We start from the raw sequence: 72,089 nt of genomic DNA on the forward strand, positions 1-72,089 counted from the left end.
TATGACGCCCAGGCACGTTTTTTGTACGACGCCCGCTTCTAGGGCCGCCTCCGCTGCAACGGCACCCCGCGAAGCGTTGTAGAACGCCGTCGCATGCGTAGGTAAGGTCACGAAACCTCCTTCGCTCCTGGCGGACATCCCGCCCAAGCGCATCTTGGTCATAAGAATAAAGGGACGTCCTAGGCGGGGTAATCTCGCAACCGTACTTGCAATAGCCTGTCTATTCAAAGCCTCGGAAAGCACGCGATGTGCTAGGACGCGGCCTGCATTCATACACACGATTTCTAAACGGTGGCTAAAGACCGCGACCTCAGCTTGATTAGTATCCCCCAAGCCTAGAAAGACTTCGCTTCGTACCAAAGGCATGGAACCACCAGTGCTTTGCGGAGCCCTATGAAAAGCCTTGACATCATGGTCATTAGGGAGCCAGGAGGTGCAGATGGGGCCCTTAGAGGAGTCATTCAAGAAGGGCACTGTGTATGCTTGGATGCGCTCAATGAAGGCGGCGGCCGGGTTTGGCTCCAGCATGATGCGCGGTCGGGGTCCAGAACGCCGGGGCTCTCACAAGCGGTGGCCCCTTAGCCATCGCTGTTGTGAGAGGCGTCCTTCAATAAGTAGTGGTCGCGACTTCTAACCGCGCCTATTTGACAGTTGCCACGGCACAACCCGCCCGCCGTGAGGCTTAGCTGGCGTTGGCTACGCCACCTGCAGCTGAGGAGCCGTCTCTGAGGCCTTGCAGCAGATCGTCGCAGCTAGTCGAGACCACAGCTTCCTGCCTGTCGGCATAAACCCCTGGAAGCCGAGAAGGATCTCAGACGCCGTAGAAGATAGAGGACAGCGCAGTGTTAAAGGGAAAGAGTAAAGACCCCACGTCCAGAAAAACCGCCGTCATCATTGGCGTCGGTGGCCGTAAGCAACAAATGCACGAAAAATCTACCACAGTAGCAACCGATGGAGCCGCCGCGTTGGCTCAGCGGTTAGGCCACTCGGGTACTAAGCCGGAGAACCCGAATGCGATCCTGACCCCGGCGGCTCCGTTCCGATGGAGGCGAAATGCAATAAGCGCCCGTCTGCTGTGCGTTGTAAGTGAACGTTAAACATTCTCAGGTGGTCGAAATTATTCCGGAGCACTCCACTACGGCACCTTAATGTAACTGGAAGCTTCCACTGACTCTACGGCACCTCTTTATCGTTGTCTTCTTCCAGTCCCACCTTCCTTCATTCCCTTAGGTCGCGGTTCCGGTCTCTACCGTAATGTGTGCAACAATTGACACGCCATTTCCTGTCCTTAAAAACCAATTTTCATTTTTCGAACCGATGAGGCAGGTGGTCTATATCATGCGACCTTTTGACGTCATCATAGCCTGCCCAATAAAATTGTGAGCAAACATTCCTACCACGGCAGGTAGGATTTAAATTAATTGTTAGTCACGGAGACTACAACGAAAAGACATGTAGAATTATGATATTCAGAAACAGAAGAGCGGAGCGTCATGATGAGTTACACGGCAGCGAATCATCGTATGAAGATATCAAAATCGTGGCAAGTCCTACCAACTGGACGCCACATGAATCGCGCTGTGAAGGTGTGAAGGAATGCAGTAAACAAATGAATTAAATCAATGGCAAATACGAGCGCGGTATGCCTTCTAATAGTAATCCGCAGGTCATAAAGTGTTGTCTCAGCTCAGCGAGCCATGGCTTTCTTTCCAATGCCAACACTGTAATGCGCGTCCATCACAAAAAGCCAGTTGGCCAATATGGTGACCGCGGCGGCTGTGTTTTTATGGAGGCAAAACGCTAAGGCGCCCGTGTGCTGTGCGATGTCAGTGCACGTTAAAGATCCCCAGGTGGGCGAAATTATTCCACTACGGCACCTCTTCCTTTTTTCTTTCACTCCCTCCTTTATCCCTTCCCTTACGGCGCGGTTCAGGTGTCCAACGATATATGAGACAGATACTGCGCCATTTGCTTTCCCCCAAAACCAATTATTATTATTATTATTATTATTATTATTATTATTATTATTGTGCGTGCGCTTAGCAATGTGAAGCGTGCCGGCCGGCCACGCGGTGCTGGTGCACGCTCAAATCGGGCCAACATGCACGAATAATAATAATTGGTTTTATTGGGGGGAAAGGAAATGGCGCAGTATCTGTCTCATATATCGTTGGACACCTGAACCGCGCCGTAAGGGAATGGTAAAGGAGGGAGTGAAAAAAGAAAGGAAGAGAGAGGTGCCATAGTGGAGGGCTCCGGAATAATTTCGACCACCTGGGGATCTTTAACGTGCACTGACATCGCACAGCACAAGGGCGCCTTAGCGTTTTTCCTCCATAAAAACGCAGCCGCCGCGGTCGGGTTCGAACCCGGGAACTCCGGATCAGTAGTCGAGCGCCCTAACCACTGAGCCACCGCGGCGGGGCCCAACATGCACGAACCAGAGCATTTTCTGCATGGCACGAGGAGTGGAAGCCTCTAGTCTAGAACGCGATGTTTTGAGGAAAGCAGTGGCTTGGGAGGTGTGGCCATCGAGCGTCGATGCGACAAGGGCCGGGCTACGGGTCCATGTTGCCGTGTAGCTGAGGGGCCTCCTATCTGTTCGCCTGGCTTCATCGTCCCTGAGGCCTGCTGCATGTCGCGGCGTTCTGGTCCCGTGGCCTGAAGAATTTCCTGGCTTTTCTTTTCCAGTGCGGTGCTGCCGCTCTCAGAGCTTTCCTTGGCGTGCTGCCAGGAGTTGCCTTTCGATCTCCCCGTGGGCTGGTGCTCGCAACACCGCCTTGCGCCTCTCCTTTGGTTTCGGCCGAGGTTTAGAGCGGTTCCCGTAGCTGCTGGCCTGTGGAGAGCGCCGAGTGTGCCAAGCCACCGTCGGCCAAGCTGGTTCACCGATCGGCCCAACCAGTCACCATCATTCCAGAGGCTCGTCGCCCAACGCTGCACTCTGTCTTCGTCGCTGTAAAATACGCCTCATCACCGGTGAACCCATTCTCCTGTACTTTGCGCATGTGTGGCTGTTGACGACGTGCTCCTTTGTATCTTGCAAATATCCGTGTAATTAGGCATTTTTGTTCCTTTTGGGAAGCTCCTTTTTACCTGGCTTCTGTCCAGCTTATTTAAATCTGCAAGCGACAGTCATCATTGGCAGTTTTTTGCATCACAAATTGGCGTACGCGGGACAGGATGAAGCCGTGCAATTTTTCCTAAGGAATTCGTGTGAAGGCATGACTGTGCTGTAGGATTTTATTGCACTGGGCGACCACACAGTGCGATAAAAATCAGAAATAATTTGGAGGAGCCTTAGGCTTCGCCTCTAAAAGCGGAACGCGGCAGCGTAATCGGATCCCTGTTGCATCGCCTTCTCATTCGACGTTCTTGCTAAGCCACACAGTGACCCACCTGTTATGACACAACGCACTTTTATACGAAGGCAGCGCGATTTTGTTGTTTGGTTTGGTTTAGTTTATGGGGTTGAATGTCCGAAAGCAGCTCAGCTTATGAGGGACGCTCCATTCTGACCAAACGCCCACAGGTCCGGTCGCCGCTGCCTGGCCGTCTGTAACCCGAAGAGATGGCAAAGCGTTGCACGCTCTCTACCGCCCGCAGGGGAGAAACTTTCGTGTTATCTCCGGGATCCGGGTTCGTACCAGCTGAGTTCTTTAAAGGTTTCGTCAGCCAGTCCTCCAGTACTCCTTTATAGAGAAGAGCGCGATTGTTATGGGTATCGTTTCAAAATTGGCATACTCGTAATTACTCACATATGCATCAGTACTCAACAACAAATTTACGAAGTCGAAACCCACAACGCCTTTACTTGTTCCGCTTTGGTTTCTTCGGAACCAAATAGCATTCGCTGCGTGTTCTGCGCGCGCTCCTCTCGCAATCTGAAAGACAAGTTTTCGGTTCCCCGGATCTCCACACAACTTTTTATTTGTAAATTCTCGTATTGGAAATTGCCTCTGTTATAAGGAAATTGAACTAATGGAAACGCAGGCTGGTCTCGTTTTTCGTGAAGCAAAGCCATCCTAATCTTATTCGTGGCCTGTTCAGCGGAGACACTTAAGGCGGTTTTCTTGTGCGATTACAGGAGTATTACCGTCTCTAGGTGCGTTGACACTCACCTCCAGAGACGCTACTCCCCCACGCGCGCTTGAGGCCACACGGAACGCTGTGCGACGAAACGGTTGCATCATAATTTTGTTTCGACTGTTAGTTTTTGAATATAGAAAATGTCGCAGTGTCTCCCATCTCGGTGGACCTATCTAGCGCACCGAAGGGGAGACGTAAAATGTACAATGGCATGTGCCTATGTCGCTGGTTCGAATTCAAGCTAGCCTTTTACTTGAATGTAGCACGTGAATATAGCACATGTAACCTATATGCAGCGAGAAATATTATGAAACCACCTGGATCGCTCAAAAGGCTTAAGTAACCAGTGCTGACAGACGTAGAAGTCGAAGACATTATGATGAAATGAGGCGAGGTGTAATTCATTCCTACTGTAGGCCTCCCGATTTCGGCCGTGAGCATACTGCTTTATAGTTGCGAGTTGAATCAACGAACAATAAGTGCGCCTGTGTAGTCTCCATTTTACCTTCAGGGTATCAAGTTTTATGTTGGGCAGCGAGCAATGGCACAATTTTTAAGGGGAACATTCCCCGATATGCTCACAACACAAAAATGCCAGGTAGTTGTGGCAGTGGGACAGGTAAGCAACCGCATCCGTGCCGGTCAGAACGCGTAACGCGAGCAGACACCTTACTGATGGCAGTAAATGTCACGAGGTTGAACTTTGACATTGCGCGAAGAGTGGAGGGATGGAATGGTAAGACGAGGTGCGCAGGGAAGACGTTTCTTGGAGGCCTGTCAGTCAAGCTTCGATGCAGCTGCGGTCGGACTGCGGGCTCATGCTCCACGGGGCCCGCTCGGCTGCACATGGCCTCCTGGTTGCTGTGACTTGCTGCCTCTCGTGGCTTTTCATCCCCGTGACCTGCTGTCTATCTTGGGGTGATGGCTTGTTGGCTGCTTCTGTGGGCTGCTGATCTGGCTTGGGCTCGTGTTCCCTGTGTGTCTTCCATCTCACCTATGGCTCCAGCGGCGCCTTGGCGCCGATCTAAGAGTGCCTAATGTCCCCGTTAATTTCCGGCCGGCAAATTCACCGATGGCCACGAGCCAACCCCTCTCTGGGGAACGCTTTCCTTTTACTGAGCTAACCACTCTACATTTACGGAACTCGCGAAGAATTCTACAAAGACACTACCAAAATCTGCTACAGCGAATGGCCATCCGTCTTCGTAGTCGAGTGGCTGATTATGGAAATAGAAAATTAGCACAGTTGTTATTTTAGTACACCAGATCAATGAAGTTTTAAATGACACGAAGAAGTTAGGACTTGTTTGGTTTAACTTATTTTCAAAGTGAAATAAATTCAAATAAAAAAGAAGTGACATTAGAAGCCGACCAATGCAAGCCCACTAAAGTACGTGTAATGCCGACCACAAGTTCTTGCTGGTTTTTGTTCGCGCTTATAATATTACAACGCCTAGATAATACCTGCGGACCAAAGGTCACGAACATGGAAACTGTCCTTATCTAGATATTTTCTAGTACTATAGTGCTACATACTCCCACTGAGTAGCCGGTCAACAAGAGACAGCCCTAGATTAACCAGTATAAAAGAGTTCTAGGGGGAAAAACACGCTGACTTTGCTATGCGCGCATGAGATTTACCAGGTTTGCATTAAAAATAAGAGATGCAGACTAAGTTTAATAAACACAGAAAATTTTAAATTCTTGTTACTGCAGCGTTAAGGCCATCGGTATCAAATACATTGAAGAAAAATTTAGACGTTTGTTTCGCCACTGATTGCCACTGAATGCCGAGAAATGCTTCATAAATGCGAGAGGATATAGATCATTCACTGACACTGTTCACTGAATTCTCTGACTGGCGGAGAGGTTCGCGGCCTCATCAGCATATAGTATTTCAAACTTCAAGAACTATACGAGTACCTTCCGATGGATTGTCAGAAAGCATAATACTTACATAAAGTGTTATACTAAATGGACTCAGTAACTCACCTTAGTGTACTAACTAATCGCCAGGAACTCACTTCAATTCACTCACCAATACGCAGTAACTTAAATTTACAATGTACTTTTTTGCAGTTCTCATCTAATCTAACAATTATTCTACTCCCCTCTAATCTACCAATTAGTCGCGTACCAAACTTTTAGGGGTTTTCGGACCTTTTGGGTGCGAAATAAATTAGAAATGATATCGCACTTAATTTAAGAAAGTTGTTAAAAACGTCCCTAAGTTTTTTTTTTCTCTTCACCTTGCCTAATGAGTGAAGCTGTGTAAAACTCGGCGATGGTCAGAAGCCGTGTACAGTATTCCTTGACGCCCTTACACCCAGTGCTAACAGAGTTCTGTTGCAAAACGGTTGGTCAACGATCCGACAAAAGTTGCAATCTGTGTCCTCGAAAATAAGCAAGGAAAAAAGAGAATTATGTTATTTTGTTACCGTCCTGTGCGCATTAGTGCATACCACGTGAGGACGGCAGCTCTTGAAATAATACAGCAAACAGCCACTAGAATATTGATTAAAATACAGCGAACGCACTTTACTTCTCATTAAGTAAAGTGAGAGGAATCATGGCACAAAACGATTCTTAGAGATTCAATGAGCTGGTCGCTGTCTCTGTAAGAGATTTTCTAACCTAGTATGAGCAGCTCGCGACCACTACACCGGAATTATACGCGTGAGTATGACTACGACTTGACACAAACCATACCGCTGGGTACAGATGTTCTTCTTCTTGAAATCTGAATCTTGAAATCTCAATCAAATTTTCATCAACTTTGTCCATTCACTGCCATCGAAGCCAGGGGCGGCGCCGCGCGTGAACCGCGCTGCGTGCTGCGTGCAACTAGCTCCACGAGAACCGCCGAGCCGGCCGAGCCTCCCAGAACCGTCCCAGCCCTCGCTGCGTTCAGACGTTCTTCTCCCTTTCGCAGTCTACCTGCCCCAGGCCCTTTCTGACCAGCTCCCAGCGCGGACCTGTCCCGCGTCCGGTCGACCCAGCCTCCTGGACCCGTCCACGTCCCACCAGGCTCGACGCCTCTGCCTGTGCTGACCCAACCGTGAGTGGTTGCATGAGCAACAAACCTGCTGGTTTCTTTGCTGGCCACTTCTGCGGCATCGGCGCCCGATCAAATCGGCTGCGACAGACCGATTCGGAAGGCACAGTATTTCACCCTCGCTCGAGTAAACACTACTGTGCCTCGACATTCTTGTAGCATCTCAATTATGTCAGAGGCATGGCAGCTCAGTGATTATGCCTGTAACGATTATTTAACAGTATTAGCGCCGGTTTGTCTTCAATCTCAGGACTTCAAATGATTCTACCTTACGATTGCAGAGCTGCGTAGTCCGCAGCGCGAGGCACTAAGCGTCTCAGGGCGGGCGAACCGAGTCAACATGCTTGCTTGCGTGACTAGGCTAGATTCCGTCGACGCCCAGCGCCATTTTTGGGCCCTTCTGGCGACGCTGTTCCCCCAAATCGGCAGCCGTGACGGCGTACCGGCATTAGTTTTGTGCTGTTGGACATGAGACCATGCATTATTGCTGCGGCGCTTGAGTGATGTTCGGATTCCTTCTGAGACTAAACAGTGCCTTCTACCTTCCTATGTTGGGAACGTGGCATCCAGGAACCCCAGTCGGCGGCACTCTTGGTCAAATGACGCAGTGGTTAAGGCGCTTTGTGATAGCTTCCGTTCAAATCTGGCACACTCTACGATGCGGGAATTGCTTGAATCTGCTTAGCTAAAGCGGCGCCGCCTAGAACATGCTCGGTAATTCTACCGCAGCATAATAGCTCCGCGTGTAGTTCTCAATTAGTTCGCGGCACTGCCCTCTGGCCCAGCGGCGCACGTTCCGGGATCTTTTCTCGTAGACATAGAATGCTCGCCTGCTGGTTGCCCGACATTGAACGCTCGTTGATGGAGCTGTGTTTTCTCCTTGCCATGAGGAGGTCCCGCTGCTTTTACCGGATGCACCCGTAGTTCGCAGATCACAGGTATTTATCGAAGTGGCAGATCATTTAGCTGTTTTTGTGAGGCATTGGAAAGTTCGTCGGAACTGTCGTTGTGCATGACGAAGCACTACGTTGGCGCTCCCTATTTGGCAAGTAGATTTCTAAATCTCTTTCTCCCTCTTCTGCCAATCTCTTTTAGTGTGGTAGCAATACTCTGCGCGTTTTGATTTCGGGCATGCATAAGTACGTGCGGCCCTGAAGCCTGCTTTGTGGCAGGCGGCCCACCTTCCCACCGGATTATGACAAACACCTGGCAGGCTTTCAGGGCAAAAGACATCAGAATAAAGGCTTTTTGGGGTAAAAGACTTTAGTTCAAATTACTTCAGGTTAAAGGCGTTTACAGTGAAGGCCTTCAAAAAAAAATAAAAAAAAATCAAATCAAGTTTATTTCGTATTTACAGTACATGGTTTATGGGGTATATACATCAGGAGGCCCAAAAGTCGAGACTGCAAATAGGGCCTCCTAGGGCTACATGAACAGAATACATAAACCGGCGCATGCACAACAATTCGAGGTAAAATAAAAGGAAGGCAAATAAAGCGACAAAAAGGAAAGAAGTGTACAGAAAATGAATGTTACATAGTGATTGCAAACACAAAAACGTTATTAAACATCTAAGGATTCAAACAAGTGGTGTTTTAACATTTTTTTGAATTTATACAATGACATTGGGGTTTTCAGTGAAGGGGGCAAATTATTCCAAGTGGAGATGGTAAAGAACGATGTAGTTTGCTTTCCATAATTAGTCCGTACTTTTGGCAACAATAAATTGTTCGACAAAGCAAAACGCGTGGCGTTATTATTTGTAATTATATTTTCAGGGACAAAATTAACACATATGTACTTATTGATGACTTTGAAAAGAAAAACCAGGACCTGAAATTTCTGAAGATGTTCAAGGGGCAGGACATGTAGTGAATGGAACAAAGGTGCAGACGGCTGGGTAAAAGAAGAGAAAGTGATGATTCTAAGTGCTTGTTTTTGCATATAAATGAGTATAAAAAGATGAATTCTGTATGTGCTACCCCATGAAGTGATACAGTAATTAATATGGGAGTGTATGAATGCGTAATAGATTGAAAGCAACGTATCTAAGCTAAAGAACGGCCTTGTTCTGATGAGAGCCCTTATTCCGAAACGAATTTTATTAACAACGGAGGCAACATGATGATTAAACTTTAGGTTCGAGTCAACTATCACACCTAGAAATGTAGCAGAATGAGTTTGCGGTATTGAAACATTGTTGATAGTTATTGATAAATGTGAAGTAATTTTTCTTTGAGGGGCGTGAAATACCACAAAACTGGTTTTAGACGGATTAATTTTAATACAGTTAGCGTGACTCCAGTTCTCTAAAGAATGCAGCAACGAGTCAAGATTTGTGGTTAATTCAGAAGACGTGTTACCAGTTGCCATGATGGTTGTGTCGTCAGCGTACAAGAGACATTGGGTTGTATTTAAGTAAGTCTGGAGGTCATTAATATAGGTTAGAAAAAGGAGGAGACCTAGAATTGCACCTTGGGGCACTCCTTTATTAATTAGTCTAGGAGATGACAATATACCTTCAATGCACACGCTCTGGTACCTGTCGGATAAATAACTTTTGATCAGGGTCAACGCCGGGCCTGTAATACCATAGCTTTCGAGTTTAGAAAAAAGAATGCAGTGATTTATATTATCGAAGGCTTTGGTATAGTCTATGAAGACAGCGCCGGCTATCATACCGCTGTCGAGTTGTGTTTTGATCCAGTCAGAAAAATATAATAGGGCACTTTCCGTTGAATGACCACGTCTAAAACCGAATTGAAAAGGAGACAAGATACTACATTTGGCGTAATAGGAATGTATTTGTATTTCTAGTAGCTTTTCTACAACCTTGCTTAAAAAGGGAAGTATAGAAATAGGGCGGTAATTCTGCATTTGTGATCGGTCGCCTTTCTTAAATATTGGAACTATCTTAGCCCGTTTTAATTGAGTAGGGAAAACTCCTGTTTCAAAAATGACATTGATAACGTGACAGAGAGGCTCGCAAATTAGGTGCTTGATACTTTTAATATGGGAAAAATGTATATTGTCTAATCCAGCACCTGTGTTATTTAGGTTGCTTATTACACCTAAAACTTCCTGAGGCGTGCATGCTCTTAGAAAGAAGGACTGTGGCTGACGTGATAGAACAGGAACTTCAACGCTTTGAACTGTTTCAGACAAGGAAAAATATTCACAAAACGCATTGGCTATTGGTAAGGGGTCGCGCAGAGCTGAATCATCTTTCTCGATAGTCTTAATAGATTGTTGACTAGGTCTCGTGTTTATGAATTGATTAATCAGTTCCCACTTTCTTTTCGCATTACTACTGCTTTCGATAAGCTTGGTTTCAAAATCTTTTTTTTTTGCATTTTTAAGAGACTGGTTTATTTGTTCAGATAGAATCTTGTAGTGATGTAAAAGACGCGTATTAAATGGTTGTCGTTTTGTTTTTCTATATAAGTTCTCTTTTTTCCTCAATGATTCCAGTATATGTGGGGAAACCCAGGGACAGCGAGGTGCGCGATACCTTTTGGTCGTTATATGTCTTGTGCAGGATGTAACTGCAGCTGTTATGAGACTTGAGAACATATCAATGGCCTGTTCAGCGTCTGAGCTTGAAAAAATTGCTGAGAAATCTGCCCGTGTTATTTCATCATTGTAAGCCTGCATATCTAGTTTCGTCTGAACATAATTAGTTTTGTAGTCATGATGGGAGCTAAAGTAAAAAAACACCGGATAGTGGTCAGTGATGTTGACCTCTGCGACTCCCACATTCGGCGAAAGCTCAACATTAGATAGAACAGTGTCCAACAAAGTATATGGATTATGCGGCACGCATCGGGTCGGTATGTTTACAAGAGACTCAAAGCCAAATCCACTAAAGCAGTTAATGAACTCTTCATAACCTGGGCATGTACCATCAAGTAAATTAATATTGAAGTCACCCAATATTAGCGCGTTCTTGTTTTCGATAGATATTTTTTCAAGCGTAGCAGAGAAAGAGTCGCAAAAGTCAACAGTTGAACAGGAAGGGGAGCGATAGACAGTGCCCACGATTATTTTCTTTTTGTTGTACTGAGGCAAAAAATTTTCAATTTCCAGCCACAAGGACTCACACTTATTCACGTTATTCCTTAAATCATCCCGCCTATTGTATGAGAGGGAGGATGAAACAAACATGGCAACGCCCCCGTGGGGACTGCTACTGCGATGGAGAAATTCAGCATTGTAACCTTGTAAGCAGAACAGTTTTTCGTCTTCTGGGTGAAGCGATGTTTCCGAAAAACAGATAATTGAAAAGTGATGGTTTGTTAACTGTAGGAAGGTATCAACCTCATCGAAATGTTTCCTTAGGCTCCGGACATTAAAATGTACAGCCGAAGTAAGATTGTTTCCGCCTAGTTTATTTGCCAAATCTGAAGTTGAAAAATAATGCATTCACTAGACGGCTGATGCGGTTGAAGTTTCAGAAAAAACCTGCAGATCCTTCTCGGATGTTATCCTGAACACAGTGCTGTCTGTTGACTGACGTGCTCTGATGACACAATTGTTTGTCCAAAGGAACATCCATTTTTTTTTCTTTCTTTAGTTTCAGCGCCGCTCCAAACAGCCTTTTGTTAGATGGTGTGAGGTGTTCATTTACATACACAACATTTTCATGCAGGGCCGAGTAACCAAGACTTTTCGTTGTCAGCCGAGTCTTCCGAGCCTTAGCGAAGAACTCATTTCGCTTTTCGCGGGAACGAAAACGTGCTATCAGATTCTTCTCGTCAGAACGTGTAGGAACCCGATGCACAACTTCAAAATCCTCAGTCCCAACAGCACAGCTGATCTCGTCGCCCACTTTCTGCATTATCTGGATGCAGTCCTCACCATGTGTCAGTGGGATGCCTTTTATCTCAAGATTGTTAAGATGGGAATACTGCTCTAGCTCAGCCACATGGTGAGCCAGCTGCTTGTTGCTATCAGCAAGGCGCCTGTTGCTATCAGCAAGCGTTTTGCACTGGGCGTCGATGTCAGCTCGCGCGGTCTTTAGTTCTTCAAATGTTTGATTCATAAAAGTCATGCTTGACCTGAAACTTTCAATCTCAGCCTTTAATGCGTCAAATTCGCTTTTCGAACGCTGAGCTAGTTCTGATTTTGAATCGTTGATGGCTTGAAGCATTTCTTTCATTCTTTTTTCAAACATTTGCTTGAATTCTTCAAGTTCTTTTGCAAGAGACGCAACAGTCATTGTGCACAAACGATTCGAGGGCTGTTTTTCGCGAAAAATATATGACAGTCACACTGTACCTGCAGAAAACAAGGGGCTTGCTTAGCTGCTGCACGGGTAGCGTTGCCTGCAGCCTCGAATCGCCTGTGCAGCAATGATGGCTCGGTGATTCCCGCGACGGCTTATATCATCAGGTCTGCGTAGAAGGGCGCTGCTGTGGTGCCAGGATCCGTGCTTCGTTCAGGATGACCATGTAGATGCAGATGCGCATGTGCCAGGTAGCGATCTGCAGAAAACAAGGGGCTTGCTTAGCTGCTGCACGGGTAGCGTTGCCTGCAGCCTCGAATCGCCTGTGCAGCAATGATGGCTCGGTGATTCCCGCGACGGCTTATATCATCAGGTCTGCCGTAGAAGGGCGCTGCTGTGGTGCCAGGATCCGTGCTTCGTTCAGGATGACCATGTAGATGCAGATGCGCATGTGCCAGGTAGCGATCTGCAGAAAACAAGGGGCTTGCTTAGCTGCTGCACGGGTAGCGTTGCCTGCAGCCTCGAATCGCCTGTGCAGCAATGGTATATCTTCCATGTAAAGGTATTTAGGTTAAAAGGCCTGAAGGTAAAAGCCTTTAACATTCCTTTAGATCATATGCATACAGGTCAAAGACCTTTATGTTTAAGGCAAAGGGTGCATTTGCATTCGCAGTATGTAAGAACCTTTGACAAGAGGGTAGGCAAAAAAATTTAAAATTTTTAATTTTCACTTGTCTCGTTTATAAACGACATTCTTTCGTGCATCTGTTCCCGTGTCGCACTACTTCATAAGCTGTATAGTTCCCTTTAAAATAGCCTACTGAGCCGGAGTAACCGGATTCGAACCCGACAGCGGCGCCGGCGTTTCGATTCAGGCGAAACGCAGAACGCTCCCGTGTGCTGTTCGATGACTGTGCGCGTTGAAACCATTCAAGCGTTCGAAACTATTCCGGAGCACTCCACTACCGAACGTTTCTTCCTTTATACTTTCACTCCCTCATTTGTCCCTTCCCTTACGCTAGAGTTCGGGTGTTCACCGAGATATCCGATACAGTTACTGGGCCATTTTCTTCCCTCAGAAACCAATTTTAAATTTCCACCACCGATTTTTCCTCCACTGTTGGCTACTGTATACGTTTAGGTACACTTTTGTCTCTTAGCAAATACACCCCCTTTTTGTTTGTGCCTAGTTTCCTCTTCACCACTTTCAGCGTGCCTCCGTTCGTTACAGCGTGCTCGTTTCTTTCGTATGTAAACTTCCTTATGTCGGCTACCATACATTTATTAACTTTGATAGCTCTGCCAGTTCTGCCCTGTCTATGGAGTTAGACGTTTTCATACATAGACGTTTTATATTTCGCCTCCTGTGATAGGTTGCCGGTATCATGTCGAACCAGCCTACAGCCTATTTCTTCTGGGCTTTCGTGATGGAAGCTCTGTGATGTCGAATATCCATGGAGGCGAAATTCTAGAGGCATGTGTACCGTGCGATGTAAGTGCAGAGTAATGAACCCCGAGTGGTCAAAATTTCTGGAGCCATTCACAACGGCGTCCCTCATAGCCCGAGATGGTTTGGGACGTTAACCCCCCCCCCCTCCATAAACTAGAAACCCTTCGTTTCTTGCTTGAACAATAAAGTCGTAGGGCAGATTTAAAGCCGAATATCTCTTTGGCAGTGGTATCCTGAAATGAAACATTTATAATTGGTTTTGAAGGCAGGAAATAGCACAGTATGCCTCACACCTTCGGTGGACACTTGAACCGCGGCTTAAGGCAAGGGATACAGGAGGCAGTGAGAGAAGAAGAGATGCCCTAGTTTAGGGTTCTTGTATAATTTCGACCACCTAGGGATACTTAACGTGCGCTGACATTGCACAAAACACGGGCACCTTTTGCGTTTCGCCTGTTTCGTGATGCGGCCGCCGCCTTCCGGATCAAACCCATGTACACCGGTTCAATAGCCAAGCACAGCAGCGACTGCGCCACTGCAATGGGTCCTGAATTCTCTAATTTCACTCTAATCGGCAACTCATTCATGGTATTCCACTTCACTAGATTCTTACATTCCCTCTTCAAGTCTGATCTTATTCGATGTCTTACCATACAACGGTCGCTACAACGTACCTTTCTGAGGACTTCCGCATCCTGCACAACGTCAGAGTGAGCACATAGTATGAAGTCTGTAGCGTTACAATTGAGCTCTCCCACGGCCATTTCTTGTTTACTCGTTTCCGGAAGAACGTATTCGGTTTTCATAATTCGTAAATTGTTTCTCTCGACTAATAACACCTCCCTGCTATTCCCATAGCGCCTATGCCATCGGCTACTGCCTAATCTGCAGACTGCTGGCTCCTAGCCTTGGCGTACAAATCACCCATTAGTGCAGTGTGCTGTGTTTTTACTTTGCTTATTGCTGATTCCATGTCCTCAGGTTTCTATGATCTTGTTATCACAGCTGGATGCAGGCCCGGAAATCTGCGCCACCTTGAGTTTGTACCTCTTTTTAAGCCACCCTGTCTTATAATAAAATACTGGAGAAATCCTCTGTTGCGAGCTACATCTTGATTGATGAATTGAAAAATGAAAATTGGTTTTTCGGGAAAGGAAATGGCGCAGTATCTGTCACATAACGGCGGACAATAAAAAGCGCCGTAAGAGAAGAGATAAATGAGGGACTAAGATTACAAAGCAAGAAAGAGGTGCCGTAGTGCAGGGCTCCGGAATTATTTCGACCACCTGGGCATCTTTACCCGCCGCGGTGGCTCAGTGGTTAGGCGCTCGGCTACTGATTCGGAGTTCCAGGGTTCGAGCCCGACCGCGGCGGCTGAGATTTTATGGAGGCAGAACCCTAAGGCGCCCGTGTGCTGTGTGATATCAGTGCACGTTAAAGATCCCCAGGTGGTCGAAATTATTCCGGAGCCCTCCACTACGGCACCTCTTCCTTCCTTTCTTCTTTCACTCCGTCCTTTATCGCTTCCCTTACGGCGGACTTCAAGTGTCCGCCGATATGAGACAGATACGGCGCCATTTCTTTTTTCCAAAAACCAATTAATATTATTATTATTATTATTATTATTATCATCTTTAACGTGCACTGCCATCGTAGAGAACGCGGGCGCCTTTGCGTTTCACCTCCATCAAAACGCGGCCGCCGCGGTCGGGTTCGAACCCGGGTACTCCGAATCAGTAGCCGAGCGCCCTAACCACTGAGCCCCCCCCCCCCCCCCCCCCCCACCACGGCGTGTGAATCCCATACCTAGTTTTCGTCGGTCCACTAATCGCATTCGAGGCCTTACCATCCAGTGGTCGCAACAACGTACCTTTCCGAGGACCTCCACATCCTGCACTGTGCCAGAGTGAGCACATATAGTATGAAGTCTATTTCGTTTTTTTGCGTTATCATTGGGCTATCAAGGTACGTGCACTCCCTTCAACACTGCTTACGCTTCTTCTGTCCTCCTAATTTCACTAAGCCCTATGACATATCCCATTTATTACCCGCTAGTTCCTCGAACAGCACTGTTAGGCTGTCATCTTTGCATACTGTTTCTAGCGGTAAACGGTGTAGGTTCAGTTTCTAATGGCAGGCTGACCGGAGTCAGAGATTCAGAGAGATCGAGTGAATTGAAAATTTAGCTGTATATTCCGGGCTACGCCCAGATTATTCTCATCCAGAAATGCACGTGCGATGGCCCATGTTATGTTGCCATAAACAAAGTACAGTTTTTGAGGAAACCTACTTCTGAGCAGAAGTGCGCTCTGTGCTGTGGCGCAGGACAGCGAGTAACGGCATGTGGTATCTGAAGTAAGACATATAGTCTATGCTTGTTACACCGGCTTGTCGCGCAAAGATGACATCCATGCGAGATGCACATCTTGCAACGGCTTGAAGTGGGTTGCTAACTAATGTGACCTCGAGTGATTCGCGCATGAACATTGCCAACCAGTCATTTCCTAGCGTCGATGTAAAAGTCGACTATGCCATGGCATTGAATAGCCGCTAGTTTCTTTAACAGCACTGATCACTAGCCTCACTAATTTCACTGGATAAGGTCGTAGCGGTATGCGCTACGAGGTTGTTTCCTATGGCGCCCTGTCCGGAGCCAGAGGTTCTAGCACCCTCCGATGCGTCACATGTCTCACCGCAGCCTTTGTCAGTTGCTGCGCAGCCACTCACGGCCGAGGGCCGACGTTTAATTTTGTTTGGCCAAGTGCTACACCACCGTGCCCAAATCCTTTTCTGGTTAGAGTGCGTTGCCGGTTCTAGTCACGATCAGGCCGCACAATTATGGAATTTCATCTACACATGGAGTTTTTCTTTTTTAAAATCCCGGTCGAGAATTGCGCGGCCGCGGAATTCGAAACACGGACCTCTTGCACGCCAGCCGGATGCTCTACTTGCGCGCCCCTGCTGCACCTTTCCAGCGCTTTACGTTAACAATCTCATATGAGCGCGAGCGTGCATGCATGTTATTTGAATATCGTAGGAAACAAATCATTCCCTCTCTATATCACAAAAAGCGCTCAACTACCAAATCTACAAGAGATGTATCACCGAGTTTACTTAGCAACATTTTCTTTGACCAAGTCAAGGTTTGGCTGGCATTTATTGAGGATTTGGTTTGCGCAAAGTGGTAATGAATGTATCACCTGTCCCCTCAGTTCTTTTCACTTCTCTATTCTGCCTGCTATCCTTTATTTCCGTTGCCCCAGCTCAGGTGCTTGAGTATCGATGACAGATGTCTGGGCTAGAAAACATATTTTCCTACCTTTTTTCTGTTATTTTAATAAAAAAAAAACACTACCACCAATGTATCACCTTGCACTGTACAGAGAACGTTTACATTGGGGAAAAGAGCTATGCTAGTGGGCTTTTTTTTATGTCCTCGTTTCTACACGTTGCTCGTAATTTTTTGCATAACACCCAATTGCGCAGGTGTCAGAAGCGCATTCTTTTATTCAAGATTTTTTTATTAGTGTACCGTATAGTAGGCGCGCCCATCAGCAAATCCGAGAAGTGCCGCTATGTAAGATTATTCAAATTGCAGAATAGTTATATGCTATCAGAAAACAGAACCATTCGTACTCTTCCAACAGAGAAGAAACTAGGCATCAGGCTTCTCGATGTTCTTTAAGATAAAGCCCTTTTTGTAGTACAATAAAAAGCAAGATTTAGGTATACTTCGACGCTGTTTATACAAATTTAGCATTGGACGCAGGGCTTGCTTAAATAATTTCCGCTCAGTCCACTATGCAACAAAAATTGTCAGATGGCAACCATGCTGGTGGCACGTGCTTTAGGGTCAGCTTACTATGCCAAATTTTTCAAACGCGACAGTTTGCTGGTTGTCGAAGCATTGGTTCCTTTTAACAGCTGCACTACACGCCGATATTCAGATTGGTAACATGGCCAGATTACAATTAATTTATCGCGAGATATGGCATGAATTTTAGCAGCTGTCAGTCACCGTCAGTTACGTTATGTCAGCGCTCTTGCTTGTAATATTTTCAATGCATAGACCTAATACGCACTTCTTCCTGAAGGCTCAGTGCATAAACTTTGCACTGCTGCTGCTCTGACGCTGCAAATATAATAAAAAAGAGCTTTTTCGTAATATTTTTTCTAAATGTTCCTCACTAGAACGATATCGGCAAAACGCGGACTGAAGCTGCTTGCCACGGGTATTGAAGCGCTAAGCTTTAAAGCCAACACAACGAAAAAACAAGCACCGACCATTCGTTGTAAAAATGACCTTACGGACCCGGTACGGGGGCCTTATTCATAATGAAAGAAAATTAATGAAGCTCGGTTGTATCTTTCATTATATGAAGTAAGCAGCGGGAGTATATCAGGGGCAGATTGCCTTCGATGTGATTAAGCGTGTGTGCCGTCTTTTCAATATGAAAATATTTCAAGTAAAGCCTTGTCGTCTTGTTCTATCCTTTTCCAGTGATCTTCGTGCTACCCAGTCGATGGCATAGGACTCGGAGACGGCATGATCCGCGAGTGCATTTGTTGCCACGCGCTTGATCTTGACATCATTGTGGTGTTGCTGCAACCTATTCTGCCAATCCTCTGTTTCAGCAATGTAGATATGCTCATCAGCGCAGGGAATCCTGTATGCAGTACCCGGGAATTTGTTCTTTACTTTGTCCTTGCCTGTTACCATCGCGTTTCTAAGCTTCCGCGTGACCGTGACCATCGCGTGTCTAAGCTTCAGCGTGGGCACATGTGTGACGTCGACTTCGTAAAATCGGAATATGCGGGATAAACTTTCGCTTTCTCTGAGGATGTAGAGTATCGGAATCCTTTTCTTCTGTCGCTGAGGCTGCTGCGGCGGTGGGTGAGATAGGCGATTCTCAACTTTCCGTATAAAAGATAGCCCGTAGACGAACAGGTCACGGCGAATGGTACCCAGATCCGTCGCTTTCTCTTCCAGCGCAGAGCAGAGCTTTACCGCACGGCGGACAAGTGAGGGGACAACGGACTTTTTGTGACAGGCCGGGTATACGGAGCTCAAGTTGAGGTACATGCTAGTGCACCCATCCTTCTGGAATACAGTGAATGATATTCCTGGCCCATCGCGTTTCACCAGAATGTCCAAAAAGGCAGACTGCCGTCTACTTCCTCTTCCGTAGTAAACCATATGGCCAGTTTTATGCTGTTGAGGTGCAAAAGAAATGCTCTAAGCAGATTTCTTCATTATGCCGAAGCATCCGTCCACATAACGAGAAAGAATTTCGGGCGCGGCATGAAGCTTGAGAGGCGCGATCCTCCTGTGTCTCCATTGTCAAGTTCGCAGTGGTGACAAACTTATGGACCCATAGCCGTGCCATGGAGATTATTATATATGTTCTTTTGGAACGTGAGATAAGTGTTCGACAAACCGAACTGAAGAAGTCGTCTGAGGTCTGGAACTTCATAAAAACTAACGTACCCATTGACCTGGGCATCAGGGTTTGCACAGATAACGCTCCAGGCGGATGCAACCCTGCCGGAAAGAACCCCAGTTGAAGTTCCAGACTTTGGTCGGGCTCTTCGAGTTTTGGCTGTCGAACACCTATTTCACGTTACAAGAGAACGTATTCATACCAGGTCCATGGTATGGCTATGGGAGCATCAATTTCTGTCAACACTGCTTGACAATGGAGTCACTGGAGTCCCGCGCCCCCTCAAGCTACACGCCACGCCAGAAAGTCTTCCTTCATTATGTAGACGACTACTTCTGCATAATCGAAAAACCGGCTCTTAGAACATTTCTTTTGCACCTCAACAGCATGAACCTGTCGCACAGTTTACTACGGAAGAAAAAGCAGACGGTCGTCTGCCTTTTTTAGACGTGCTGGTGAAACACGACAGCCCTGTTATGTCATTCAGTGTACTCTAGAAGTACACGCTCCATGGGATGTACTTCAACTGCAGTTCGGTACACCCGGGTTGTCACAAGAAGTTCTCGCCTTGTTCTCACTTGTCCGCCGTGCAGAAAAGCTCTGTTCTACGCCGGAAGAGAAAGCGACGCATCTACATACCGTTCGCCGTGACCTGATGTCTTCGGCCTATCTCAGTTCTTTTATACGTGAAGTCGAGAATCGCCTAACTCACCCTCCGGCACAGCAGCCTCAACGGCAGAAGAAAACGATTCCGATATCGTACGTCCCTGGAGTAAGCGAAAGCTTATCCAGGTTATTACGATCTTACGAAGTCGACGTCGCACATGTACCTACGCAGAAGCTCAGATATGCAATGGTTACAGTGCAGAAAAGAAAAAGGTAAAGAAAGAGAAGTCCCCAGGCATTGCGTACAAGATTCCCTGCGCCGAGTGTGAGCATGTCTACATTGGTGAAACAGGCGATTTGCGTAAAAGGCTGCAGCATCACCACAATGCTTTCAAGAACAAGCGCGTGACAACCAACGCACCGGCTGATCATGCTGTCTCCGAGGGCCAGGACATCGACTGGGACGGCGCGAAGATTATTGGAAAAGTAAAGAGAAAGACGACACGGCTTTAACCGGAATCTTTTCATATTCACACGAAGGCATACACGGTTAATCGCACCGAATGCAATCTGCCCCCGAAATTCTTCCGCAGCTTCCGTCATATCATAAAACGTATATAACCTACCTTCTTCGTTGAGTAAAGGTACTGCGCAAAATAATACAAACATGGACGAGAAAGGCACAAGGACAGGCGCACGTCCTTGTGCCCTTCTCGTTCATGTTTGTATTATTTTGCGCAGTACCTTTACTCAACGATGTACGACCGATTCGCCCAACAACATGCACTCCTGATAACCTACCTACATTTATTTTCTTTCGTTGGGAACAAAGCCCCCAAAGCGGGGCCAAAACGCTATTTTTCTTAACGAATGGTCGGCGTTTGAAGAATTCATCATGAACATACCCGACCAGACTTGATTCCGTGGAACCTTGAATTTCAAAGCCAAAACAATGAACCGAACTGAACTCCACGTATACGAGGGGTGTATATATCGCGACTTAACTCTAGGCCACAGACTGAGGCATCATTGCATTGAAGGAAATCATTGTTAATGCGCCGACGTTGAGTTGAGAATCAATGAGGGATAACCGTTCGCTGCACAACCTACTCAGTCTATGTCAAACAATCGTCGAGGCTGGCATAGCGTGAGGAGAGATAGCTCGCAGTGAGGCACTAACTCCCTGTGTATAGCATGCGCGCCAGAGAGCAGACGGTGATGCCTTGAAAAGGTAGTGCTAGTGCAACGGAAAAGGCGAAGAAAATGTACAAGATTTCAGGTGCCTTCCGACCAAAGGAAGATGGAGTAGAGGGTGTAAGTTACCTGTACTTAAGCCGCCGTCTATCACGCAGCGCTCAGGCAAACTTCCGCGGGCACAATGTACAGCAGTCGTAGCCGCTGGATTGCTTGTGGGCAGCTTGTGTAGGCCCTGATAGGGAAAAAAGAAGACCTCTCATTCCTGATCGTGCCGAACAATTAAGAATTAGGATAACACACAAGACATCTGATTACCTCTCCTTCGTTTCCTTCCTTTCAGCACACCTGGGACCAGCCCTTCACGCGGTCATCAGAACCGTTGGCTTAGTCCCTTGCCTGCTTCAGCTTCGTACTACAGTGACCTTCACCCGAACTTGACCTTCAGCCTAACTTGACCTTCACTCGAACTTGACCTTCTAATACTTTAAAAAGACATGGACCCAAGTACGTTGGAGTCACCACATTTTATTAAACTGCGGATGCAAGCAGTAACGTGCACATGCTTCAGAGGCGCAAAATATGCAAGGGAGCGAAACGTGAATGAGGTGGATTGCGTTGTCGCGGACTTAGTATTGACTACGCTTGAGTGTTCTACCTCTCCCGTGGCAATGCGAAAGCGGAAATAGAAAGGGTCGAAGCTTTTAATCAGTAATTCAGAAAAGGGACTGACCTGAGGTACTCACAAAAAGTCGAGGCGAAAATTACGATGTCGTCCAGGTAGCAGCGACAACTTTTTCATTTAAGCCCGCGGAGCATGGTGTCATATAAGCCAGCTTGTATGACGAAAACTCTCTTCTTTTTGTCCTCTTCATGCATGGGGATATGCCAGTAGCCGGATCTTAGTTTAAGACTAGAGAAAAATTGAGCACCTTGGAAACAGTCTAGGGGGTCGTCAATCCGAAGAAGTGGATAAACATCCTTTCGAGTGATCATATTGAGGGCACGATAGTCGACGCAAAAGCGTACTGAGCCATCCTTCTTTCGGACCGGCACAACTGATGAGGACAAGGACTTGAACAAGGGCCTATGATGTTGCGTTTGAGCATGTCGGTTACATTATCTTGAATAGTTTCGCGCTCTGTAGAAGACACGCGAAACGGGCGGCGGCGAGTGATGCACGAACCTTCAGTGTGGATACGATGCGTAGCCGTCGAGGTTTCGTCCAAACGTTTTGACTGGGTATCAAAACAAGCGGCATGTTTGTTCAACAGGGCTAGAAATTCTGCTCTTTGAGCAGGCGAGAGATCGTTGCTGATAGAACCGGAAATAGCTGCAGGATAAGCAACAAGGGACGAAATGGCGAAGCTTGATGGGAGCGAGGAAAGAACGGTGACATGTTGAGCGGTAGGCACAGAAGCGGCTTTGGTGCCTGCGCGCAGACTAGTGCTCCGATGTAGCATTGAACGCAGTCAAAATAGCAGTCCCATTAACGAAGCGAAGAAGGGAGGCGACGAGAAGAATGCCCCTGGAGAGAATACGGGCATTGGGTGTGCCGAAAACGTCGCCAGAATTGACGTGAGCAGAAGCAGCGGAGTGGACATCTTCGGAGCCGGGATAAACTACATGGACTGCGGTGTTGATCAAGTGATGAGAAAGCACTGCAGGAGCGTCAGAAAGGTCGGGTTCAGCAACTTTCCGAGTACGAGGGCAACACATAATGAAGGCTTGAGCGGAGTGGAGAAAATCGCAGCCCAGGATGAGGGGGTGAGCACAGGAGGGAAGTATAGGAACTCGATGTGGTGCAGGATGCAGTTAATAGTGACGCGTGCTGTACACAGACCGGAAGGATGCATTGATTCTTCATTAGCAACACGGAGAGAAGGGCCGCAGTAAGGAGTGCGCATTTCGCGAAGATGGGAACACAAAGCAGAACTGATGATGGAAACAGCGGCGCCGGTATCAATCAATGCTTCTACAATACTGCCTTCAACATCAACGGTTGACAGGTTCGACGGTGGCAAAGGAGGAATTGAACGATGGGCGGGTGGTGCAGCTTTACCTCCGGAAACTGCACAATTTAGTTTTCCGTGTGGCGACCAGGGCTTTGAGAGGCTGGATGTAGAGACGATGAGGGGCGGCGGAACGGTGTCAGGGAGCGGCGGCGCGACGACCGGACGTTCGACGAGTGGTCTGGAGAGGGCGACGGAGAGAAGCGGGGAGGACCGCTGGGAAGAAACGTTGGCTTGTAAGGATACAACGCGTACGTGTCGTCATGAGGAACATTAGCGGCAAAAGTAGGGTGGTAACCATACGATGATTAGGTTTCGTGTTTGCGAATGTGACCAACCTGGTTACGCTCGTCGCTCTGACGCCGGCGACAAACACGGTCAGCATGTCTACGAATTCCGCAGTAGTAGCAGAATGGACGAGGCGGAGCCGGCCGCCAAACCGCTGGGTATGTTTCGGGTCGCTGGGATAAAGAGGCGAGTCTGCTGGACGGGAGGCGGATGTGAAGGATACACGGGAGGAGCGGGCGACCCACCAACCTGGGCATATGTGGGTACACACAGGATAACAGATGGTTCGGGTGCCGCAGGGCGAGGGACGGAAGCGAGCTCATCCTTGATGAGATCACGCAATGGCGAGGTCGGAGGCCGGTGCTGATGGGATTCTACCGGCAGTAAGGTGGAGCCGTGCAGCTCCTCTCGGATGATGGAGCGACTGAGAGAGCGCAAGTCCGCATCGGTTGAAAGGCGAGGGTCCAAGGCGTCTTGAAAGCGGAGTGATTGGAGTTCGTCAAGAAGGTGATATGTGGTGCGGATATCGTTGACTGAGGTAGGATATTGGCCAGCAAGCGTGGTAAAAGCAAATGAGCTGATGCCTTTAAGAATGTGACGGACTCGATTGTACTCAGACATTGCACTGTTGACACGTCGACACAGGTCTAATAAATCTTCAATGTAAGACGTGTAAGATTCGCCGGGCAGCTGGACACGCGCATTTTACTTTTTTTGTAGATGGCCGGGCATGCACCAGCAGTTCCAAAAATTTGCCGAAACTGCGAGGTAAAGTGGGTTCAATCTGAGATAGCATCCATGAACCAAGTCTTGGCCACGGCGGTTAAATAAAATGAGACTTGGATGAGCTTGATGGCAGAGTCTCAACGAATGTAGGCACTTACATGGTTGTACTGGTAGAGCCAGACCTCGACGTCATCACAACGGAGACCCGCAAATGTAGGAGGCTCCCGCTGAAGGATGGTGACGGTCCACGTCTGGTGTACAGATGACGGAGGGGCAACAGGTGCGTTGGAGTCAGGGCTCTGGACGGAGGAATCAGCAGGAAGGGGAAGAACACCTGCTGAGACACCGGCAAGGACCACGGAAGCGTCACTGCGATGTTGGTCGACGGGTTCAATCTTTGGAGATGGTCCGACCAGGCGACGACCGGAACATAGTTGCAGTGTTGCGATGGAGAGGACGCAGGATCGAGAGTAGCCTCGAGCACTTGTGAGAGTGTGGACGAAGGGATCTTTTATTGCCACTCGCAAGTATGGCGGCCACTCCTCCGAAGACGAAGATACGCGATTATGATCAATATTTACAGTTTAAGACTAGGGTCGCGCACTGTGCTTACACGCTTACAATATATATAAAAGCTTATAAGCAACCTAGGTGGGACACATAAGAGGTAGATGGGCCACATAGGTCACGTGATCTTGCGAAATCGTCACAACCAGCTTACAGAATTGTGTACAAACCGCCTATTGTGACCGGTGGGAGCTAAATTACTGATTGGAAGACGAAAGGAGCAACCTGGGTCTCACAAGCCACATCGATGGCTGTACTTGGAGACACCTGCCAGGGCGCATGGCTTACCCGCTTTACCACCGCGCTTTGATAGAGATGATGACTCGGCGATCTATGTATGCAAAGGACAGGACTAATTCCGCTGATATGAGGATTACCCCAAAAGCAGTATAGCACGATGCTGTTGAGGTGGAAAGTATCCCCTGCAGCTTTTCACCGAAATTAGCCAGCGGTTAACTTTTGGTTCCTCATATTTAACATAGCGCCAGCAGCTTCACTATGATATCATTCAATAAGGTTATCAATCTTGCTAATTGCGCGCAGAGAATCCAAAAACAGTTTTGAAACGAAAGCAAACAGTATAAATAGAAAAAATGGGTGGTTTAATGTCCCGAAGCAACACATGGCTGTGAGGGACGCCGTATAAAGAGCTCCGGACTCATACTTGAGGCTTTGACGCCCCCAAAGAACAACCTGAGCAATGTGCTGACATCTCGCAGTGCACGCATGTTTCTCCTCTGGCGTCTTCAGAGGGTAGAGCTACGCATGTCTCTGGTCACGGCACTCTCGGGGAGCTTATAAGTAAGATGGTAATGAGCTCGCGCTGAGAAATTTTTGATATGCCAAATTAAGGTCATTGCAGTAATTATCTAGCTAGACGTAGACACTATTGTCGATGCAACATTTCGAGACAGGACGAATCAGTTGCATTTGTGGACGGCTAACTGAACTACAACGAGAAAACTTCGAAGGAAGTAACCCTGTTTGAATAGACTGATAACTATTGAATCTGCCACCTCGTAATACATCTTGTTTGAGCCGCTTCGAAAGAATAGTTTCTAGGAATAAAATAAACCACTAATGAATGCAGAGCAAGTTACATACACAATCTGGACGGTTAGAATCAAGCGCAAATCCCATTTTTTAAATCATATAGCAATTGTTTACACCCTCTAGCTTTGCTTATCAAGTTGGGGCATCATTATTGAGCCTGCTCCATCATCAGCAGGCTGACTATGCCATTTGATATCATGAAATGCTCAGCTCGCAAGCACGAGATCAGTGAATAAAAAAAAAAATCAGGACCCCCGATAGCGGCGCCCCTCGCAGCGTATATGCCTATTTTTGACGTACACGCGTATAATATGCTTGTGCCTTTCTTACGCTACGTGACACCTACGGTAAGCGAAGTCATTCTCAGTGCTTTAGATAGTACATACCCATTCCTCTTTAGCAAATAGGCAAATTTGGCATGACCTAATTCGTTAAGGGCAATGTGGAGGACAAATGCGAACCAGGATGGAATGCTGCATACTAAGGCAAGTCTGAGCGCTCGAAAGCGTCCCCATTTCCGCTCGCATCATGCAGCATTGGTTGAAGTGCGACGGTTTTCATCCATCGGGTGGATACACCCTGCATGACAAGCCTGTATGCAACGGAGCCAAAGATAGCAACCTCGCGTAACGTATGTCCGTGGCCAGTAAGAGTTCAGTGGTTGTGGCCTCAATTTTGTGCGCCAGGAGCAGCAAAAACGCGTACCGGTTTGTGTCAACAATTACTCTAGGCTTGCTCTGCTTGTGCCCAGAGTAGTTGCGTACCTACTTCTCAAGCCACACCCCAAGCATTCACTGATCTCCGCTAAGACAATTTGGAGTCTGGGCCCGCCCGCAGCGCCACCGCGTTCGTAGGAGCTTCCATTTGTTATTTTCGCCTAATAATAAACGCAAATTTTTCTTAGACGGTTGGTGTTGAAGCGAGTTTAAAACGAGGCCTTATACTAATAACTTCCTTTCTTGCAGGCCAGACGTCCTTGAGCAGCGGGCGGCCGACTATGGCCGGTACGTGAAAGCTTATTTTCCTGCCTTGTCAATTCACTGAAGTCGAGCTAAAATACACTTCTTTTAATGCCGCAAAATAGAACTGACCTGCAAAATTAGCTCAGACACAGGCGGGCTATTTAGAGTGCGTGTGGTCTGTCAGCGTCGGTGTTTAATTTTTTGTGGGTTCGCGGTTACGGGGAGTGTTGCATTAGCTAACTCTAAAAAGATGTTAGCGCTAATAGGGAAAAATTTCGATTAAAACTCTGTGACATAGCTTTTCGTAACGTACGCCGCTCAGAATATTGCTGTTTTTGTTTTTTTCCAAAGGTTATTTTAAGGGCCTATTTCGAGCATTATTCAAAGTGTTTGTCTTTTGGCTTTGAAGTTCAATGATGTGTTCGAAATATACACATTGAGAACTGAAAGCTTTAGCAAGCCTGTCAGAGCTTGATCTGTCATGTTTTCTAGATGTTAAAAAGTGGCGATCGCAAACCTATTTTATTAGCATTAAACAGATTAAAGGCGTAATTTTTGGCAGTGAACGCTCCTAACCCCTGGATGCAATTTAAAAGGAAAGCGGCAGAGTCAAGAATTATTGACTGTGCCAGAAATGAAAGGAGCCTTGCGACTCGAGACAACTAAGCATGCGCATATTGTAAGGAGGTGTGCGACTTTCTTCGCCCAAACGAGGGATCCGGTGTTTGAGGCTCGAAGTCCGCGCAATATAGTGTACTGCGTTTTCTGTACTCTTTCACTGATTTATAGGAAACCCTAAATTAAACAGATTTTAGTAAAGCAATGGTGGTATTGATTTGAAAAGCAGTGGGTTGAGAAGTTGGCTTTTATGAGCATATGCAGCTTTCTTCGCTATGTCGGGTACTTATCATTGCATCGCTAATTAATAAGTTCTGTAGAAAATAGAATTGCGTGTTTATGCTGGGTTCTACACATCACTATGCATATGTACAAGAGAATTTCACAAAGGGTACCGGACTGACGTCAGTAGCCTATCACACACCGAAATAATCACGATGGCATTCATGTAGCCGGAATGCTTGCAATCTCCACAGAAGACTACGGCAGAGGTCGAATGCTTTTAGGCGTCATTTATCATGTGGGTTGGGGAATACCTTTTCTGTTATTAAATATAGGCTTCAAGAACGCCAGTGAAGTTAGAAATTTCAATATTCATATACTAGTATTCCCGAAATTACCATTCTAGAAGCCGTCAAATTTTTTCTCGAACTATCGTTTGCCTCTACAATTTCGAAAAAATTCAGATTAGTACCGGGGAGAAACTTCGTCAACGAAATGGCGGAGGATGTGCTGCAATAATGTTTTGAAAAATATCTGCTGCGATTGCTAGTTGCCAAATAAACTGCCTATTTCAAAAATTATGGTTCTTAGCTTAGATGGGGCACACCCAAGAGAAAGCCGCCTATTCGTAATGTATACTTGTGTACGAGGTCCTTAAAGGATCGATGTGCATGTTGGATCCCAGCCGTGTGCGCGTTTTAGTGGCTTCTTATACTTTCCTATATTGAATAAATGAATCTTGGCGGTCTTTTAAAGCTTTACCTGTTCGAGCCGTGCAGTCATTACTAACTGCTTGCTCTTCAGAGTCAGCTTGACCGATGAGGTCAACCACAGGGGTTGTGCAGGTTACACAAATTTGAGTTAGGCAAGAAGTTGTGACAACGCAGTTCGATGCTGTGGTGAAAAAAAAACTTTCCTATAGGCACTGTTGCTATCACATTCGGCCGCTTAGGGCAGGGATGTTTTAAAATATTTGCCGGGACGCTTTCGAGTTGTGGTCGGGCAAAAAGAGCACCATACTCTGGTGTCCTTGGTTGTAGATTTCCTTTTAATGAGGGAGTAATTACTCATTGGCATCCACCCAAGCGCAGCCATACGGCTACAAAGGAAAGCTGTATAGCTTTCTCAGGAACTTCGTAGTTGAAGAAAAACTCGTCCTGGTCTAGGGCTCGAACCCGGGACCATAGCTTCACCGTAGCAGTCGCTCTACCAGTTGAGCTAACCGTGATGGCAAGCTTATGGTAGGGCGGGAGCGAATTCATCAACTCAAAGTGGGAACAGTGTTGGTCACATGTTAAGGGGAATCCCCCAAGGTGGAGTAGATTTGTAATAAGGGAGTAATTACTCAATGGCATCCACCCAAGCGCAGCCATAAAGCTACAAAGAAAAGCTATACAGCTTTCTCAGAAATTTCGCAGTTAAAGAAAAATTCGTCCTTGACCGGGGTTCAAACCCGGGACACCACCTTGGGGGATTCCCTAAACATTTGACGAAAACTGTTCCCACTTTCAGTTATTGATCACTTCGCTCTCACCCTACCATAAGCTTGCCGTCCCGGTTCGCTCAATGGGTAGAGCGACTGCTGCGGTGAAGCGCCGGTCCTTGGTTCGAGCCCCGGACCAAGACGAATTTTTCTTGAACGGCGAATGCGCTGGCAAAGCTTTAGTTTTCCCTTGTAGCCCTATGGCTGCGCTTGGGCAAATGCCAATGGGTAATTACACCCTTATGACCAATTAACTCCACATTGGGGAATTTTCTGAAACATTTGGCGAAAACTGTTCCCACATCGAGTTATTGATCACTTCGCTCTCGTCCTACCATAAGCTTCCCGTCCCGGTTAGTTCAATGGGTAGAGCGACTGCTGCGGTGAAGCGGTGGTTCCTGGTTCAAAATTGCGTCTTGTCTGGGGAAAAGAAGGTCAAGTGGCCTGACAATCTGTGCAGAGTTCGCAGGCGTATTGTATGCACATGCATGCTTGTTTGTTCCTTAATGATTCATTATCTATCAATAGTCAGCGCTCTTGTAAGTGCCGTAATTTTAGGTATTCGCGTGTAATAAGGAACTGAAACGCGAAACTTCATGGTTTTTGGACGATCTATCGACTCTGCGGACGTTATTGCACTTGCTTTTGGATGTTTTTCATATACCATGAAACGCCTGACTACTGGCACTTTTTACAGTCTTGATTTCGTAGACTGTACAACGATTGAAAGCGGATTGTTGGATTATCTGCTGATTTGTTGCTGATAACGCTGATAATGCTAATACGGCCGCTCGCTATTTAAGGGGTCAATACAATGACAGGTCCTCTGTTTACTCAGAAGTGGCATACACCTGGCCTTTGAGGACAATTTGTCCGTAGCGTCGGGCAAGTTTTATTGTTGACAGCTCACGCGTACTTAAGTTTGTACTTCACCTCGAAGGTTCACAGGCAAGCGTTGCTACTGTAATGGAAGTGGTCCGCATGAAATCCGGAGTGTAGTGTAGACACGAAGAGTTTGACAGCCGTTGCCCTACGCGATTACCTACACCGATGCATTAAGTAGTCCTAGACCAGTGACTAAAGGCTTTCCCCCGTGGTTCCCGTGCCCACTCAGCGGTACCCAATCGCAGCTGTAACCATCAAGCTGCAGGAGTATTGGACTATTATACTTAAAGCGCACGACAGGCGCATACGCCAAACATTCGGCCCCTCTGCTAACACCACAGGGAGCCTGGCGGCTTCCTCCGCCTCTGCTCGGACCATGCAATCCGTTTAAAGGTGTTTCTCCAGACGCACTTCGACTGTGCTACAGTGAACAGTAGCCAGATATCGAGCAGCCCCTGGTCGGTAACGTGCAGTCGCAGACCTCGCAGTGATGCCAGTCCAGATTGCCATCGCCATGGCTGTTCTCTTCGCCAAGTCGCCCATCGTTATCTGACCAGTTCCGAAGGAAGCCTTCATATCGGGGAAGCTGAAGACGGCGTCGTCTGGTGGAGGGCCGACTGTGCTTGTGGGCCTCCACCTGACTATTCGCCGCAAGGATCCAAATGACGATGACTTGACCAGAAGACGTCAAGGAGGCGCTGTGACTGATGATTGGTTTCAGTCAAAATTGCGGTGACCGCCGACAAAAATGAGCTCGCACCCGCTGATACCAGCGTTGATTTTTCTTTAAGGAGAAGTCAATTCACTACGGCCCTCAAAAAAATTTCAGCTCCTTGGTCTGGTCGGCTGATCCGCATAGCTGGTGACCATATGGTGACGCCAATTGGCGTCTGCACCTCGAGAATGCAGATCCGCAGTACTGCTTTCCTGGTTGTTTTGCAGTTCTACCCGAGTGCTGTAAAGACTTCATACTGTTCCACCCCCGATAATCTATAGGAATTGTGTGGGCAGTGTGGAAATTTCGCTAATATTTGTATGGCCGCTCTTTCTAAGTCTTCAGTGGCTACCACTCGCTCTGTTGACTGACGAACTTTAAAGATCCCTCAAGGCGACTTGCACACAGGAGCCTTCGACAGCCAGACTTTGATATCAGCATCACCTGTAATTCCGGATGGAAGCACAGTGGTACAGATTGTATTCACGCGCTCCTATCAAGGTCAACCGACTTGACTCTGAAGACGATTCTGTTTTCTTGGCGCTACCGCGACTACCATTCTCACTCAACGAGACGATAGTGAACTCCCGATTATCGTTAAATTTCTTCATGGGAATTTTCATGGAAGCACGATGTCATCAACCTTCAGGAGCTCATTTTGTCGTTTTTCGCCCATTTCACTGTTGACGTCGCGACCGAGCCACGCAAACCCAAGTTGCGCTTCTGTTACAACCACGTTTTGATTCCACCAAGAGCCAGCATGCTTGCTACCGCCTAATGTGATTACGGCTCAATGTTTAACTAGTAGAAGAGCTATTGCGCATTTTGAGAAACTCTAAGAACGTGCTGCACGGGACACGGTATTTAAAATTTTCACCTCTGTGAGGCACCGACAATTTACATAAAAACTGACGTGCACGCGAACCTCTTGACTAATCAAAAACGTGTCCTGGAGAGCAATATCGGCTCTCCCGTGACTCTCTTACGTCGGCGCCTAAGGTTAGACACCGCTCACAATGCTCCGAGTTAAAGTCGACGAACTGAATTATCAGAACTCCCAGAAAAAACGCGCCGGCATTTTCCAGCAAGTTTAAACGCTCCAGGATGACGCCATAAAGCCGCTGACGATCTCTTATGTTTCGCCCATTGTTCTGTAGGCGAAAATCTAACCATTGGGTTATATGTAATTACAGACGTTATAGATTAGACCAAAATAAGACGCTTATCCTCGGCAGCACATTGATGACTCCTGAGAGCAGCTGCGCCGTGCCGCGTGCGTGACCGGGAGATGACCCCCTTTATTACGCACGATGGTTCGTGCAAATTTTGGGTGCTACTTTTCGGCCTCGTTAAGCGATGTTTGCGACTCCTTCTGGGTCTCTGCGCCTGTTATCGGCGTTTTCTGGAGAACTTCGACAATATAGCTGAGATGACTTAGCACCAAGGATGCAGAACCATTCTCCTGGGCTCAGGAGGAGCAAAAGACCTTCGGAGACTAAGAGTTGAGTTGTTGAATGCTACAGGTATGATTAGCCTTGCTTATTCTGCCGGCAATTGCTCCACCGTAGCGTCACTTCAATGTTAATAATGTCCCAAAACCTGTCTTTCGGTACACCCTCTTGGTGTGTGCTCAGCTCCTGCAACCTTCCAGCTGATGGACACTGCCAGCTGCCACCGAACAACTCAGGCAAGCAACATCGGCATCGGTGCGGTCCTTGTACAGTCGCAGGCTGCTCTCGAACCAGTCATCGCTTACTCAAGCCACACTTTGTCACAATTCGAGGTCAACTATTCCACCACTGAAAATCCCTAGGAATTGTGCAGACAGTGAGGAAATTCTGCCCATATTTGTATGGCCGCCCTCTCTAAGTCGTCGGTGGCAACCACTCGCTCTGTTGGCTGACGAAGCTTAAAGATACCTCGAGGCAACTTGCACGCAGGAGCCTTCGACAGCGCATCGCCATTAGTTCCGGATGGAAGCACAGTGGTGCAGGCTGTTTCTCGTGCGCCTATCGAGGACAACCGAGTTGACTCCGAAGACGATTCTGTTTTTCTTGGCGTTCCCTCGACTACCTTTCTCGCTCAACGAGACGATAGTGAACTCTCGATACTCGTTGAGTTTGTTCCCTCCCCTTCTCCCGAATCTTCTCACGCGCACTTTCGTCGCTTTTTTTACGAGACGGCGTTCTTTATAACAACTACAGCCTTACAGAATCTCGGCGTACGTACGGCCTTTCGCGACGAAGTCCTGCAGGCATGCCATGATGACCCATCTTCTGGTCACGTGCATGTTTTCTGAACGTTGGTACTGATAGGACAGAACTACTACTGGCCCCGGCTTGCTGCAATTTTTGAAGCGCTGCTTCAGAACTTGCCACGATTTCCAACGTCGAAGGACTTTGGCGAGTAAGCCAGCCAGACTACAGTGGTTTATTGATCCACCACAAGTCCCGTCGTACCAAGTCAGTATGGACGTACTCGACCAATTTTCGGAGAACTCTTTGGATAACCGGTACATTGTGGACCCCACCGACTAAGGTGATATTGGGAGACCAGTTGTCTTGATGGTGGTACCGCTGCTAAAATGGCGACCTTCAACATTGTCCCTCGTCACGGTGGGCACACAGTCGTTGTAACTTAAGTAGAACAGTGTTCGCCTCAGCCTTTACGCAGTACTGGAATGAGAGGTAAAAGTCGCCTTTAAACAACGCAGATTACCACTCTCAAACGAAAGGTCTTTCCGAGCGGCTGAACAATATGCTCGCCGACATGATTTCAATGTGTAGACGCGGACTATCGGAAATGGGATGCAGAACTCCCTCATGTCACCTTTGCATATAGCACTGCGATCAAAGAAACAACTCGATTCGGGCAGTTTCTTTTAGTGCATAGCCGCAAAGCCACAACCATGCTGGATGCAATGCTGCTTGCAGAACTGGCTCATTCCTCTGTTGCGTCTGCTGACAAATTCACTAGTCATGCCGAGGCTGCCCGCCACCTCGCTCGACAACGAAAATGGCACCAGCAAGCAAACTCTCTTCCACAGAAATGCGATAAGCTTACATCGCGGCGAAGAAGTCTGGATATGGGGCCCATTCCGCATGCGAGGGCTATCCGAACAGCCTCTTCGTCAACACGTTGGCCTATCGACGGGCTACGCGAGCTCGGCGAGGTCTGCAATGAAATTCTCAAAGGCACAGCGTGCACCTTTTGACGGTGGAAGTAACGCCACACTAGACACCTACCTCTATTGACGCCGTCACGTGGCCGAACTGTCCTATCTGGCATTGGGCAAGCCTTGGGCATGCTAGTGGCTAGTGTTCTTGATGTTCTTACTTGCTCTAGCTCCTAAGTTTCTTGCTAGTCCAGCACGTCCAAGTCAATCTCCCTGCGTTCGTGAATTGTTTATCGGTGATAATATTACCGGATGTCAATTTTCCACTTCAATTCCTCATGTGTATGTGTCACATCTTCAGTGATCACGCGAGGTCATTAGCGAGTCGTTATAATAACGGCGTGGCCGTTCGTTGCCCGGCGCAGTGAATGAGATAGAGGCTTGTTAAGAGGTAAGACAACAAAACGTTTATAGATTCCATACGAGGAATACGACATCTTTTGCAGGAGAGGAATGGATAGTTAACAAGACAATTACCACGGGCTGCGGAAAAATACATGTCATTAAATACACTGAATTAAGTTCTACATTGGAATAAGAAATTGTCTACAGAGATCACATGAAATAAGTGTGCCCAATTAGCGACCGTCCAAAAGAAAATTCAGAACGGGAGTGAACAAGCAGTTGACCGGGGAGAGCGGCGGCAGTCCATTCACTGAGACGCGGGCTGGGCGGCCCCCGAAGGCGACGCTCATTCCGGGACAGCTGGCGGTTTCAAGGATGCGGTGCGGCGGCTCGGGATCCCGGGAATTGAGATTCTCTGAATGGTCGGTGGGGGGTAGGGAGGGGAGGGTGAAATTAAAGGGAGTGCTGAGCCCTATAACTGTCTCCTTTGGGAAGGGAACACCGCAACGGGGCTGAACCCGGGAGTGCGTGGCGGCGGCTTTCCCTCCGCGGCGCGCACTGAAGCTGGTGCCCATTCGGCACCCTCTTATGGCCTCGGTCGTTATCGGACGAAGCACCCACACTTTGGCAATTCATTACCGCCATCTTTAGGAAGGAAAAAATAACGAATACACAAAAGCAGCTTAAGCCTTTGGAAGTAGGATAGGTGACTTTGAGATGGAAAAAAATAAGAGCTAGACAAAACAAGCAGCACGTACGTCCCCCCTCAAGTGCAGGGCGAGGGGGTTGCCTAACTAGAAGAAACTAGAACTGAAACAGAATGCACATACTCGTGCTCTTCCTCAGACAGAGACGACATCGACATACTGTGTTTGAAGATGCTGCCACTTCTGTGGCGGTATGAATGTAAAAAAGTGTGTGTATTTCTATCATTTATTTCTATCAGTACTTCGTTTTTTTTCACCTAGCGCTTGACAGTTGATCCGTTTAAATAAGCCGAGCTATCTTTATATTGCTGACAATTGTGGTGTGCTTGTATAAACTGTGTAGGACACCAAATATATCTTCACAATAATTTTGGTTATCTGCGCACTACTGCTCTTACTTCTACGATATATTTTTAGGTTACCATTTGATAGTTTCCGCTTAATAATCGAAATAGTCGCGAAATCTGTGGAACGCAGTAGTTTACATAAGGTGTGCCGCTAAACAGCATGAACAAGGATAACAGGTCCACTTTCTGAGCCTCTTGCTTAAAAGTAAAAGCTTCAGTTCGTAGAAGACCAGGCCCACTTTATGTAGTCCCTGAACTTTGGTCGACGTGCTCCGCCAAATCAGCGAGGTCCACTGATTTCCATACAGCGCACAATCCATTTCATACTCGATTAAGTTTTCGCATCCGTGCATGAACTATGCGGTGGCTGCGAAACATGTGATACTGGTATGGCTAAACATCTATATTCTGTATAAGGAGCTACGGAATTGGGAACTATAGTTCCACGTGCTTAGGACTGAAGAATTTCCAAATTAAAATGCTTAGGTGGTCCCCAGTATCGTACAGCGATCATTCAAGCTGGCTCGTAATCTTTCACCGTGACCAAGAAGTGGCATATCGGATGCGTTTAAATCACGACCAGCGTAATAGATAGCCAGTCCTGGCTGTAACGCACCTCTTCACTGCGCCACAGTGCGTGAACTAGCACATGTCATCCTTCACGTCATCCTAATATTACGCTGCCTAAGCATTCATTTTTTTCAGCTGTTCTGACCTGTGTTATTAAAGGCTATGCAAAGGCTTACGTCAAGACTTCCGATATTCTTGAGTTATGGTTGAGACTTATAGTTCCGAGCAACATAGATACTAATGGAAGACTTCATATCAGTAATTATCTGACGACGAAGGCGCCCAGAAGGGCCGTTTGCTCCAACCTTTGCTTTGTGTTATCGCTGCCGTTTCCAGTTCCCCAGCGCACCAGAGATACTTTATTTTATTCCATGTTCTCAGTTTTAAAATCATTCGTTGGACATTAAGCGTACATAGAGCGCCGCGTGGTATTAGCCTACGACCGCTGAGTAATTTCTAGCTGAATTTCTTCTGTAAAGCTGTTTCAGTTTCCGAACATAACGATGGCTACAATTTGCAGTTCAAATTTAGGTCACAAGAAGCAAGGAAGAACTGCAACAACTCATAAAAGTAGATTGAACTCACCATAGCACCGAAACCAGCCTACTTCAAAAGCTAGAATTTAAACAGGCCGTATCAGCAGCTCCTTTTTGTTCTCACGTGACTTAATTTTTGAAACCTAATTGTTGAAACCCTAACAGCACAAAGAAGCAATCAAGACAAAAATTATATATCAGTCGCAGACAAATACCACGGGGTGCGCCATGTATGTCAATGTATAGCGCATCGCTTGATACAAAAAAAAACTCCAAAGCAAATTTTTGGTGTCTTTGACGCTTTAAAAAAGCCGTAGCGCCAAAGAAGACTAGGAACGAAGTAAGACACGAACACCACTATCAATCCCTCGTCTACTGTTACGGCAATGGTTGTGCCATGGAGACGAATATTCCAGGCCATTTTTTTTTTCTCGACCGATGCGTTGTTTCATGTTTAGGCAAGTTAAAGCTAGAATGAGCACTTGAACTCGCTTTAAGGGCATGAGGCGATAGCGTTTTGGGTTAATTCTCATATATGCGGAAGGTCATATATGCGGAAGATCCCTGGGAGTCCGGCTCCTGGTGCATTGGTGCGGCAGTTTACCGAGGTTCCACGACCTTGAGATGGCAGATTCTCACAGCGGTAGGCTTCGTTCGGCTCGGGTTACGTTTCCCGACTGTCCAATCATTAATTTACCTCCCGCGTGACATGGCGGGTAGCTTGCTTAGTATCCGGTGGGCAGATTGGGGTAGCGCTGCAAGGTCACGTGACCTAAGTGGCCCACCTGCCCCCAAGCTGCTGTTTCTGATTTGTCTGCCAGGGTCATTCCTCTGAATTGTCGCTCACAACGCAGACGCCAACATCGGTATTTCTGAACAAGGGTGCCCGTAGGGCTGAGGTGTTAATAGTGCGCTATTATTTTGTTTACGATACGCGTGTGACACGGCCAGAGACAACACAAAATATAGCGTGTAATAATTCAGGACCAAATATACAAAATTTCAGGTATTGGCAATATTCGAAAACCGATTCTATTAAGAGCACCAGTTGCTCTAAAAATGGCACAATAAATTTGCATTGTGCCCAGACCTGAAGAAAAATTAGGCGTAACGTAAGTGTAGCTTTATAATGTAAGGCATGACGTGGATTGCGAAAATTGCGCCAAGTTAGCTCTGTAGCCCCAGCCCTGATCTAAGAGGTTTGTAAATCTAATCTGCTGCCAATATTCAAGGACTTCCTACTTGTGAACACGTTATGAAGTGGATAGCTAAGGCGTCTGCTGAACGTTTTATCACACCCACGCCGAGTGTATGCTTTCATTGAGTGTCGGCGCTGAATTCTCACCACTCACATACTTGCTCGCAATTGGGCAAGGAGCGCTCATTCGAGCTAAAAGGGGTCTAATAATTGCTTTTGGGGAAAGGAAATGGCGCAGTATCTGTCTCATATCGTTGGACACCTGAAATGCGCCGTTAGGGAAGGGATAAAGGAGGGAGTGAAAGAAGAAAGGAAGATAGAAGCGCCATAGTGGAGGGCTGCGGAATTATTTCGACCACCTGGGGATCTTTTACGTGCACTGACATCGCACTGCACACGGGCGCCTTAGCGGTTTTGCCTACATAAAAGCGCAGCCGCCACGGTAGGGTTCGAGCCGGGGAACTCCGGATCAGTAGCCGAGCGCGCTAACCACTGAGCCACCGCGGCGGGTAAAAAATAGGGGTCTGCAAATTTACTTGGTTCCCTTTTCAAGGGGTACTGGATGATGATGATCTACAGAACAAGTACATATCTCGGTTTTTCTTGACCAATCAAAGATTTTTTAACGAACACAAGATTCAAGAGTACGAGCCACGCGTAGCCGGCTACGGCTTTATGGAAATTTCAATCCAGGACCTGCTCAACACTAGAATGCTGCAGGTAAGTATCCACAGACTACCTTTGGTCGCTTTTTCTCCAAATGAACCACACGTAATGCGTCTCTACTTGGAGTGGCCAATCGGCTTCCCCACGCCTACCCCTTCCCCTTCCTGGGCACGCACCTGTAGTTAAAGTTGAGCGCTAACATGACCACACCGAGCACAAGCATCTTTGCACGGTAATTAATCAGGTGCATGACACAATCCTAAACATCTCAAACATTTGCAAGAAAAGTGGAGGTTAAGAACTACAGAGACAAAATTTCGAATGCAAACAAATACGATCTATATCAAGGCCGTAAGAAATGCTTTGTGGCATCCCTGAGTGGTTAATAGCGAGCCTAGATTTTATAGCGAAGCTCTGATGTTCACTTGCTCCGATAGCAGTGGTATCACTGGGCCCAGTCATTGCCACAATGCATGCCGGCAATGTCAGTCACCAGACTGTGGAAGAAACTGCCGCTGCAACACCTTTTTCTATTTATTCACACGGCAAGACTCGCAATGTTGGGCGGTCGACTGCAGTCAAGAGGTTTATATCCGAAACTCCAAATTAGTATGAGACATTTTCTCCACTTAGTACCGACCTTCCCAAGTTTCTGCGTGTTAATTTTTAGATCCAGCTTTCTGCTCTGCTTGTCTAACTCATTGATCATGATTCAGAGTCCATCTCCTGAGTGACTCGGAGAGGCAATGTCATCAGCGAATTGCAGAATATTTAGGATTTTCTCTGTTTACTCTTATTCTTTACTGTTTTAAATTCAGGCCTCGGAGTACCTCCTGTAAACAGGCAGTGAATAGCATTGGCGAGATCGTGTCTCCTTGCCTAACGCCCTTCCTTACAGAAATTTTATTGCTGTCTTTATGGAGGACTATGGTAGCTGTGCAGTTGCTATATATATCTTCAAGTATTTTGACATAAGGCTCTTCTACACCCCAACTTTCATGGTGCCTAGATCATAGGCCCGGGAGTATGACATCATCATCATCCTTACTACCTGACTACACCCAATGCAGGGCAAAGGCCTCTCCTAATTCCCTCCAATTAACCCTGTCCTTTGCCAGCTGCGGTAACCGTATTCCCACAAACTTCTTATCTTATCAGCCAGCCTAACTTTCTGCCTCCCCATGCTACGCTTGCCCTCTCTTGGAATCCGCTCCGTTACCCTTACGGACTAGTGGTTCTCTTGCCTACGCATCATTTGCCGTGCCCAAGCCCATTTCCTCATCTTGATTTCGACCAGATTCCAATTAACCCGCGTTTGTTCCACCAGCTACTCTTTCCGCTTCCGGTCTCTTAACGTTTCACCTATCATTTTTATTTTTATGGCTCGCTTCGTCGTCCTCAAGTTGACCTGAACCCTTTCTCGAGCTGAATAAAGACGTAGAAAACGCTGTCAATGCGTCACTTTTCCCTTCCTGAGTGCTTAATATCGAGCCTAGATTTTACAACGAATCTCGATAGGTTTCACAACAATACCCCTCAGACGATGTAGCGCTGGGCCTGTTTTGTACTCCAGCCTGAACAGGTTACCCTTACATCCGGGGAGTCACTTGCGGCCAGTGAGTACGGGATATCAGATTAACATTTGGACAGCGCTGATATTTCTGATATTTCTTATTAGCTCGTGTTCTGAACTCACTAATTTACTCTTCCAGTATGAGCAGTGGTAGCCGCGGGCTTAAGAAATATGTAAGCGCGTGAATTATTTTGAGTTCTTAGCCGTCGCGGTGGCTCAGTGTTCTTGGTGCTCGGCTGAGGTCCTGAAAGGCGCGGGTTCGATCCCTGCCTAGGCGGTTGGATTTCAAATTGACGTGAAATGTTAGAGAGTGCTGTGCGATGTCAGTCGACGTTAAAGAACCCCAGATGGTCGAAATTTTCCGTAGCCGCCTACTACGGCTTTCATAATAGCCTGAGTCACTTTGGAACGTTAAACTTCATATAACTAAACTAAACATATTTAGACTGCAGTGGAAACGAAATTATGCAATTGTTGAAAACGCTATGCTTATTACCTAGTGTGCGATTACACTGACGGGTATCTACGTGTGTGCTTCAAAGCCCGGCTTATTACGCATTGTGAAATGGCGTGCCAAGCCGCCTCATCAAAGGCGCAGCAGATAGTGTGACGTCATTACCTTTTTATGAGACAGATACAGCCAGCATCGGTTTTTAACCTGAAATTTGATTTAGTGAATCTGAATATGATGGTGATGTCTGCAAACAACTGTATGCGAGTGACGAGTACCAGACTAATGATTTAGTTGCTTGGAAGTTGCGGTAGTAATAAAAATAAAAGCTAATGGCTGCAAAGCTTACTGACCAAGAGCAAGTGAAGGTCACGGACGTAAGGCCGTTGAGGCCACCAATATCCAGAGCTCTCCTCTCGCTTTTGAGTCCTTAGATCGTTCATCCCTTTGTGTTGCCAGATACGGTGTGGTGATCATCCTATGTTGCAACTGCCGTGTTGTGATATCACGCCTGTAGCTGAGAGTAGGCGGCGTTGTGCTTTCTTACGCGTAAAAAGTTCAGGTATAACCAGCCTGCCTCACATTTCTGAACGTTATTGCTTCCGCTTAAACGTTTAAACCAGGAACGACAAGAAACATACCAAACTGTTGCTGATCTGGATTTAATACAGGCAGCTAAGCGCTGTGCTTCCCCACGCTAATAATGCGCAGATAATATTGTGAATCTCACATTTTGATATTTTTTGCTGTCCTCGACAAACACGGCAATATCCTCGACTGTAAGACGCTGAATGCGAAAATATTCTTGGAGAGCAAATTCAGCGCATCGTCCTCGAAGCGCTAAGCATCTTGTTAGGAAAAGCAACGAAAAAAATAAAAAGCACCTACTAGGCGTTATGACCGTATGCGCGGTGGTGAAGGGAAGGCGTAGTCGCAAGAGGTTGCATTGCTTTTCATTGCTCATCACGAATAAGTGCCTATGTCGCACAGAGTGAGAGTATCTGCAGACTCGACGACGGAATAGGCAGACAAGTGCATTCAGTTCCATGCGGCACCCTGACAGCTGACTGAAACTGCGCCACTTGAAGCTTTTACTACGTCCGCGCCGATTGGCTTGAAATAGTTGCTTCTGGGTTCAAGCCAAACGGAACGACGTAAGATGTCTAAAAATGTGACACACCCAGCACAACGCCTTGTCTCCCGTGTTAACAAATAGATCACTTTTGTCGTCCCTGATGACCAGAGGGCAATCCAGGGGTCCGGACACGGTCAAAAGCGATTCAGGCGTAGTTTTGGTTCAGTATGTTCCCACATGCCCAGATAAAATACGCACAAACGTTCGGCTTTCCGCCTTGCGCCGTACGGGCAGCATGGCACAAGTTGTGCACATCATCTGCCTGAGGATATTAGTGAACTGTGAAGCGCTCTCTCCCTTTTTTTTCCTTGGGGTTGGTGCGCAGGCCGTAATGACTCCATCTCTGTACTTTGTCGCCGCTGCAATTCCAAAGGTCACACCCAATACGTTTACCTTGCACCACAGTGCCTGGTGGGCGGATGAGATTGCGGGCATACGGTGGGCGCAGCTGGCAAAGTACAGGGCTAATTGGAGAGACATGCGAGAGACCTTTCCCTGCAGTGGCCGTAGTCAGGCTGATGATGATTATGACCCTGCCTGGAGGAAAATTTGGATTCCGGCGCCCTAATAAAAAGTAGTTCGTTTTTGCACAAACAGATTTATCTTTAGATGAACATGTTAAGTTCATGAACATTATTACATGACATGCGAAGAGCTTGTCAGGAATTTCTCTGGTTGATCCCTGATTGTTTAAAGAGGCGCCATCTTTTGAAATCTCGTTCGCGTGATTGTTAAGTGCTCATTTAAGAAATTAATATTGCATTTCTTGTTTCCAGCATTGGACTGATCATTGTAACTCGAAAGGAATACGGACAATGCATGAGAAAAGGCTTATGGTATGACGAAAATTATTTCGTAAGTTAGGCTTCAGAGAATTTGCACATGTCGTAAACTTGTGTCTTCAGGCCAGGCAGACTGCCATTGTGCTGTTACGTCTATGCTACCAAAACAGGGCTATGAAGTGCAAGTAATTGAAAATGTGATACCATATCACGCATTTAGAAAACATGCAACCAAGGAAATACTGCAATTATCATTTTTAGTAATTATTTCTGTACTAAATGGATTTGAAAGACAATTAAAATTTCAATCACTCGTGCGTGTAACATTTTCATGCGGCAATAGCCCTGAATCGCATCGTGCCCCTAGACATGAAACAGCTTGTGAAGAAAGTTAAGCATACATACCATCCTCGTTTTACGCAATGGTAGTTTCCACAAGCGGGGAAAGAACTCTGTACACTAGGTTTTCATGCTATGATGTTACTGCTTCTCTTCTGGAAGCTGTGCGGCCACAAATTTCAAATACCGCTTACCTTTACGCAAAATAAAAACATAATGCTATGACACAAAACAAACGACAAATGTTTTTTCCAGCCCAGACAGACCCAGTAAATGCGCAAAATTTACCTTGCCAACATTTGCACACCTATTGGAGAGGTCCCTCAAGAGATATCACTCTGCTGGTGAGGCCCCTGCACTTATTAGACGTATACACTGAATATGAGACCTATTTTTCCTTAAAAAAGCTCAATTCTTACGTACTATAAAGGCAATCCTATAACATCGGTGCTTACGTAGAGAAAATGAATATATCTACGTGTGCATAAATGGGGATAAAGAAAGAAGCACAAATAATGTATTTATATTCGTCTCTTGTTTCCAAAAATACTCCAATGCACGTCGGCACAGATGAGGCACTCGCGGAGACATTGAAAAGTTTCACGAAACACAGAAGCGCATCATATTGATTCGCTGTTCTATCGCGTGCGCCATGTCTTGTGGTATAGTGCTCTGTCTGGATAAGTGTTGGTCTTTAGGTACATAAGTGTAGCTTGCTTTCGGCTTAGGCTGACATGTGGCGGTTAGGGTAACAGGTTAGGAAGATATTTGTGACAGTAGTAGCTGGCATTCCTTGCTACAGGAGTCCGCTGACATGAGCAGCGGCTCTCTAATTAGCGTGTCTATTTGGTTCCTTTGTCATGGTTGATTACACTGCTCAATACTAGGGTATCCAGTCAATATGGATCTAGACCTGCATGCCCAAGATGAATGGTACAACGCATGACTTTTATCCTTACCGGACACATTCGCTGTTCTATCGTGTGGCCAATGTCTTGAGGAATAGTGCTCTGTTTCTACTTATGTCCAAACAGTCTCACCTCAGGCCGCCTTGGGGCCGTTCGTACTTCCAGCCCATTTCCTTATACGTCCGATTTACTTTCCCGCATGTCCCTTGTGTTGGGCTCCACCGGTGTCTCCGCCCCCGGCTAGTTAAACCTCCGATAACGGAGTCTACTCTAATGTAACCCTCTACCCCAACGTTGGGTATTCATTGCTTTGAGGCTTATAAAACAGTTTCAGAAGGCTCGACAGGTGGCTATCTAAGACAGGCTATCCAGCAACTGTTATGTCTCCTGTAGGATTCCAAGATTGCTAGGGCTATCATCATCCTTTCTGCTGTCAGGATACGTTTTATTGGTAAAGTTTCGCATATTGGCTTGCCCAGCGAGTCTGACCGAGGCTGCGGTCACCTTCTGCACCTTTAACTCGACGCATAAAGGTGTATGCTTTTGTTAGGTTTGGTTCGTTTGAGCCATGGTTTTGGCTCTGGCATCCTAGGCAGGGATTTAGCCATGAAGATGTTATGGTTTGATCAATGTTTGTCTTTTAGGTCGGAATTTGAGAGTTTGGCAAGGAGGGTTCGGCTGGTCCTGGCCTGTTAGGCGTATAGCTTCGCTGTGTTCTTCGAATTCCTAGATAGTCGGACTTTCTGTTTCGTGCGCCTCTCCAATTAGCGCGTTTATTTGGTTCCTTTCTGTTACGGTTGATTTCTGATATGGTAGACCGTAGGTGAGGCGCGGGATGAGCGCTGTTAGTGTACTCTGTCGCACCTGGTTTCCACTGATCTCATTTTTGTTAATTATCGTGCTTATCCATTTGCACAGTTTTTTGTTATATTGGTGAGTTTTAATTGTGTCGTCACGCTTTTCTTCATTTTATAGCCACATGGCTATAAATATAAATATAAATATAATACTGACAGTGTCAGCTGGTTCCTATCTGTGGTAGTGTAGTCGTTTGTATTCAGATTTCTCTGATGGGACTTGCATTCCGAGGAGACTTTCTCCTTTCTGATCGTGTCTTAGTGCCGATGATGGATGTTTTATGGGTCAATACCGCATTCATTCATTCATTCATTCATTCATTCATTCATTCATTCATTCATTCATTCATTCATTCATTCATTCATTCATTTATTTATTTACTTATTCATTGATTGACTGATTCATTCATTCATTCATTCATTCATTCATTCATTCATTCATTCATTCATTCATTCATTCATTCATTCATTCATTCAAGCTGCTTGAGAAACCCTCAACTCCCGTACAAGCAATAGCGGCGGAAGTCGTACACGCAACTTTATAAAGCAATTTCACATGGTGACAGATCATATTTGGTCCATTACAGCGAAAATAATGTATATAGCGCAAGGATAAAAATATGTGACTGATTTTAAAAAAAGATCAATAATAATGCAGTTTAAAAAGTATAATAAGTGGTAGACCGTATTGATTAGAGGTGACATTTCATGAGAATCCTGAATTCTGACGAAAGTTTGGTTGAGTATTTTAGGCGTCTATTGTGAAAATTAAGTACGCTTAACTGCAGCACTTGATTACCGCAATCAGAGCTCGAGGACCCCTCGTCCGCAATTTATTGTGCAAAGGTTTCTGGCCAGTATGATGCTTTCTCTCCCGATAGTGTTTGACATTGTTTGAGCTGCAGCATTACGTCTTGTGTACAAAGCCTAGCCCTGAAGCCGGACCCGTGTCCGGATATAAGTACACCCCACAGGTGGCGCAAATTTTTGTCCACATCTCGGATGTGTCCTATGATTGACTTTTGTGTTGCCTTTATGGGTTTTTTTCTTATATTCTCTGCACATTCTGTTAAGTTGGTGATCACTTCGGTTTGTGTTGTTTCTGAAGTTGTTCCAGTCTCTGATTTTAGTTCTGAGTTCATACAGATTTTTCATGTGGAGTAATGTGAGGTCGTGGCATGTGCCCGTAGGGACTGTTTCCCCTCTGGTAGTGTAGCGAAGCTCGGCAAGAAGCTTGAGTTCATGCCTATTATTGTTGCTGAAGGATCCTTCCTTGGCCGAGTCAGTCTGGCACTCCCAGTTTTTGTGCTAGGCGTTAGTATCCCAGAATCACTAGGTCGTTATCTCGGCTTTTGTTACTATTTCTTTCATTAGCGCATTGTCGTTCGCGCTGCTATCTCTAAAGGTGGGGAGGGGGGGATTTCTATGGCTGCTTGCTTAAATCTTGTTAATTGTTACATTTATTATATGAGTGTTCTGTCTATCCTGAGTGTTGTATTTGTTCATGTAGCGCTACGATGTCTGGTATTTTTCTTGTTTAATAATTTTGCTGCCATATAGTTGGTAGTTTGTTTCGCTAATTAACGCTGAAAGCGAACGGATGTCTACGCCTGCCTATCGGAGATCTTGTCTCCACAAAAGCTATCGGTTTGCGGTCCCGTCTTGTCCCCTCAATTTTTTGGCATGTGATCTGTTACCTGTTGTTACTCTAGCATCATCTTGCCCAAGTGTTAAGTGATATTCTTGCTCTGCACCGTGTTCGCAGCACGTTATGTAAGGGTAGGTGTGTGAGTAAACGGCAGCGTCCGTGAGCGTGGCTGATACCCGCTCCAGTACGCAGCATTTGCTCTGTTTTCCTTCCATCTAGCAAAGCTAGTCTTGACTCTCGCTTCCTTAAGGTTACGGTCGGCAGTCTCCGTAGCGTCCTGGCTAATACTGCTTGGTTAAGACCAGTGCGGAAGTAATTCTGAACTGCCTGACCCCTTGCAGCATCTTCTTGGCAGTCTATGAGCTTTGTCTTTTATTTTTCATTTATTTAAAAATACACCTCGAAGGCTCATGTATGGGGTATTACATGAGTGGTAATGGTGTACATCAGACGAAGAAAAGTCACTTAATAAAGGAGTATATTTTTTATATGAATGTCTTAAAATGTTTTGGATTTCTTCAGATCTCCAGGATTTCTTTAGACCTTCACCACACCACTCCCTGTTGTAGGGGTCATGTACGTGCCCTCCGATGTTCGTGCGTTTGCATAGTTTGCAGGGAGTTTGGTTCAGGGCAAACGTCGATTCGATGACCCGGCGTATGGTATCTGATCATAATTGCTTGCTCGGCGGATATGAACCTTGTAGAGGTAGAGGAAACGCTTTGTACCGGAGCGTCTATTAGTCACGCTCGCGGACGCCGCCACGAGGTCTCACTGATATATAGTCTTAAGCTTAGCTAAGCCAAGTACTTAAATCCCCGAGTCTCTTCCTTGTGGTCCAAGCACCATGACTTCAGGCTGATCACTGCTGGGGCCCTACAGACGGTTCGCTGGTTTAAGGTGCCGGCCTCCCTGCAGCGTGTCGTACTCGTCGTTAGGGTTAGCGTAGCAGCAGACGCTCTGTTGATTAATCAAATGTCCATTACCAAACACAAAAGAACACACGATGTGCTCCCGGTTTTAACCCATCCTACGTTCTATCTTGTGTCTGTGGAGCAAAACTGGACCGATTACAGTTCTTACCGAAATAAATAAATCGCTTACACTCGTGCTCAAGAGATTACTGCACCGGCGGCCCAGGCAGGCAGTGGTACAGACTGCACAGGCTAGATGGCACGAGAGGGATGACCCCCCTAAACAACTCCTCCGTCCTTCCCAAGGCACTCATAGCCTCAGGGTCAGGAGGACCCCTTGGTCAGAGCTGACCAGCTTTGCTCCGGGAGGAAAGTCGAGGCACAACCGACGAGACGACACGAACGAGAGCCGGCCAAGCGAGCGAGTCGTAAAGTGTGCGTCGCCACTGCCACCGCGTACGGTGAGCGTGTTGCGCTTCAAAACCTGCATGAAGCACCTACGGAGGAAGCCAAACAAGCACAAGACATGCAATAGCTACCAGGCAGACTGTCAACCAGTTCACTACAGTTCTCAGCCCATAACTTGAAGCTCGAAGACTGAACAACCTACTCTTATATCCGTTTGCGCTCTTAGAAACAGGCGGGTTGCAGAGCTTCTATTCCGCGCTCATCATCCACAAAAACTCAAGCAGTACATAAAGGCTGTAGCTGCGCCTAAGGCTGCTAGAGAAATCAACGAAAGCAACGAATACGCTCGAAGTAGGAATTATTTCGTTCAAACAATTCACGTCTTCATTAAAAGGCGCAGAGCAAATAAGCGCCAACTTACATTATCGTCTTCGTAATGTAGCAGCTCAAATCAGAAACGCATACTCTACCGCTCGCACACTTGATATTGGAGAAATTTGTGCACGCGTAAGTGGGTTTCCTGAACGAGGCTCTGAACGAAATGCAAGCCATCTCTTGTCGAGGTTACCTTTACTCGGCTTTCAAAATTAAGCGGCGGCAGCCAACGGCTCGGGCAATAGGGATGGACGAATCCATACGCTTGAAACGAAAGGGGAGACTGCATTCGCGAGCCAACGGCTTTTATTATCATAACTCTATTAGCACTCCTCCAGTGCCGCTTGACTACAGCTTTGAGAAACGTCCCTTGCTCCAGTCTATAGGTGATAACACAGATTAAAAATAAATGTAATGCAGGTTAGAACTCGAGTTTGCGTTTCTGGAGATGCCGAGTAAATCTAGCTCACACGGCTCTAACATAGTTTCATTTGGGCCGTGACTAAAGGGCTGAGCGATATTTCTGGCCGTGTATCGACCTCGCAACAAGAAAAAGCCAGTAGACAGCTCGCGAAAAGCGGCTTACCGTCACGGGTTTCGCACAGACTGCCTTTACGCGCGTTAGGAAAGACATGGCGCATAGTGGTTAAGGAGACGAAATGAATAAATAATAATCGTGTAGACTTACCGTAAGTGGACGATAAATTGGATTTCGATAAAATTAAACGTAATCCACGAGAGAACACACCGACGACACCGACACATCCGCACACACATTTGTTTGCAGCTCGACTCATTTTCCGCTGTCTCACGGTAAAATGGGTAAAACATGAAACAAACCCACTTCGCGGTCGTATATTTACCGGTTTCACCCTTGCCCTATATAGCTTGATCTCCTTTCGAATAGTATTTAGCCCACTTTTCAAATAATTAAAAAGTTGCGTAGCTTAACGTGTTTTTAGCGTGTATTCGAGTGTTGAAAACTGGTATGGAAGATAACAGCGTGTTATCGCCTCCAATGCAGCAGGTGTATTGCGAAGAACGAAAACATAGTGGGTTTCTGATTGTTGCGTCGCAGCACTTTTTCACGTGAATGCGAAGTCCAAAGGTATAAATGACAGATGTTAAATTAAGCGCATAGGACCATGCTCGTTGAGACTCTTCTAACGGTGTTTCTACGAGATGGGCAGATCCTTGAATTCTCACACCCATCCTTCCCCCTTTGGTTAAATGTACAGTCACTGATGGAATGCTTCAGAATTGAGCGCGTTGCACAGCAACGATATAAAGATGGAATGGTATTGTCCCGAGTGATTCCTTTAAGGGAGAGCATGTGCGTTTGATGTAGTGCAAGTTGCTGGCACCCTTAATTCAGGAATGAGTGCCTTTCTCCTCGCTCTGTTAGCGTTAAACATTTTTTAATTGTATTCATAATATACGTCACTGTATACAAAAAGGAGCTTTTTAAGGTTTCTAAACGCAATATACAGGAAGGTGCTGCATTGTGCTCGGACAATATTTTTTTAATTCCCGCAATGGCGAAGGAGGTGGAATACTCTGGCCTTAGTTGCGCTTACCAGATGCAGTTTGGTTTTTGGAGGTTTAACGTCTCAAGGCAACTCAGCCTGTGGCCTCTAGAATTTCTCCTCCATGGAAATTCTACCGCTGCGGCTTTCCGGTTAGCAGCCGAGCGCCATAATCAATGAGCCACTGGGGCGGCTCGATGCAGTTCTCTGTTCTATGCAGTGCAGAAAAGAAATTGACAATCTTCTGGAATTAGCCGAAAGGAGACATTGTCACATAAAATTGGGATTTTCATAGACTGGTCTAAATACAATAGAAGTAAATGAAGCGGTTATAGACTTTAGCCTATATGTATCAGTCTTTATGTAGTAATACGCATATTCTGCCAATTTCTCAGATTTTATTCCACTCAGTAACGAGGCCACAAGAGAACCCAAAAATGTGCAGCTACTGATGTATCGGAGCGGGAAATTGTTGCTAGCTGCTCATCCACATCAGCACCGGTTTCTTACTCGTGTCCAGCCAAGAGAAATAAAATGTCTCTGCTTCTTTCTTCTCTGTTTAGCTTTCTTCGCGCCTCACTTAATTCCCCTGTCAAATGCAAGGGTGTGCGCAGAGGTTTTAACAAAATTTTAACCACAGTAAAATTTCTTTTTCAGGCATGCCCTAGACAGAGAGCCCCGGCCAACCACATAAAGTGTATGGGAGGCTGGTTTGCTGTGGAGACTTCCGAGACACTTTCAGACAAGGTAAGAAGGTAGTTTTATTCATTAAAGTGTAAACGTACTTGCCTATAAATATCAGAAGAAGAAATACGCCTCATTTTCTGACTGCTATACCACAGAGGGAAGGTGAAACATCAGCTGCAATAGCTACGCTGGAGGTCAGAACCTTTCAGTAATATCGTGTGCTGTTCTAGTACAAGGAATGTGATAAATTACTGCATGTCGCAGCAGGCCTTTACTCGCAAGTATAGGCGCAATATTAAAGCCAAAGTATGAACAGAGGTGCAATGCTTAGAGGTTCGCCCGTCAAACATTGCCTTGAAGAGTTGGCCTCGAACCTTTAGGGTAGTTCGCATTGCTGAAATAACTTCGTTAATTAACTATGCTCCTCACATTGCTCAATTCTGATAGCGATTAAACATGACCAAAGAGCTGGACAAGCACCAAGGATATGTCCGGGCACACAGCGCAAAAGGAACTAGGCACAAGTAAATGCATCCGTTTCTTAGGCACCACTCGTGTATGTGTGTTGTATCTACTTCAGTTTTCCTGCGCTGATTTACTCCATAGTGTTCAGTCACCAAACCGCCCAACAACGTACGTTAATAATATACTTGCGGATGCATACATTCCTGGACTTGGGTGATGCAGCTTGTTACCCAATAAATCTAAGAAGCGCATTTTGACTAAGAAGAAAAAACGTGAACGAACTGAAATTGGGGCATAATTAGGGAATCCAACTACCGAGGACTCATAAAAACTTACAGGTGCCACCTGGAACATTTTGGTTCCTGCACTGATCGCAATGAAGAACATTCTCGAACACTGTGTGAAGGTCATGATATTCAATTTATTCCACGTAATATACCGGTAGCCAAAAAGCCAAAATTTGCTGGTTGGCAGCGCAGAGGGTAACATAGCTTTTCAAATTATAGGAACTGATATGGACATCACTTAACAGTGGGCTACAAGCCTCTGCGATGGAGCAATTGTTCTGCGGGGAATAGACAATGACGCAGCGGTGGCAGCGTTGCCGCTGAGCAAGGGTGGTGCTAATCCCGTGGCCGCGGGCGACTGTGCGAAGTTTTAGGGGTGGAAGGGCCAGAGTGCGCCAAGACAAGTTGGTTTGTGAGGACAGCAGTGGTGCTTGAAAAGGCATCAGCGTGCCCAGGGCGCCAATAGAACCGAACGTCTTGAGGGCGGGCGACTTCAGAGAAATTGGGGACGAACTGGCGAAAAAAGGAACCCAACCGGATGAAACTGCACACGCCTCTGGACTAACGAGGAGTGGGAAAGGCGCTGACGGCGCGGAACTTGTCGGGATCAGGCTCAACGCCGGCATCATTAACCAAGTGGCCCAGAAGTTCGCGGTAATCAAAACTACATTTCTTTCAGTTAAGCACAAAGCCGCTGCTGTGGATGAGCGCAAGGATGGACGAAAGTCGAAGCAGGTGGCTGTGAAACGTGGGCGAGATAAAAATAGCGTCGTCCAAGTAGCATAAACAGGTTGTCCACTTGAAGCGTATTTTAAAAAAAATTGTTAAGTCTCCGGTGGGCGAGATAAAAATAACGTCGTCCAAGTAGCATAAACAAGTTGTCCACTTCAAGCCTATTTTTTTAAAACTGCGTTAAGTCTCGGGTGAAACACGCTGTATATATCAATTCAGAAAACACTTCGAACCGTAGGCTATGTACTAGGTAATGTAGTCTTTGTAAAAATATACAGCCAATGGATTTGCATGCAAGCCGTGTAGCGGAGCTCATTAGTACATTAGACAATCTCAAGCTTGGGAGGGTTGAGGATACGAATTCCTCCTGTCTTAGTGAGATTAGGGCCCCTGAGTACGCAAGAGGAGCCCGGCATGAGGTTTCATGGCATATACATAGGTGCAGAGGTTGGTAAGGCTTAATTTTGGTTTTATGATGAACTTCTCAAAGCTAACCCGCGTCTTTCGGGTGAGCAGCGAGCACCATAACCACTGTACCACCGCACCGGGAGGTTTGGTGATGGACTCTTACCAAGCATCAGGGCCAACACTGCTTATGTGTGAGAAGGCGTAAGCCCGCCCCGCTCGCTTAGTGAACGCAGTCGCTGTGCGCTGCGACGTGACGTAACCTGATGCCATGCAGCTGGCAATTTACCTCTGCATGGCTCTACGCAACCGCAACTCCACTGCACCTCTGTTTTCTAGGATGACTATTCTTTTCAGACGCCGGCTTCCTCTTAATACGTACATGTACGTTCAACATTCAACTGTGAGTTAGCGCTCATCCTTGCGGCGTCTTTTCTTAGTCTTGTCTTGCGCTATTAAGAACCAATGCCTTAAGTGCACATACACACGCGCGGACATAACTAGCCACCGTACTGAAAGATGTCCAGTGGCCACACCCGGGGCACAGCACAAACAGTGGTGCGCACTCACGAAAGAATGCACATAGACACCAGCGCATCAAGTGCAGTTGGGGCTCCGTTGTTGAGTCGCCCCGATGATTTTGCTTGGCACAGCGCCGAAGGTAACGCCGTTTTTGACATTCTCAGCTGATATGGATAATACTTAGTGGTAGACTAGATGGCTCACAAAAATTAGGGAGCCTGTGCGTGCCTTTGTTCGCTCAGCTCGTGGTGCCAACAGTGGACGCGCTTCGGTGAGCCGCGCCCTTACTCAAGGTGTGGAAAAGCAGGTAGAAATGAGTCAGTATAGTTGACGCCAATGTGCTCGGCGTTACGACAATAGTGGGCTGTGTCAGAAGTAAGCTTCAAAAATCGATGCATTCGTCACTGTGGACGATGGCACACTGGTACTAGCCCTAAAAAGTCTACATTCTGAAAAAGTCCTGCATTCATTCGCCTTCGTTGCTATCAAGGCGCTCACCTCACAAGGCAAGGCAGCCTAGCAAAGTTAATTAAAATTCTGCACCTTCGAAATAATATAAAAACCTAAAAGTCGTTTGCTTCAAACACACCTGCAACAATATTCTGCTGGGAGCATGATTTGGAAGGAATGTTCTTGGCAAGTGGAAAACAAGCATCGATGTCCCCGTAGGTACTGTGCGAAAATTCAGGATATGAAATTACTTGAGCGGGACAAAATCTCACGAGGCACAGATCCTCTCTCAAACGAGAGGCTAAGTCCAGCTAGGCTAGACGGCTATAAAGTCATATCTGCATTTGCATGCGGGAATAACATCACACTTATTCGAAATTTCATAGCAAATTATCCATAGTGGCCCCGATGCTATAAAAATGTCCGAAACGGCCAGAAAAGCCGGCTATAATTTTAATCGGGGAAAACGTCCAGACGGCCAGGAAGGTAGTGAACGACTAGTAGCATATATGCACAAATATTAACCCAAAGAGCCACTATGAGCTGTGCCTGAAGGACATTTATTTTGTGCAGTACAAGCGTTTTGCCTAAAGTGACACTTTTTCCGAAACACAAAGGAATGACTCGAGATATTGTGCCTACTCACTGGTACCGATGAGCAGGTTTATCTGCTGCTCATCAAACACATATACATCAAAAAGCGCATTTACCGCGAATACTCCTTTTGTGTCCCATGTTCCTGTGCAATGTAGTCAAACGCATTAGGGGCGCAGGCGGAGGTGCCATGTATTTAGTCTTTTTTCTAAAACAGTTAAATGTAATTCAATGTAATTTCATATTGTACGTATTCTGAATTGGATGTAGTTCCAATTGCAGCTGACGTTTCTCCTCGCCTTGCTCACTTCGGCGGTGAGCACGGAAACCAAAGGCGATGCAGACGCAAATGTACAGTATTGTGCGTTTTTATCGCTGACACTTTCAAAAATTTCCCCGCCTCAACCGCTGGCTCGTTTGCGGTGAAACTGCATACAGAACTTGCGTATTATAATAACTTTTGTATCGTAGCAAGTTTGACAATGGTAATTACTTAGTTCAGGCGCACATGATGCGAAAACGTAAGCGTCTACGAGAGATCGGCGAGCCAAAACCCGCAGGCGACGCTTTTTCGCTGAGAACCGGCAGTGGCGCCATCTGTTTTCGGCAGCGGAAAGCGTCACGACTAGGCCGACTAGGCTTTCGCTTGTCAAACTTGCTACGATACAAAAGTTACCATAATACGCAAGCTCTGTGTGCAGTTTCACCGCAAATGAGCCAGCGGTTGAGGCGGGGAAATTTTTGAATGTGTCAGCGATAAAAACGCACAATACTGTGTAGAGCGACCATAACACTACTTGTTTACGTTGGCCCACATTATTGCAGCCAACGATGCTTAACACACCTTTGCATTGCAGGTTTCCTACGGTGCTGGGAAGACTCTGAACTGCACCAAGATGTGGCGGTGGTCGTTGAGAGAAACCTAAGCGTGTTAACATTTTCATGAGTTACCGGTTTCTAACCTCGTCCTCGGAATAAAGAGCTTCCAAAACCATGGTACTAAAACAAGAGCCGAAACCCTGTTCGCTTGAATTGTCTTCGTCGATTAGGAAATGGCGATGCATACCAAAGTGTACGGAGTGCCACTAACCGTAAGTACGGAGGGAGCCAGGACAGTGCATGAAGCCCCTTAGGTGTAGTTACAGCGAATGCAAAGTGATTTGACACGATCCCAGTTGAAATAGGCAGGAGGTGGTGGGAAACAAGTGAATAAGGACTGAGGAGGCGCCGTGAAAAATCCGATTACCAATTCCAGTCGTGCTACATTTATGCGGTAGCTATACTCTGTTGACCACGTGGGCTTCTTAAAGTAAATTTTGCTATTTCAGCTTGGGTACAACGCCTCGAGATATACTTAACTGCTGTCAACTTGGGGGGGGGGGGGGGGGGACACGTAAGAAGCCTCCTTTAGTCTCCCGTGAAAAATCTAGCTGCGCGCTTCTGTATTCGCGAACATTTGCGCTCCAGCGAGCATGCCTGAAATTTCGTCACAAGAAGAAAACCCGGTCTTCCAGGGAGTCGTGCTCAAAAAAATAACGCCTAGGTTTTTACAAAGCTATATCATTGATATCATGCTATCGGGTTGCTGGAAGTGACGAGAGAGCAGCACGCTTGAGCACATGGGTCTCGTATAGGGATGTAGCGCGGCTGGGAAGCGGGTGTGCCCAAGTGCTGCTGTGTGACGCTGTATATAGGCAGTCTCGATTGTGGGATTGTTGGATGTGGCGCGGCTCGAGAGAGAGCTCTTTAATGAAAATTACAATTTACCAGGCGTTTAAACGCAGGCATGCTACTCTGCGCGGCGAAGGGTGCCTTACTGCTGCTTTGTGCCGCTGTATATAGGTTCTACGTAAATCGCGGCTGCGCAGACTGCGAAGAGATAAAAACTGCTACCCCAAATGGGGCTGCCCACGCGAAACCCGTGTGGGTGCCACATAGGCCATGGCGGGGCTGGAAAACTGGTGTGCCCAGCACAACCTCACGAGGGCCCCCCATTGTGTGCTACTTTACTTGGAATGCTTAATATGCTATATATATGCACACAATAAGCGCGTTTACCGGGAAGGCGATTAAGCAGATCAAAAATAGTTCAATCGCACAATTGAAAGCGCATCTCCCGTGCCCTTCATTGTCTGCCAACGTGACGCCATATTGAAGCCACAGCACCCGAGCTAGCTTTCGGCAAGCGTTGTTTCGAGTTCTGCGTGCGTTGTTACTAGTGTTTCATGTGCTCTGAATGTAGTACAGAGCGTTTCAGCTGAATTTAAGCGCCAGGTTCAACCTGAGGTACTTCTGTGCGTTCGAGCTCACGAGCACCTGCGGCCGCGACTGTGTCGTCTTGCATTGTTCGCCACAAGATCAAGAGCTCGCATCGCAGACTGACTGTGTTGCGAAGATATGGAATTTAAAATGGACTAAAGCAAGTGCAATATCCTCGAAGCACATCCCTCACTGCAGCTGCTTGCAGAGCTTGTCCCTAATGCGATCTAAAGGACTTTTATTTTTTAAAAAGGCAAGGCTGACCAACGACAGGGTGCGTTCGATTTCCTCGCGTATGTGATGTGCGTCACCAGTGCCAAGATGGCCGACGGGCGCCGGTATCGGCGGCAGCCATGTGAGGCCACAACATTGAGACTGCGGAGGAAGTTCATATTTAGTGGCAGCAAACCTGCCATCCAAACTTTTGGACAGGGGAGGATATCGCGGGAAGCGGCCAAAATCCACACTCAAAAAACGGTGAACAGAAAAATTCCGTTAGCTTGGACACCCGAGCATGCTGCCATCCCTGGTAACAAGGCCGCTCGCGGGCTAGTCTGAGCTCTCTACTTCCGGGTAGCTATCGAGTCCCGCTCACACTGGGCGTAAGACGACAGTTTGCAGAATTACGGGAAAATAATCAACGATTATAAATTTCGACGTAGACTTGTACCCCTGCCAGATGTCAGCCTAAATAACAGGGAAGCTTTCGCGTGGAGGCGGCTACAAACTAAAATCTCCATGAACCCGGTATAATAGTTTCACGTGCTACCAGAGCTTAAGGAGAACGATCAGTGCAAAAACTGTGGGGCGAGAGGGACCCTCGAGCACACAGTTTAAGCGTGCCCACAATCCCCAGGGGTGGGACAAAATATAGTAAGTAGAGAAGCCTGTTAGACACTGCTGCGAAGCGCGGACCCTTGCATCCAGCGACTCGCCATCCATCTCTTGGAAGAGGCCGCAACTAGCCAAGGGCTTCATGGTGGGTGAACAGCGCAACAAAGGCGGGACAAAGGCAAGACAAGCGCTGACTAACAACAGAGTTTATTGAAGAACGAAAAGTGGTAATATATACTGAACGTAAACAATAAAATATAAAAAACAGAAAAAAACGACAAAAGGAGGAAACAACCTATGTCAAGTGCAAGTCCAGATATTGAATTTCCTTGTCACTTAATGTCACAGAAGGATTGCAGATGCCCTTTTCTGCCAGATTATGAATGGGATATGCTTCCATGATTTCTCGGGTCACCTTGTTCTTATGGTAGAACAGCACTGCTGTATTCTTGTACGGTTTTCTCTTATGCTCTTTTTCTTTTCGTGTTTGCACTTACAACTAGCGCAATGAGCGGCAACATGCAAATAGGGTCATTTTTTCTTGCGCATTCATGCTACATTAACCTCTTATTCAGGCATCAGCCTATTTGCCCAACATAGGCGGCACCGCACTTGAAGGGTATCTGGTATACCACGTCTTCTTTGCAGTCAACGGAGGGTGACACATGTAGAACCTGGCAACCGACCTTTTTGTTTGTTGTCCCTGTGAGACTTGTTTGCACATAGCATTCAGTTTTCTCGGGGCAGAAAATATGACGTTTGCGTCGTAGCTGCCTGCAACCTTCTTGAGGCCGTGCGACATGCCATGCTTGTGAGGAACTACAGCCAGTCTTCTTTTCTCCTCCCTTTCATTGGAGTTACCGCTCTTAACACTTTTAAGCAGCTGTTTTGAATCCCTAGAGATGACAATCTGAGTAACCATTAGCACGTAGCCTGCACAGTTGTGCAGTAATACCGTCAGCAATCCTTTCGTGGCATGACTTATTCAGGGCAGATTTAGGGCACGATAGTGCTATGCCTTCTTTGATCTGCTTGGAGTGACCCGACGAAAAATTCAACAACGGGTGCCGGAGCGAAGGGGGGGGGGGTATCCTTTGGCGCGAAAGGTTACCCTCTTTCCATCGAAAAGAAGCTAAAACTTATCCAACATAAGCGAAGAATCGACGCCGCGCGTGTCTATGTTTACTTTGGTGCCCCGACGGCGAGCTGAGTGGAAAGCACCGTATGCTCCTGGGGGTTCTTCCCCGCAGCTTTTTTTTGTTTTACTTTACCGCGCGCGGGCGCGATTGCTTAGGCGCAGCGCCGGTTTGTTTCGAACATGCGCCGAATTTTGTGACACTCGTGTACTTCGATGACGTTGTCATCTTCTCTGACACGTTAGAAGAGCACCTGAGACGCCTGCGCGCTGTGCTCGAAGCACTTCGGTCGGCCGGTCTTAATGACACGTTAGAAGAGCACCTGAGACGCCTGCGCGCTGTGCTCGAAGCACTTCGGTCGGCCGGTCTTAATAATAATTATTTTCTCTGACACGTTAGAAGAGCACCTGAGACGCCTGCGCGCTGTGCTCGAAGCACTTCGGTCGGCCGGTCTTAATAATAATTTTCTCTGACACGTTAGAAGAGCACCTGAGACGCCTGCGCGCTGTGCTCGAAGCACTTCGGTCGGCCGGTCTTAATGACACGTTAGAAGAGCACCTGAGACGCCTGCGCGCTGTGCTCGAAGCACTTCGGTCGGCCGGTCTTAATAATAATTTTCTCTGACACGTTAGAAGAGCACCTGAGACGCCTGCGCGCTGTGCTCGAAGCACTTCGGTCGGCCGGTCTTAATGACACGTTAGAAGAGCACCTGAGACGCCTGCGCGCTGTGCTCGAAGCACTTCGGTCGGCCGGTCTTAATAATAATTATTTTCTCTGACACGTTAGAAGAGCACCTGAGACGCCTGCGCGCTGTGCTCGAAGCACTTCGGTCGGCCGGTCTTAATGACACGTTAGAAGAGCACCTGAGACGCCTGCGCGCTGTGCTCGAAGCACTTCGGTCGGCCGGTCTTAATAATTATTTTCTCTGACACGTTAGAAGAGCACCTGAGACGCCTGCGCGCTGTGCTCGAAGCACTTCGGTCGGCCGGTCTTAATAATTATTTTCTCTGACACGTTAGAAGAGCACCTGAGACGCCTGCGCGCTGTGCTCGAAGCACTTCGGTCGGCCGGTCTTAATAATTATTTTCTCTGACACGTTAGAAGAGCACCTGAGACGCCTGCGCGCTGTGCTCGAAGCACTTCGGTCGGCCGGTCTTAATAATTATTTTCTCTGACACGTTAGAAGAGCACCTGAGACGCCTGCGCGCTGTGCTCGAAGCACTTCGGTCGGCCGGTCTTAATAATTATTTTCTCTGACACGTTAGAAGAGCACCTGAGACGCCTGCGCGCTGTGCTCGAAGCACTTCGGTCGGCCGGTCTTAATAATTATTTTCTCTGACACGTTAGAAGAGCACCTGAGACGCCTGCGCGCTGTGCTCGAAGCACTTCGGTCGGCCGGTCTTAATAATTATTTTCTCTGACACGTTAGAAGAGCACCTGAGACGCCTGCGCGCTGTGCTCGAAGCACTTCGGTCGGCCGGTCTTAATAATTATTATTTTCTCTGACACGTTAGAAGAGCACCTGAGACGCCTGCGCGCTGTGCTCGAAGCACTTCGGTCGGCCGGTCTTAATAATTATTTTCTCTGACACCTTAGAAGAGCACCTGAGACGCCTGCGCGCTGTGCTCGAAGCACTTCGGTCGGCCGGTCTTAATGACACGTTAGAAGAGCACCTGAGACGCCTGCGCGCTGTGCTCGAAGCACTTCGGTCGGCCGGTCTTAATAATTATTATTTTCTCTGACACGTTAGAAGAGCACCTGAGACGCCTGCGCGCTGTGCTCGAAGCACTTCGGTCGGCCGGTCTTAATGACACGTTAGAAGAGCACCTGAGACGCCTGCGCGCTGTGCTCGAAGCACTTCGGTCGGCCGGTCTTAATAATTATTATTTTCTCTGACACGTTAGAAGAGCACCTGAGACGCCTGCGCGCTGTGCTCGAAGCACTTCGGTCGGCCGGTCTTAATGACACGTTAGTAGAGCACCTGAGACGCCTGCGCGCTGTGCTCGAAGCACTTCGGTAGGCCGGTCTTAATAATTATTTTCTCTGACACGTTAGAAGAGCACCTGAGACGCCTGCGCGCTGTGCTCGAAGCACTTCGGTCGGCCGGTCTTAATAATTATTTTCTCTGACACGTTAGAAGAGCACCTGAGACGCCTGCGCGCTGTGCTCGAAGCACTTCGGTCGGCCGGTCTTAATAATTATTTTCTCTGACACGTTAGAAGAGCACCTGAGACGCCTGCGCGCTGTGCTCGAAGCACTTCGGTCGGCCGGTCTTAATAATTATTTTCTCTGACACGTTAGAAGAGCACCTGAGACGCCTGCGCGCTGTGCTCGAAGCACTTCGGTCGGCCGGTCTTAATAATAATTATTTTCTCTGACACGTTAGAAGAGCACCTGAGACGCCTGCGCGCTGTGCTCGAAGCACTTCGGTCGGCCGGTCTTAATGACACGTTAGAAGAGCACCTGAGACGCCTGCGCGCTGTGCTCGAAGCACTTCGGTCGGCCGGTCTTAATAATAATTATTTTCTCTGACACGTTAGAAGAGCACCTGAGACGCCTGCGCGCTGTGCTCGAAGCACTTCGGTCGGCCGGTCTTAATGACACGTTAGAAGAGCACCTGAGACGCCTGCGCGCTGTGCTCGAAGCACTTCGGTCGGCCGGTCTTAATGACACGTTAGAAGAGCACCTGAGACGCCTGCGCGCTGTGCTCGAAGCACTTCGGTCGGCCGGTCTTAATGACACGTTAGAAGAGCACCTGAGACGCCTGCGCGCTGTGCTCGAAGCACTTCGGTCGGCCGGTCTTAATGACACGTTAGAAGAGCACCTGAGACGCCTGCGCGCTGTGCTCGAAACACTTCGGTCGGCCGGTCTTAATGACACGTTAGAAGAGCACTTGAGACGCCTGCGCGCTGTGCTCGAAGCACTTCGGTCGGCCGGTCTTAATGACACGTTAGAAGAGCACCTGAGACGCCTGCGCGCTGTGCTCGAAGCACTTCGGTCGGCCGGTCTTAATGACACGTTAGAAGAGGACCTGAGACGCCTGCGCGCTGTGCTCGAAGCACTTCGGTCGGCCGGTCTTAATGACACGTTAGAAGAGCACCTGAGACGCCTGCGCGCTGTGCTCGAAGCACTTCGGTCGTCCGGTCTTAATGACACATTAGAACAGCACCTGAGACGCCTGCGCGCTGTGCTCGAAGCACTTCGGTCGGCCGGTCTTAATGACACGTTAGAAGAGCACCTGAGACGCCTGCGCGCTGTGCTCGAAGCACTTCGGTCGGCCGGTCTTAATGACACGTTAGAAGAGCACCTGAGACGCCTGCGCGCTGTGCTCGAAGCACTTCGGTCGGCCGGTCTTAATGACACGTTAGAAGAGCACCTGAGACGCCTGCGCGCTGTGCTCGAAGCACTTCGGTCGGCCGGTCTTAATGACACGTTAGAAGAGCACCTGAGACGCCTGCGCGCTGTGCTCGAAGCACTTCGGTCGGCCGGTCTTAATGACACGTTAGAAGAGCACCTGAGACGCCTGCGCGCTGTGCTCGAAGCACTTCGGTCGGCCGGTCTTAATGACACGTTAGAAGAGCACCTGAGACGCCTGCGCGCTGTACTCGAAGCACTTCGGTCGGCCGGTCTTAATGACACGTTAGAAGAGCACCTGAGACGCCTGCGCGCTGTGCTCGAAGCACTTCGGTCGGCCGGTCTTAATGACACGTTAGAAGAGCACCTGAGACGCCTGCGCGCTGTGCTCGAAGCACTTCGGTCGGCCGGTCTTAATGATAATTATTTTCTCTGACACGTTAGAAGAGCACCTGAGACACCTGCGCGCTGTGCTCGAAGCACTTCGGTCGGCCGGTCTTAATGACACGTTAGAAGAGCATCTGAGACGCCTGCGCGCTGTGCTCGAAGCACTTCGGTCGGCCGGTCTTAATAATAATTATTTTCTCTGACACGTTAGAAGAGCACCTGAGACGCCTGCGCGCTGTGCTCGAAGCACTTCGGTCGGCCGGTCTTAATCACACGTTAGAAGAGCACCTGAGACGCCTGCGCGCTGTGCTCGAAGCACTTCGGTCGGCCGGTCTTAATAATAATTATTTTCTCTGACACGTTAGAAGAGCACCTGAGACGCCTGCGCGCTGTGCTCGAAGCACTTCGGTCGGCCGGTCTTAATGACACGTTTGAAGAGCACCTGAGACGCCTGCGCGCTGTGCTCGAAGCACTTCGGTCGGCCGGTCTTAATAATAATTATTTTCTCTGACACGTTAGAAGAGCACCTGAGACGCCTGCGCTCTGTGCTCGAAGCACTTCGGTCGGCCGGTCTTAATAATAATTATTTTCTCTGACACGTTAGAAGAGCACCTGAGACGCCTGCGCGCTGTGCTCGAAGCACTTCGGTCGGCCGGTCTTAATAATAATTATTTTCTCTGACACGTTAGAAGAGCACCTGAGACGCCTGCGCGCTGTGCTCGAAGCACTTCGGTCGGCCGGTCTTAATAATAATTATTTTCTCTGACACGTTAGAAGAGCACCTGAGACGCCTGCGCGCTGTGCTCGAAGCACTTCGGTCGGCCGGTCTTAATAATAATTATTTTCTCTGACACGTTAGAAGAGCACCTGAGACGCCTGCGCGCTGTGCTCGAAGCACTTCGGTCGGCCGGTCTTAATGACACGTTAGAAGAGCACCTGAGACGCCTGCGCGCTGTGCTCGAAGCACTTCGGTCGGCCGGTCTTAATAATAATTATTTTCTCTGACACGTTAGAAGAGCACCTGAGACGCCTGCGCGCTGTGCTCGAAGCACTTCGGTCGGCCGGTCTTAATAATTATTTTCTCTGACACGTTAGAAGAGCACCTGAGACGCCTGCGCTCTGTGCTCGAAGCACTTCGGTCGGCCGGTCTTAATAATTATTTTCTCTGACACGTTAGAAGAGCACCTGAGACGCCTGCGCGCTGTGCTCGAAGCACTTCGGTCGGCCGGTCTTAATAATAATTATTTTCTCTGACACGTTAGAAGAGCACCTGAGACGCCTGCGCGCTGTGCTCGAAGCACTTCGGTCGGCCGGTCTTAATAATAATTATTTTCTCTGACACGTTAGAAGAGCACCTGAGACGCCTGCGCGCTGTGCTCGAAGCACTTCGGTCGGCCGGTCTTAATAATAATTATTTTCTCTGACACGTTAGAAGAGCACCTGAGACGCCTGCGCGCTGTGCTCGAAGCACTTCGGTCGGCCGGTCTTAATAATAATTATTTTCTCTGACACGTTAGAAGAGCACCTGAGACGCCTGCGCGCTGTGCTCGAAGCACTTCGGTCGGCCGGTCTTAATGACACGTTAGAAGAGCACCTGAGACGCCTGCGCGCTGTGCTCGAAGCACTTCGGTCGGCCGGTCTTAATAATAATTATTTTCTCTGACACGTTAGAAGAGCACCTGAGACGCCTGCGCGCTGTGCTCGAAGCACTTCGGTCGGCCGGTCTTAATAATAATTATTTTCTCTGACACGTTAGAAGAGCACCTGAGACGCCTGCGCGCTGTGCTCGAAGCACTTCGGTCGGCCCGGTCTTAATAATAATTATTTTCTCTGACACGCTAGAAGAGCACCTGAGACGCCTGCGCGCTGTGCTCGAAGCACTTCGGTCGGCCGGTCTTAATAATAATTATTTTCTCTGACACGTTAGAAGAGCACCTGAGACGCCTGCGCGCTGTGCTCGAAGCACTTCGGTCGGCCGGTCTTAATGACACGTTAGAAGAGCACCTGAGACGCCTGCGCGCTGTGCTCGAAGCACTTCGGTCGGCCGGTCTTAATAATAATTTTCTCTGACACGTTAGAAGAGCACCTGAGACGCCTGCGCGCTGTGCTCGAAGCACTTCGGTCGGCCGGTCTTAATGACACGTTAGAAGAGCACCTGAGACGCCTGCGCGCTGTGCTCGAAGCACTTCGGTCGGCCGGTCTTAATGACACGTTAGAAGAGCACCTGAGACGCCTGCGCGCTGTGCTCGAAGCACTTCGGTCGGCCGGTCTTAATGACACGTTAGAAGAGCACCTGAGACGCCTGCGCGCTGTGCTCGAAGCACTTCGGTCGGCCGGTCTTAATGACACGTTAGAAGAGCACCTGAGACGCCTGCGCGCTGTGCTCGAAGCACTTCGGTCGGCCGGTCTTAATGACACGTTAGAAGAGCACCTGAGACGCCTGCGCGCTGTGCTCGAAGCACTTCGGTCGGCCGGTCTTAATGACACGTTAGAAGAGCACCTGAGACGCCTGCGCGCTGTGCTCGAAGCACTTCGGTCGGCCGGTCTTAATGACACGTTAGAAGAGCACCTGAGACGCCTGCGCGCTGTGCTCGAAGCACTTCGGTCGGCCGGTCTTAATGACACGTTAGAAGAGCACCTGAGACGCCTGCGCGCTGTGCTCGAAGCACTTTGGTCGGCCGGTCTTACACGTTAGAAGAGCACCTGAGACGCCTGCGCGCTGTGCTCGAAGCACTTCGGTCGGCCGGTCTTAATGACACGTTAGAAGAGCACCTGAGACGCCTGCGCGCTGTGCTCGAAGCACTTCGGTCGGCCGGTCTTAATAATAATTATTTTCTCTGACACGTTAGAAGAGCACCTGAGACACCTGCGCGCTGTGCTCGAAGCACTTCGGTCGGCCGGTCTTAATGACACGTTAGAAGAGCACCTGAGACGCCTGCGCGCTGTGCTCGAAGCACTTCGGTCGGCCGGTCTTAATAATAATTATTTTCTCTGACACGTTAGAAGAGCACCTGAGACGCCTGCGCGCTGTGCTCGAAGCACTTCGGTCGGCCGGTCTTAATGACACGTTAGAAGAGCACCTGAGACGCCTGCGCGCTGTGCTCGAAGCACTTCGGTCGGCCGGTCTTAATAATAATTATTTTCTCTGACACGTTAGAAGAGCACCTGAGACGCCTGCGCGCTGTGCTCGAAGCACTTCGGTCGGCCGGTCTTAATGACACGTTAGAAGAGCACCTGAGACGCCTGCGCGCTGTGCTCGAAGCACTTCGGTCGGCCGGTCTTAATAATAATTATTTTCTCTGACACATTAGAAGAGCACCTGAGACGCCTGCGCTCTGTGCTCGAAGCACTTCGGTCGGCCGGTCTTAATAATAATTATTTTCTCTGACACGTTAGAAGAGCACCTGAGACGCCTGCGCGCTGTGCTCGAAGCACTTCGGTCGGCCGGTCTTAATAATAATTTTCTCTGACACGTTAGAAGAGCACCTGAGACGCCTGCGCGCTGTGCTCGAAGCACTTCGGTCGGCCGGTCTTAATAATAATTATTTTCTCTGACACGTTAGAAGAGCACCTGAGACGCCTGCGCGCTGTGCTCGAAGCACTTCGGTCCGCCGGTCTTAATAATAATTTTCTCTGACACGTTAGAAGAGCACCTGAGACGCCTGCGCGCTGTGCTCGAAGCACTTCGGTCGGCCGGTCTTAATAATAATTTTCTCTGACACGTTAGAAGAGCACCTGAGACGCCTGCGCGCTGTGCTCGAAGCACTTCGGTCGGCCGGTCTTAATAACAATTATTTTCTCTGACACGTTAGAAGAGCACCTGAGACGCCTGCGCGCTGTGCTCGAAGCACTTCGGTCGGCCGGTCTTAATGACACGTTAGAAGAGCACCTGAGACGCCTGCGCGCTGTGCTCGAAGCACTTCGGTCGGCCGGTCTTAATAATAATTATTTTCTCTGACACGTTAGAAGAGCACCTGAGACGCCTGCGCGCTGTGCTCGAAGCACTTCGGTCGGCCGGTCTTAATAATAATTATTTTCTCTGATGCGTTACAAGAGCACCTGAGACGCCTGCGCGCTGTGCTCGAAGCACTTCGGTCGGCCGGTCTTAATAATATTTATTTTCTCTGACACGTTAGAAGAGCACCTGAGACGCCTGCGCGCTGTGCTCGAAGCACTTCGGTCGGCCGGTCTTAATAATAATTATTTTCTCTGACACGTTAGAAGAGCACCTGAGACGCCTGCGCGCTGTGCTCGAAGCACTTCGGTCGGCCGGTCTTAATAATAATTATTTTCTCTGACACGTTAGAAGAGCACCTGAGACGCCTGCGCGCTGTGCTCGAAGCACTTCGGTCGGCCGGTCTTAATAATCATTATTTTCTCTGACACGTTAGAAGAGCACCTGAGACGCCTGCGCGCTGTGCTCGAAGCACTTCGGTCGGCCGGACTTAATAATATTTATTTTCTCTGACACGTTAAAAGAGCACCTGAGACGCCTGCGCGCTGTGCTCGAAGCACTTCGGTCGGCCGGTCTTAATAATAATTATTTTCTCTGACACGTTAGAAGAGCACCTGATACGCCTGCGCGCTGTGCTCGAAGCACTTCGGTCGGCCGGTCTTAATAATCATTATTTTCTCTGACACGTTAGAAGAGCACCTGAGACGCCTGCGCGCTGTGCTCGAAGCACTTCGGTCGGCCGGTCTTAATAATATTTATTTTCTCTGACACGTTAGAAGAGCACCTGAGACGCCTGCGCGCTGTGCTCGAAGCACTTCGGTCGGCCGGTCTTAATAATATTTATTTTCTCTGACACGTTAGAAGAGCACCTGAGACGCCTGCGCGCTGTGCTCGAAGCACTTCGGTCGGCCGGTCTTAATAATAATTATTTTCTCTGACACGTTAGAAGAGCACCTGAGACGCCTGCGCGCTGTGCTCGAAGCACTTCGGTCGGCCAGTCTTAATGACACGTTAGAAGAGCACCTGAGACGCCTGCGCGCTGTGCTCGAAGCACTTCGGTCGGCCGGTCTTAATGACACGTTAGAAGAGCACCTGAGACGCCTGCGCGCTGTGCTCGAAGCACTTCGGTCGGCCGGTCTTAATGACACGTTAGAGGAGCACCTGAGACGCCTGCGCGCTGTGCTCGAAGCACTTCGGTCGGCCGGTCTTAATGACACGTTAGAAGAGCACCTGAGACGCCTGCGCGCTGTGCTCGAAGCACTTCGGTCGGCCGGTCTTAATGACACGTTAGAAGAGCACCTGAGACGCCTGCGCGCTGTGCTCGAAGCACTTCGGTCGGCCGGTCTTAATGACACGTTAGAAGAGCACCTGAGACGCCTGCGCGCTGTGCTCGAAGCACTTCGGTCGGCCGGTCTTAATGACACGTTAGAAGAGCACCTGAGACGCCTGCGCGCTGTGCTCGAAGCACTTCGGTCGGCCGGTCTTAATAATAATTATTTTCTCTGACACGTTAGAAGAGCACCTGAGACACCTGCGCGCTGTGCTCGAAGCACTTCGGTCGGCCGGTCTTAATGACACGTTAGAAGAGCACCTGAGACGCCTGCGCGCTGTGCTCGAAGCACTTCGGTCGGCCGGTCTTAATAATAATTATTTTCTCTGACACGTTAGAAGAGCACCTGAGACGCCTGCGCGCTGTGCTCGAAGCACTTCGGTCGGCCGGTCTTAATGACACGTTAGAAGAGCACCTGAGACGCATGCGCGCTGTGCTCGAAGCACTTCGGTCGGCCGGTCTTAATAATAATTATTTTTTCAGACACGTTAGAAGAGCACCTGAGACGCCTGCGCGCTGTGCTCGAAGCACTTCGGTCGGCCGGTCTTAATGACACGTTAGAAGAGCACCTGAGACGCCTGCGCGCTGTGCTCGAAGCACTTCGGTCGGCCGGTCTTAATAATAATTATTTTCTCTGACACGTTAGAAGAGCACCTGAGACGCCTGCGCTCTGTGCTCGAAGCACTTCGGTCGGCCGGTCTTAATAATAATTATTTTCTCTGACACGTTAGAAGAGCACCTGAGACGCCTGCGCGCTGTGCTCGAAGCACTTCGGTCGGCCGGTCTTAATAATAATTTTCTCTAACGGGTTAGAAGAGCACCTGAGACGCCTGCGCGCTGTGCTCGAAGCACTTCGGTCGGCCGGTCTTAATAATAATTATTTTCTCTGACACGTTAGAAGAGCACCTGAGACGCCTGCGCGCTGTGCTCGAAGCACTTCGGTCGGCCGGTCTTAATAATAATTTTCTCTGACACGTTAGAAGAGCACCTGAGACGCCTGCGCGCTGTGCTCGAAGCACTTCGGTCGGCCGGTCTTAATAATAATTTTCTCTGACACGTTAGAAGAGCACCTGAGACGCCTGCGCGCTGTGCTCGAAGCACTTCGGTCGGCCGGTCTTAATAATAATTATTTTCTCTGACACGTTAGAAGAGCACCTGAGACGCCTGCGCGCTGTGCTCGAAGCACTTCGGTCGGCCGGTCTTAATGACACGTTAGAAGAGCACCTGAGACGCCTGCGCGCTGTGCTCGAAGCACTTCGGTCGGCCGGTCTTAATAATAATTATTTTCTCTGACACGTTAGAAGAGCACCTGAGACGCCTGCGCGCTGTGCTCGAAGCACTTCGGTCGGCCGGTCTTAATAATAATTATTTTCTCTGACACGTTAGAAGAGCACCTGAGACGCCTGCGCGCTGTGCTCGAAGCACTTCGGTCGGCCGGTCTTAATAATATTTATTTTCTCTGACACGTTAGAAGAGCACCTGAGACGCCTGCGCGCTGTGCTCGAAGCACTTCGGTCGGCCGGTCTTAATAATAATTATTTTCTCTGACACGTTAGAAGAGCACCTGAGACGCCTGCGCGCTGTGCTCGAAGCACTTCGGTCGGCCGGTCTTAATAATATTTATTTTCTCTGACACGTTAGAAGAGCACCTGAGACGCCTGCGCGCTGTGCTCGAAGCACTTCGGTCGGCCGGTCTTAATAATAATTATTTTCTCTGACACGTTAGAAGAGCACCTGAGACGCCTGCGCGCTGTGCTCGAAGCACTTCGGTCGGCCGGTCTTAATAATAATTATTTTCTCTGACACGTTAGAAGAGCACCTGAGACGCCTGCGCGATGTGCTCGAAGCACTTCGGTCGGCCGGTCTTAATAATAATTATTTTCTCTGACACGTTAGAAGAGCACCTGAGACGCCTGCGCGCTGTGCTCGAAGCACTTCGGTCGGCCGGTCTTAATAATAATTATTTTCTCTGACACGTTAGAAGAGCACCTGAGACGCCTGCGCGCTGTGCTCGAAGCACTTCGGTCGGCCGGTCTTAATAATATTTATTTTCTCTGACACGTTAGAAGAGCACCTGAGACGCCTGCGCGCTGTGCTCGAAGCACTTCGGTCGGCCGGTCTTAATAATATTTATTTTCTCTGACACGTTAGAAGAGCACCTGAGACGCCTGCGCGCTGTGCTCGAAGCACTTCGGTCGGCCGGTCTTAATAATAATTATTTTCTCTGACACGTTAGAAGAGCACCTGAGACGCCTGCGCGCTGTGCTCGAAGCACTTCGGTCGGCCGGTCTTAATAATATTTATTTTCTCTGACACGTTAGAAGAGCACGCACCTGAGACGCCTGCGCGCTGTGCTCGAAGCACTTCGGTCGGCCGGTCTTAATAATAATTATTTTCTCTGACACGTTAGAAGAGCACCTGAGACGCCTGCGCGCTGTGCTCGAAGCACTTCGGTCGGCCGGTCTTAATAATCATTATTTTCTCTGACACGTTAGAAGAGCACCTGAGACGCCTGCGCGCTGTGCTCGAAGCAGTTCGGTCGGCCGGTCTTAATAATAATTATTTTCTCTGACACGTTAGAAGAGCACCTGAGACGCCTGCGCGCTGTGCTCGAAGCACTTCGGTCGGCCGGTCTTAATAATCATTATTTTCTCTGACACGTTAGAAGAGCACCTGAGACGCCTGCGCGCTGTGCTCGAAGCACTTCGGTCGGCCAGTCTTAATGACACGTTAGAAGAGCACCTGAGACGCCTGCGCGCTGTGCTCGAAGCACTTCGGTCGGCCGGTCTTAATGACACGTTAGAAGAGCACCTGAGACGCCTGCGCGCTGTGCTCGAAGCACTTCGGTCGGCCGGTCTTAATGACACGTTAGTAGAGCACCTGAGACGCCTGCGCGCTGTGCTCGAAGCACTTCGGTCGGCCGGTCTTAATAATTATTTTCTCTGACACGTTAGAAGAGCACCTGAGACGCCTGCGCGCTGTGCTCGAAGCACTTCGGTCGGCCGGTCTTAATAATTATTTTCTCTGACACGTTAGAAGAGCACCTGAGACGCCTGCGCGCTGTGCTCGAAGCACTTCGGTCGGCCGGTCTTAATAATTATTTTCTCTGACACGTTAAAAGAGCACCTGAGACGCCTGCGCGCTGTGCTCGAAGCACTTCGGTCGGCCGGTCTTAATAATATTTCTCTGACACGTTAGAAGAGCACCTGAGACGCCTGCGCGCTGTGCTCGAAGCACTTCGGTCGGCCGGTCTTAATAATAATTATTTTCTCTGACACGTTAGAAGAGCACCTGAGACGCCTTCGCGCTGTGCTCGAAGCACTTCGGTCGGCCGGTCTTAATGACACGTTAGAAGAGCACCTGAGACGCCTGCGCGCTGTGCTCGAAGCACTTCGGTCGGCCGGTCTTAATAATAATTATTTTCTCTGACACGTTAGAAGAGCACCTGAGACGCCTGCGCGCTGTGCTCGAAGCACTTCGGTCGGCCGGTCTTAATGACACGTTAGAAGAGCACCTGAGACGCCTGCGCGCTGTGCTCGAAGCACTTCGGTCGGCCGGTCTTAACGACACGTTAGAAGAGCACCTGAGACGCCTGCGCGCTGTGCTCGAAGCACTTCGGTCGGCCAGTCTTAATGACACGTTAGAAGAGCACCTGAGACGCCTGCGCGCTGTGCTCGAAGCACTTCGGTCGGCCGGTCTTAATGACACGTTAGAAGAGCACCTGAGACGCCTGCGCGCTGTGCTCGAAAACTTCGGTCGGCCGGTCTTAATGACACGTTAGAAGAGCACCTGAGACGCCTGCGCGCTGTGCTCGAAGCACTTCGGTCGGCCGGTCTTAATGACACGTTAGAAGAGCACCTGAGACGCCTGCGCGCTGTGCTCGAAGCACTTCGGTCGGCCGGTCTTAATGACACGTTAGAAGAGGACCTGAGACGCCTGCGCGCTGTGCTCGAAGCACTTCGGTCGGCCGGTCTTAATGACACGTTAGAAGAGCACCTGAGACGCCTGCGCGCTGTGCTCGAAGCACTTCGGTCGTCCGGTCTTAATGACACGTTAGAAGAGCACCTGAGACGCCTGCGCGCTGTGCTCGAAGCACTTCGGTCGGCCGGTCTTAATGACACGTTAGAAGAGCACCTGAGACGCCTGCGCGCTGTGCTCGAAGCACTTCGGTCGGCCGGTCTTAATGACACGTTAGAAGAGCACCTGAGACGCCTGCGCGCTGTGCTCGAAGCACTTCGGTCGGCCGGTCTTAATGACACGTTAGAAGAGCACCTGAGACGCCTGCGCGCTGTGCTCGAAGCACTTCGGTCGGCCGGTCTTAATGACACGTTAGAAGAGCACCTGAGACGCCTGCGCGCTGTGCTCGAAGCACTTCGGTCGGCCGGTCTTAATGACACGTTAGAAGAGCACCTGAGACGCCTGCGCGCTGTGCTCGAAGCACTTCGGTCGGCCGGTCTTAATGACACGTTAGAAGAGCACCTGAGACGCCTGCGCGCTGTACTCGAAGCACTTCGGTCGGCCGGTCTTAATGACACGTTAGAAGAGCACCTGAGACGCCTGCGCGCTGTGCTCGAAGCACTTCGGTCGGCCGGTCTTAATGACACGTTAGAAGAGCACCTGAGACGCCTGCGCGCTGTGCTCGAAGCACTTCGGTCGGCCGGTCTTAATGATAATTATTTTCTCTGACACGTTAGAAGAGCACCTGAGACACCTGCGCGCTGTGCTCGAAGCACTTCGGTCGGCCGGTCTTAATGACACGTTAGAAGAGCACCTGAGACGCCTGCGCGCTGTGCTCGAAGCACTTCGGTCGGCCGGTCTTAATAATAATTATTTTCTCTGACACGTTAGAAGAGCACCTGAGACGCCTGCGCGCTGTGCTCGAAGCACTTCGGTCGGCCGGTCTTAATGACACGTTAGAAGAGCACCTGAGACGCCTGCGCGCTGTGCTCGAAGCACTTCGGTCGGCCGGTCTTAATAATAATTATTTTCTCTGACACGTTAGAAGAGCACCTGAGACGCCTGCGCGCTGTGCTCGAAGCACTTCGGTCGGCCGGTCTTAATGACACGTTAGAAGAGCACCTGAGACGCCTGCGCGCTGTGCTCGAAGCACTTCGGTCGGCCGGTCTTAATAATCATTATTTTCTCTGACACGTTAGAAGAGCACCTGAGACGCCTGCGCTCTGTGCTCGAAGCACTTCGGTCGGCCGGTCTTAATAATAATTATTTTCTCTGACACGTTAGAAGAGCACCTGAGACGCCTGCGCGCTGTGCTCGAAGCACTTCGGTCGGTCGGTCTTAATAATAATTATTTTCTCTGACACGTTAGAAGAGCACCTGAGACGCCTGCGCGCTGTGCTCGAAGCACTTCGGTCGGCCGGTCTTAATAATAATTATTTTCTCTGACACGTTAGAAGAGCACCTGAGACGCCTGCGCGCTGTGCTCGAAGCACTTCGGTCGGCCGGTCTTAATAATCATTATTTTCTCTGACACGTTAGAAGAGCACCTGAGACGCCTGCGCGCTGTGCTCGAAGCAGTTCGGTCGGCCGGTCTTAATAATAATTATTTCTCTGACACGTTAGAAGAGCACCTGAGACGCCTGCGCGCTGTGCTCGAAGCACTTCGGTCGGCCGGTCTTAATAATCAT

At 48.2% G+C, this 72,089-nt stretch overlaps 1 long non-coding RNA gene across 1 annotated transcript; it reads left to right on the forward strand.

Annotated features, from left to right (window-relative positions):
* Positions 1 to 6,982: 6,982 nt before the first annotated feature.
* On the forward strand, positions 6,983 to 54,174 carry LOC144107970 (uncharacterized). Its single transcript, XR_013309447.1, has 5 exons — positions 6,983 to 7,144; positions 21,400 to 21,563; positions 26,668 to 26,706; positions 49,705 to 49,794; positions 54,047 to 54,174. It is a non-coding gene; the product is annotated as an uncharacterized LOC144107970 (long non-coding RNA).
* Positions 54,175 to 72,089: the final 17,915 nt, after the last annotated feature.

This window comes from Amblyomma americanum, chromosome 10, assembly GCF_052857255.1.
Source record: "Amblyomma americanum isolate KBUSLIRL-KWMA chromosome 10, ASM5285725v1, whole genome shotgun sequence".
NCBI lineage: Eukaryota > Metazoa > Arthropoda > Arachnida > Ixodida > Ixodidae > Amblyomma > Amblyomma americanum.